Raw genomic sequence first — 51,286 nt, 5'->3', positions numbered from 1 at the left:
GAACACGGTATTTATTCATAAGATTAATTCATTTATATAATTTGTCTTTTCCTGTATTTCTAAACGATGCATTAATGTAGTCTTTTAAAGACGTATACGTATATAGAAGCTAATAGCTTCATGTAATGATGTAATGTAATTAATATCCTCTCTCTCTCTCTCTCTCTCTCTCTCTCTCTCTCTCTCTCTCTCATTTTTTGACATATCATTTAGCCACCACTCCCCGAAATAAATTAAAAACAAAAATTAAAACAAAAAGAAATTCACACTCCCAAGTAAACAAACAAACAAACAAAGTGTTCTAAGCAAACAAACATTGATTGCGTTTGCATGCTTGCTTATCTTTCAAATGACGTAAAATTAGCTGCAATTTCGTACAGGGCAGAACAATTGGATAATCGAGAGCAGAGCGGCCGGAACCTCTCCGGGAAACAGGTGTTCCGTCGAACCCAATAGCCCGAAGTGGGAGTAGCAGAAACCCAACGTCAACAGGCCCTCCAAATGGAAAGGGTCTTCTAGATTTGAGCAGTGTCGCCGGAATGAGATAATGTTAACAAAGCCACAAATCCACTTGACACCCTCCCCCAAATTCAGTAGTCTAAACTGTATCCGGAGATAGTCTCAAAACCGGAGGGTCTCTTGTAAACACATTTTGGGATCATTCCACTTTATCACACGGGCAATCGATTTGAACAACGTCAATCTTTAAAAAAAAAAAAAAAAAATTTTTTTGGGGTGCACAGGTATTGTTGTTTATGTGATACTAGTATTAAACATGTTTAACGTGAATGCAATAGGATGGGTTTAAAGAAACCCACGTGACTTGCATTTTTAATTCAATATAGAAAATTCAGAAAATCAATCAATATTAGCATTTGAGAGTTAAATCAAATTACATTCTATACAAGTACGAGAAAATACTCGTTTGTTGTTATGCAGTAAAGAGTGCAAACTAAATAAATCATATTACACTACAATGTAAATTAAACAAAATTGGCTATTGAGAAGACTAAACTGATATTTGAACAACAAAAATAAATCAATACGATGAAATGAACATCTTAAGCTTAAAAAAGGTTGTTTATAAAGTCAAAAAGAGTTATGGACTTTTTGACATCAAATACATGATAATAACAATGACTAATTGGAAACTGTACTTTCATTGGAAACCCTTTAGACATTTAAAAAGTCTGGAAAATGAAAATGTCTCAAAAAATAATAAACAAGTATACGTCTAATACGAGAATAACAGGTGCATACATTTTAGAAAAATATGTAACGTGACACAATAGGAATATATATTTTTTTCTGCATTTATCGCAATCGTGTTATGGATATGAATCAACTATGAAAGCATTTCATTGTTTATATTTACAGGGTTTTTTTAATCTTCATACAAAATGGTGATAGTATATTTTAAAAACCTGTATTTTTGATTAATATTTCATAGAGATTGAAGAGCAAATGCGCATATTATCACTGCTACATCGTCTTTGTTTGATGTTATTCAGTACAATGCATTTGGATTAATAAAAGTCATCTTACAACTTCCACTGCAATTAGGAATCATATCGATTTAAAAGAATCAAATTCTTAGCAAAAGGTGGACTGTAAAGACTGCATTTTAAGATATAATTCTATAGTAATATAAAATACGAATGCAAGGTGCTTGTTTGATAGAAAACCCTAAAAATAAAAGACTTTTGTACAGCCAACTAAAAGGAAACAATTCAACACCTCTCCACTACCAAATATAAACCCCATAAATCACCCCTAAAAATCTAAAACTGAATGATATACAATAACAATGAATAAACATCCGATATTAAATGTTTTAAAGAACCAGTTTACGAAACAACATCTCCCAAGTAAACTACAGTGTATCGCTAATGAAAGAAACGGCGATATCCTTTTGATTTAGAAATTAATTAAATTAAAGCATTGAAGTTGCATTCGAGTACTAGATCTATCACAGATTGGAACTGGAGTCTTTCATCGAAAAGCCTTAAATATACCTACATGTATAAGTATAGTATATGACATTCACAATAAATATTTCTAAGAACATTTATCAAAGAAAACCGTGACATGTATGGATTGTACAATATACACTCAACGTCACATACATGTATATAACTTTGAAAGTGAAAATTTCGTGAGATTTCCGCCTTCACATATTTAATAATAACCGCTCGTAGTTCCTTTTGGTTAAATAGGGGGCATTGTACACGTATTAGTGTTGCTATTAGTATGTTCATTTGTTATGATGCATCATATACCGGTATAGTTAAAAGCGTGTCCGAACGCAAAGCTGTGATAATTTTAACGATATAGCGTCAATGACTTCAAGTGGACCACTTAGTCCCATTATAGCTCTCAGGAAAAAGACTTGCTACTTATAGTAGAAGGGGCAACATAATAGTTTACACAAAGATAATAGATTTATATTGTGATAAATACTATATAGAGAGATAACGTTAATTTCATAATATCATAAATATATTTGAATTTAAGAAGTATTGGTGTAGGGTACATGTGTATGTATATGTAACATTTCGTAAGAGAGACAACTCCTACATTTACTCGGAGCCACATACAGATGTAAATCGTGTATATATATCACTACATGTTTAATGTGTAGAATCTGGAAATATCAATGCCAAAATTGTCCAGAAAGTTTACAATGTTTCACTTAAGAACATAAATGCTTGTCATCAGAGATTAGACAGGGATGGGAATTAATGGTTAAATTCACAATAACACGTCAGTGTATTTTTCTGTCATGTTTTAATTGAAAATTTACCCTGCAGTAGTATTTACAACAGTTACAGAAAAAGATTGTAGATATATTAAATTAGTTTAACTGCTACAAGATAAAATGTATTACATGACATTTCTTATTCGCGTGGGAATATCATAAAGAAAGGAATCATTTTTAAGTTTCAAATAAGAGAGTTAAGCTGGCGTTCTTAAACTATAGATGAACAACTACACTTTTGACACAATCACTGACAGTACATGTATGGGTGTAGTCACGATAATCATCTCAATGACCTCATACTCCCAGAGAAGGTAAGAGTCTCTTGTCATTAGAAATTGTACACGTAAGCCTTTTGGGTTTTGTTGCAATGAATTGAAGAGAATATAACCAATCAAGTTTTTTTCTCTCTCGAATCTACCGGTGAACAACCCTTAGAAATTAAAGTATGATTTTGATCGATGAATTTGCTTACAAAAAATCTCTTTTTAACATGAAATATGTGTACTACATGAGATCGAATCATATATTAAGGCAATAAAATACACTGCAGGTGTGGAAAATAAAATGAATGAATTTAATAACAGATGGGAAATATGGCAACATTTATTTACATAATTTTCTCTCTCTCCAACCAACTCTCTCTCTCTCTCTCTCTCTCTCTCTCTGATAGAAGTTTTTTCAATTTATGTCATTTATCAGTTATTGAAAACTTTCATGCTTTGTCATTATGAAAATTGTTCTTGTATGAAATTATTAAATTCATTATTTAAAAAAAAAGCAAAAAAACAAAACAAAACAAAAACAAAAAAACAAAAACAAAACATGAAATATGTGTTTGGGATGCTGATATTTAATTAAGTAAAGTATGTAATTGTCAATAGATATATCTTTATAAAATATTCAGTCACTGTTGTGTGATACACAAGCCGTCATCTGTTCAATACATTGAGCTTTGTACCTGGAAACAACAGGACTATTTCCAACCATACATGTATGTAATCCAGGCATATAATCTCAATAGCATAAACGAAATGGCTTCTTAAGATTTCAAGTCTGATGGGTTGGTTCAAAATATGACTCAATTATAAGACGGTATAATTGTGACAAATCACTTTCTTTACAAGAGCCTTTAATGATATAAAAGTTTTGCCCTTCAAGTATCACCACATGTTAAAAGAGATAAAAATGTAAGTATAGTAAAAGAAAATTCACGCACTCTAACATCCCATATATAAACTATATTTTTGAATGACTAAATGTCATTGCAAGTGTTCTAAGAATTTTCTTTTTATTTAATAACAAGCCCTCTCCCACAAACAAATATACATGCATCCACTGAAAAAAATTACAGAATAAATTTCCACAAAAATCAGTTATCTTCTCTTGGCACGTATCAGGTCAATGTTGTGGCATTGGTGAATTTTATTGCCATATTGTAAAGGATTATAACCCATCTTTTTCAATTTTAAAACTGAATAAAGAAAATTGGGCAAGAAAGATAAAAATGTCTGCCTTTCGCATTATACCGGGCATTTTAAAAGGATTTTTTGTCTGAGCAACGAACTATTAGCTTTTTGTCTATGAAGAATTAAATATTGAAAAGAAAACAACTCTTAAATAGTTGTAAGTCTAAATTTTTGATTTTTGTTCCATTCGAAATTTTAATTCAAAACAAGTTCCGTAGAGTCAAAAGTGAAATTCATTGTAATGAGGACTGGCTTTGAATTTTTAAAGCATAACTTATAAATGCATGACTTAAATTCCCGTTGATGATTCAAACTTCCGATACTAGTTATTGAAAGGATCAGCATTGTTTAAAACAATTACAGCAGGGTATCATTTTCTTTAATTTGGTCTTGCGATTACAATTTTTCTCTTTATTAGAAAAAAACTAATAAGAGATTCTGGTTGAACCCTCCAGTTAATTAATTGTTAGTACATGTACATTATTTAACCATAAAATACATGCACATTTAAAAAATATATATACTAGTACTAGGTTATCACTAATACTCATGTGCCCTTTGTCTTATAATAACTCTGTTCTATTTATTGTTTTATTCATCTATTTAATATTAATTCATTTATTTTACATATGAGACACTTAAAGTTCTTTTGTAGGGTGCATATAAGAAGTTAAGTTAAAAACAAAACCAAGAGTGTCAAAGGACATTTCATTCAAAGAGAATAAAGTTATCAAATTCACGCAATGGTAAATCTAACTTTTGTTTATAAAGAATCAAAGGCACGTCATGAATGAAAGCACAAAGTAAATTTTAAGTTAGAGAAATCAGTATTTTGATTGGTTTGCTTTGAAAAGGGCATTAAAAATGTAATGTTCCTCTGACACATCTTAACATTTACAATAAAAATATTTATTATAATACGGTGTACGTACTAGAATTACTACTGCCATGTCAGAAAAGCAGTTAAACAAAATGTACAACATTATGTTCATGGTGTGCTGTTTTTATTATACAGCAGAGCAACAAAATATTAGAATTAGTGCACGATGCTATTCAAATATGTCATCGTATACATGAATGGAAAATATGGAAAACTAGAAAAAGGATCCAGCACAATGACACGAAATCAAATTATTCAATACTTATAAGGAGTTCTTGGAGAAACATATTTAACTTCACTATATGTCCATTTTTAAAATAATGATATATACAGTCTACAAGAAAATGCATGATTGAAAAAAAACCTATTTGAAAAGCTTGACATATACACAGCCAATTGTGCCTCACGTAAAATCACGGAAAAGGGCTTCACGTGATTTCACGTTAGGCTTCGTGTGAAATTCACATGAAATTAACGTGAAATTCGTGTGAAGTGAAATCACTTGAATCACTTGAAACTTTGTCTGGTGTAACGTCGGTGCCAATCTTGCAAGGTAAACCATTTTAACAAGACCCTGGAGGTAACTAACTCTTTCTTGTATAAAAATAAGTTGAAAATGACGCTAAAGCCAGACGAATCAAGTGTTGATTTCAAAAAACCATGGCCGAGTGGCCAATGATAAAATAGACAGGCCTACGTCAAATTGCTGTTTGACACAACTAACCAAGTCCAAGCTCTTGTTGAAATGGTTTTAAGCTGTACATTTTCAAAAGAAATAGTGACTGCGTAGATCTTGTTGCAGAGCGGTATCTACTCTATCCGTGAAAATTTGGTTCCACTTTGAATGATTAATTTCTCGATGGCGCGATCGACATACTGTAACATGATGAGGATATTTGAATGAAGTATGCAAATAAAATAGGTTAACGGCAGTAAACTAAAAGTTACTATATGAAATAATGTTGAGATTCGAATTGAGATCGGTAGTTCTGTCACATGGGACAACAATGGGAGGTTGAAATTTTACACAGGAATATATTAAATTAAATCTTTAAAAATCTTCTCAGAAACCAATCAGCCAGGAAAGCTGATACGGTTAAATATTCATCGCTAATGATAAATTATACATGCTTAAGCAAGCTTGATTAAAAATTCTGATTTTGAATGGCTGCAATTGAATATATGATTGCATATGGTTCAAAAATTAAAGACAAAACAACTGATGAAATACCTGTATACTTATCATTGTTTGAGTGTGAAAAACTAATAAAAAGGCTAAATAAAGCTACATTAAATTCATGTTAATTTCACATGAATTAAGGTGAATATTATCACATGAAGTTCATTTCAGTGCATTTCACACACATTTCATATGAAACATCCCGTGAAGTCTCATAGCGTTATTTAGCCTTTTTATTGGTTTTTCACAATCAAACTACTAAATCTTATTATACAGTTGTATAAGTCAAGACTTCTATATTAAATTTAGTGTTGCTATCTTAAATAGTAAATATTTGTACGAAATAAATTTGTTAAAACAATGTATTTTGTAATAATCAAAATTTAGCTTTGATATTTACTGGAATTACTATATTAAATCATAAATCTGACTGCTATACATATTGATATCTGAAAATACATTATGTTTACAATATCATGTATAGCAAACAAATACTTATCGCGGAAATAGTTTTGCAATTGTATTTTGATATTACATCATATTACAAAAGGAAAAACCGATTAGATTTTGGTTTTAAACAGTGTTTCCAAATTATGCAATTCAAATTAGAAATAGAATCAAAAATCGATAGCTGGGATTTCAAATTAATTTACACTATTTTAACAAACATTTATCATTGAAGCTTTGTTCAAATTAAACGGTTTTGTCAAAATGTTATGTACATATTGATTTTCAGGTTGACAAACCTTAGAGCTCATGTTCAACACATGCCAAAAATACTTCAATCCAATGAAACTAACATATACTGTATGTTTACAGGCTATGTATTGATCAAGGTGATACAATTATGACAAAAAGTAAGTAAATAAATAAGTAAGTAATTTATTTGTGTATGAAAAAATGAAAATAACAAACTGTCAACCATCTCAAAAATTCATAAAACGAAATACAAATTCAAAGCAGAGCAACACAGACCTCTAAAAAGTAGGATCAGGTGCCATGGAGGAGTGAACATCCTCTGATGACCGGTTACACCCGCCGTTTGCTCTTTGTAGTAATCGGGGAGAAAACGGGAAAAGTCCGTAGACAATTAGGTGATTAATTATGGTCTAACAAATAGTTAGCTGCAGGTCTGTAGCTCCCGGTCTGAAAATATTCGGATGGACGACCTGGGAGCTACAGTGCCTCCCATAGTAAAAAACTGCAATTTACGGCGCACAAAAAATTTACATGGCCAGCTCAGTCTCCTGATGTTAATATAATCGAAAATATCTGGTTACTTTTAAAAAATCAAGTAAAAAGACATATGATGAACATTGACACAGTTGATGATCTGAAAGCAGTACTTCAGCATGCCTGGCTCTCAATCCCTTTGATGTACATACAGAACTTGTAGTCCTCAATTCCCCGTCGACTACAGTTAGTTATCAGATCAAAGGGCCATATTACAAAATATAGGTCAAAACACAACTCAGCAGAAAGGTAAGTAGGTTTTTTATTACCCTGATTTGTTTACAATCAGAATTCAAAATGGCCGCCAATTTACTCACTTTTGTCACCACCCTGTAAACAAACAAAGGGCACGAGCCTTGTTTGCATGACAAAGAATTGTGAGCCCTGTATCTTGCTTATAACTTTACGACTGACTCTAATATTTCATCTGATCATTAGAAATGCTTTCCTAAAGCATTGTAAATAATGAAAACAGGAAAATAGAATTTGACCTAAATCGTGACCATGGCCCTTTAATGTTCAAAGTGAAACCAAATTTTCACGGACATAGTAGATATAAGAAGATCTACGCGGTCACTTTCCTATTTCTTTTTAAACTGTACAGCTCACCTTGCAAGATTGGCACCCAAATAACACTAGTCCACGGCATTACATGTATATAAATAGTGCCTGTTTAGGAGGGTAACAGTTGAAATTGACACCCCGAGGAAACCATTGTCAACCGACGTACGTATAATATAATATTAAGTATTCATTTATTAATATCAATCTTATGATACTTCTGCTTCTACCTGTGTGTGTGACGCACAATGTGACGTCAGTACGAGCATGACAAATAAGCCGATTCAGACTTCAATCGGGAATTCAGAAGGCATTGAAATAATATTGTAAGTTGAGTTGAAATTTTAAGCAGGTGTGTTGAAGGTATTTTATTGAATAGCTTTAAAATTTATTCATACATATTAAGATATATAACATAAATTGCTAAAGAGTTTTTATCGTTTAATGCTTTAATTACTGATATATCACTTTGATGTAATCTCGAAAGTATCAATTAATTCAATTCAACAACTTACAGCCAGTAATTAAATGAAATGCACAACTTAAAAAAAAAAATTTAAAACGACTTAAGACAAAATTAATGAATGCCAATCAATCTCCAAATAATCAATGATTTATTCTTATGGCTGGAAAATATACTTATGGGTAATGAACTATTTGTAAACAAATGGTTTGATGTTAATTTTGTTTTTTATAGATCATTTTATGAGACTGTAAATATTTACGACTTTGTCGTTAGTTCTTATGTAAAATGCAGCACAGGATAACAAAATATATTTTGCTGTATTAAAATTGAATAAATCAATTTAAAAAAAAAGGTAATGCATTAAATTAATAGTAATTAATAATCAATAGGAAGGGACACATTTCTTAAATAAGGAGGAACTATAATTTTGCATCTGTTTAATTTATTCTCACGCAAGGAAACGCCAACTGATACACTGTACCTGATAATACACTAAGGAATATTGTTTATCATGTATCATATATAATGAAGGAAATCATTTTGAATCCTGGAGGACTAAAATGCTAAAAAAAAGCCTGATAGAATAAAACACATTTTCAAATGGAATCAAGCTATAAAAAAGCTCACTCAAACTTATAAAACCGAACTGCTCGGGTATTAGACTGATAAGTCTTAGCAATTTGCAGGTTTATGTAAACATGTTTTAATGTACTTAATGTGAAACAGGACAAAATATTGCAAGGGAGCTTGGATAACATTGAATGTAAAGTTCTTTCAATTAAAACACAATTTTCTTATCGCGGAAATTGTCCAAAATTCGATATATCGATAATATCATAGCACATATTATTGATACTTTACTTCCTTATGAAGTTGTGTGATGATTTTAAAGGATAAACCAATTAAATTCAATATGACGGAATGTTTCATAGAAATGATGCAGTGCAATTTTTTCAGAAAGACAGTAGAGGCATAAATTTAAAAAAAATCCCAGAATGGCGACAGTTTTTGGTTTCACACGGACTTTCACTATTTTATTCATGTATTGTGGACAAAGTGTATCGAAGCTTTGCGCAAAGTGAGTGGTTTTGGTAAATTTCATTTTTTACTAACCAAACATGAAATGTTTGTAAGAGAGTTATAAACGTATCTAAATGAAAATCAAAGTACTGAAGTACTGACGGGAGTTGATTTTATCGATTATCATTTATCTTAAAATCAACTTATCTTGCATGGCAATTAGTTTCGAGTCTGTATTTGAATTACGCACTTTTTTATTATATGAATTTTAGACTTTTCCGACAAGAATTTCGAGAAACCCCATATGAATCATGTTGTGTAATATTTAAAGATAGATTTCAAACAATGCATAAGTAATCGAAGCAATTCTAAAAGTTTTATGGATCCAAGCACTACTGATATCGAACTCTCGTCTCGTTCAACCAGAGGATCGGCTGTCTCCGTTAATCTCCGACAAGCAAGAGAGCCTTTCTGCTTGTCGGAGATTTACGGAGACAGCCGAGCGTTTGGTTCAACGAGGCTATATTAAACTCTGGCGTAGGAATACATGAGACTATAAAAATTTCTTAGTTGTTCGTATAATATAAAATCTGACTATTTTCAAAGTGTTTATTGATAAGTTTCCTTGAAAAACAATGCTTCAACATACATTACTTTGAATTTTTCTATTATTTTCAAGAACTAAGTCTTATCAGCGGTGATGATTTGTGCTTAGGTCCAAACACTGTTTCACTTTCGGTTTGCCAGAGTGACTGCATAGGAGAGTTGATTAAAATCAACTCCCAAAAATGAACGCTTAAGTTTGATAGATTATAGACCTGTATACCATAAATTTACTGTGGTACAAAATGGTGTTTTTTTTTGTAGGTATATCATGACAGCAATGATGTTTTTCGTCCATAATATTCTGTAAAACCTAAAAAAATGATTAAATATCAAATTATGATTCTTCTAGTGGAAGATGCTGTGACGGTTTCATGTTGGACGAAAACACTAATAACTGTAGAGGTACTTGATTTTTCAACAAACAATATTATAATATATCTAGTTATATATACAATGGCACTTCGAGAGGGTAAACTGATTATTGTTTTGGAACTGTACAGATAAATTTATATTTTTATCCAGCTTGTCCAGATGGTTTCATTGGCAGAAAATGCGAGAAAGCTTGCGAATACCCGAACTATGGAAAAGAATGTCAGTTCCCTTGCAAATGTAGCGAAGCATTGTGTAATGTATCAGTTGGATGTGTTCAAGGTAAAGTTATCAAAATGCTATATTATGTTGTAATATTAATGTGGGTCGGATATTTTGATCTCTCTCTCTCTCTCTTCAGTTTAAAGGCTTAGTATCTGTATATTAGATCCGGCACTCACTTTAAAGATGCCAGGTGTTGTTGATTCTATTCAGTGCTATATATATATATATATATATATATATATATATATATATATATATATATATATATATATATATATGAGTCGATCTAAATAATTCTTTGAAAAAGTAACTGTAATATAAAAAGGATACATGTCTAATTATCAAAATAAGTGCAAGTCAAATTTATTGTAACGTTTCTGATTAAAGTAAATCCACCCTCCTGTGACGTCATACATTTGACATAAACCATGAATTCATTAAAATTCTTGCAAGTAGATTTCTAAGTTATTATAGGTGCACATCAAAAACTCAAATCAGTGTTTACTTGGAGATATTTTATAAGCGTTTTTCATCATTATATTCGACATAATTCAATAATAACAAAGGGAAATAACTCTTTTCTATTTTTCTCTAAGTGATATATCTAAATGCTATAATTTTTCTTATGTAAACAATTTTTTTTTTTAAATTAATTTTAGTTTTCTGGCATAGTAAGCAATAAAATTTAAATATATAAACGAGTATCCATCCACTTTTATTTAATTCTTAAAAAAGAAAAAGTGTGATTTTCAGATGATAATTTCAGCCTTTGGTTTTTATTACCTTACATCTTAAATAGTATGGATACATATATATTTTATTTATTTTTTGATGAAATTCAAGTCTAATAAGTTACAAAAAGTTTTTTAACTTTGAACTCATAATTTTATAGGTACGGAGTTACCTTAAGGTATGGGATTCGGCTTTTCTGCCTGAGGAAGTGAAAGTGTAAATTAAATTAACAATTTCCTTAGTCGCCGATTTTAATTTGGATTGTATACAATAGTTTATCCCCCAGTTCTCTGCGTCATACGCATATGAATTACAATAGCGTATGCGCTGCTCGGAGACAGGAGCCAATCTGTATAATAATGTATTCAAATAAACAACCACAGTCTCTAAAGCCTATCGTTGGCACGGAAGATTATGGAAAGATTTATCTTATCAACCCCTGTTTTTGTTTTGACTTCGATATGTTGATGCTTCGACCGTCAACTTCAGACTCACCGATCATCCCGAGGTTTCAGCTTAATTATATACCCTTCAGGTATCACGTGACCAGCTGAGAATCTTATTGGATGCGTACAAGAAACCGCAAATAAGTACAATGTTACCGCAGGGAACCGAAAGGGTATTTTTAGACGGGGTCACGTGACCCCGTCTATTAGTTTACTGTCAGCCGAAGTCTCAAACCGGAAGGCACGCGTAGAACACATGAATTGAGTCTGCGCGTAAGAAAATAGTGCAGAAAGTTTACATGCATTTCAGTAAATATATATTATAAAATCACGCATTAAATCTTTTTAAGTCCTCTGTGTTTAAACCAAATTTTATTTAGAAAATAAACAAGTAGTTTTATTGATCAAAATATTCTTGCCTGGGGTCAAATGTGGAATGAGTTACGTAACTTAATGCACAACGCCGTTGACGATTCAGTTGGTGTACAGTCAAGCTCATTAATCAATAGAAGAGTTGAAGGTTGAATCGAAAGAAAAGTTCCCAAACGCAATGTGCCATTTTTGAAAAGTCGTGAATTTTATTTTGACAATCTTTCACCTGAATACTACCGAACTTCATGCGCAAGCCGAAGTTAAAATCAGGACGGATTATACAAAGATGTCTTACATATTAAATAGGTGTTTCATTGGCTTCCAGTCTACTTGCGGTATGACTGCTGTTCGTCTCTGAAGGGATTTTGTACATAGAAAATAAAACCAAGTCTAAATTTGCCTTCTCGTTCGTTGGCTCTTTAATTAATTAAATTAGATTTGAATTTTGAACAATGGACTGTAAGCAAAATCTATATACATGTAGATTATACATTTTGGGTGACCAATACATCAAATAATATAATATACAATCTTATCGATTGAACAACCAAGTTAAAAGTTAATGTTCATTTTGTCCGGTTTAGTTGGAATCAGGCTTGGGGTGAATTACATTGTAAAGTAATGCATTACATTACCATTTTTCATGAATTATGGCATTCAGTTACCATAACCATTACTTCATTTTCTTGAAGTAATGCATTACATTTCCATTACATGAGTAAATGCATTACCATTACCATTTCTTTGTGAAAAGTCAATACGTTTTAAAAAAGTTATTTAAAAGCAAAATAAAGAGTTTTTGTAGACGTTTCTTAAATAAAACATGCCTAAATATATTGACAGGTTCATGTTCAATATCAGGATAAAATTTAATGACTTATACAAGATTCCTGTTGCAGTTGTAGTGCTCAAAGTAAGGTTGGTCCCGTAACATTTACACGCTAATTGCGGAGTTGCCAATCTCTTTTATTTATGTCTCTGATATTCAGAGAATGATTAATGAACGGATCGGTTGTATCGTTATTCGTGTAGGTGATTTTCGAGTTTACACAAAAAAGTAGTAAGTGGCGAACGGATTTATTTTTACCTATTAATTTTGCATGAATCGCTGCAAGAAAATCGTGTCAGATAAGTAGGTCTAAAAAATCAAAATGGCGACCGTGACAAATCTTTTTATTGTTAGAGTACTTGGAATCTTATTGTAAAAAGATATATTTCTAACGTCAGGTGCCTGTGTTTGTTCTCGGTATACAAAATTAACTTTGTAAGTTAATTCAGCAATTTGAGAGTTTCGAGGTTTTCATAAACCTTGTAGAACGGATACCGTCCGACTTGTGGATATTCTCTTGGATCACAAAATTGAATAAATCTAATGATTTAAATTATCTTCCTTGATATAGTTGTTTTGATTTTCCCGGTTAGTAGTAATTGTTAACATTTTTCCTTGGGGTCTTATTTCACATAAAATACCGTTGTGTCAATTTTCTACAATTATGAGGGCCGGGATTGAGTAAAAGTTAGGCAAAGTACAAAGTATCAGACAATTGCAAAAAGCCGAATTTACATAGATTGAAGTAACTAATTCAAACTCATAATTTTTGGAAGCATTTTCGAGGAAATCAAGTACAATTACAAATTCAAACTTTCAAGACCTCGTCTTTTAGTACTCTCAGTACTTTGATTTATTTTGATTATACAAGTCATGTAACTTCGCTTCAGTGATTTCAAAATTAGTCCTGCTAATTAAAAAGAAGCCTCTTCAATAAACAACCAAAAAAAAATACCCCACAAAATATATTTACAACAAAAAACTCGAAATTCTGTGGATTTAAAAAAAAAATTATATTTCATACGCATAAATGCGCAATCTTGTCGTTAAGTTACGAATAAAATCTTAATCAAATGTCGAAAAATTTATCCTAGTAGCAAAATATTTAAATGTATTCCTCTCATTGTGACAATTTCATTCGGCAAAGTTTTGACGTGGTTATGTTGTTGGCTTATTTTGCCTACAGTTATATTTGCGATCTTTACAGCATAGCACGGTATCAGCGTTTTCAGGTTGCATTCTGTGGATATGTAATGTTGATGCACCTTTTTGCAGCAACAACAATTATTTTACTTGAGACCACGGCCCATGAGAGTTCCCGACGGATGCTTCATTCAAGACACGTAAAAGCAGTCCAACAAACAACATGTACGTTATAATCTTAGTAATAAGTCTTTTTGTTTTAAAAAGAAAACATCTATTTAAATGAATGAGTGCAAGAAATCCGCAAAAGATAAACACTAATATACTTTGTCCCTAATCATTTTGCATGGCATATTCATAAATATATTAACTCTTTAGTATGAAGAAAGAATGATTTTTGTAGCTACACCAGTTGTCTCACTTCGGAATAAATCTCATGAAAGTGTACAGCAGCATCTCCCATTGACAACAGTGAATGTCACCACACACCGTGACAAAACAAACGTACCCGAAACAAAAATCCATGCATCATATCACCATCGCAATGTCACTGAATATGTAATAAAAGCAATCATATTTGCTCTATTTGGAATAGCTGTTGTGTTGCTTCTAACAATTTTTTATGTTTACATTCGTCAAAAAATGCACGAAGCTCGATCGTTTTAGTTGGAAGGTTACGCCAAGATCAAAACTTTAATTCAATATGCATTCATAAGTTTAGTGCATCATTTTTACACACATTTGCTGAAGTTGATGTTTTACAACAAAAATCAAATGTTTACAACAATCATAAATGTTCTCACCTTAATTTCCCACCTTTTTGTAAATAAAGGCTAAGCATAGACTGTCTTAGTTGTTTTATTTGAAACTTGCAATTTATGTAGGCACAAGAGAAACAACATTATCAACAAAAGAGACTAATGTATAGACTCAATGCATAGACAAAGACAAAGTAATAATGATGTTTCAAACAATTTGAGTTTTTATTTTCATCATTGATTTTGATGAATAAATACTGTAGAGATGAGTACAACGTAAACCACCCAGGAATTATTTTCCGTATCATGCGTATGCATACTAAAAAGTAAAAATATCAAAATATGAATTATTAAATAAACGTCAGGATAATATTAGAAAATACAATACTTAACAAAGAGATCTTACCCTGAAGTTCCAGATATCGATTGTCCTTGGATTGGAAAACAAACTTTATCTGACAGAAAATGCAAAGAAAAACATAGAATGATGTTAGAAATCATTCACGAACTCTATAATATACTGTTATCATAGACCGCCACTTCTCCTGACCTTGCTGAATATTGACATCTTACATTGGAAAGCACAATAATGTATACAATCATAACTAATTGATGGGAATCATTTTACCAATGTCGTAATCTTTTTTTTATGAAGCATTTAATTATCTTTAAACGTCTAACCTAATCTTAAAAGTCATTCGCAGCCTGCTGAAATATGTCTTGTTTTGATTTAACAATATTTTCTTCTATTTGTCATGTTGTAAATTTTGAATTTACTGGGTGGGTGTAAATACAAAATTTACAACATGACAACTCATGTTGTAAATTTTGTATTTACACCCACCCAGTAAATTCAAAATTTACAACATGACATATTCATCGTTATTAAATATTATAAATAGAAATCTTACATTTATACACAGATGTAGATAAGTATCTAGCAGAGCAATTTTCACTCCCTGTCCGACATGAAACAGTTCCCATTTGTAACCTTTCTCCAAATGTATCAAAGTACGGACACACTCCTACAATGAAGTGTATGTGGCAATAAACATGTGATTTATATATGCTAGAATTGTTGAAATAGTTGTACTTTTTTGTACATGTTTTATAGGAAATTTTGAAAATACTAGTATATAGTTATTATTAATCTCTGAAAGGCCTAGGACAAAAGAAACGTCATCACTATGGTTGTGCTCCAAAGAGCTCAACAACTACTTTTGGTGGCTTAAGGAAATTAAACGTATTAAAAATAATAATAAATGAATAAAATGAATTAAAATAAACAAATTATAAAAGTACAGCTTCTCCTTTCAAAGTCGTCATTCAAGTAACTGCATTTGTGATCGTAGCATGGGGCGGGTGATCATAATTTTACAATGATACAGGCTGTAACAAAAAAACAGACCAAAACAGATAAGATCGAACAGTTCATGTAAAGCTAGGGAACAATAATATTTCAAAAAATATTTTCTCCATGCAGAAATGCAAATTTGATTTTATCGGTTTAACTGCAATGCATGGATTTTTATTGTTGTTTAATTTGTCAAAAGCTTTTTCTCTCGATATGATAAAATTTTATTAGTTTTTAGTAATTTTTAGATAAATAAAATGTTGGCTGATCCAACAACTGTAAGAGGATCAACCAACGTTTTTATATAAATTATTAATGATACTTTCAAAAGTGTATGTAGTCATTGATACGTTCCGTTATAAACATGTACTTGAATAACATTTAATAACGAACTTTTATTTCGTTATTACCATTAGTTAAAAGAATGAGTTTTATTAATTTAAAATGGCATGACATTGCATGATCTATTCTAAGCAATTTCAATTTGACCTCATTTGGCTTACAGTAGGTATTTTATTGTTAATTAAATGGTTAAAGTAAACTAACCTTGGAGATACAAAGGTTTTGTGCAAACTTCTACCAGTTTGTTTGTCTCAGTTGGTACGCAGTGATAGTCGGAACAATTGCTGCTTGATAAACAATTCTTTCTAGATGCGGCCATGCCCCACTTATCTTTCGTATCGGGGCAAGATGCAACATTGTTCCATTTGCATGGATTTACAGTCTGTTATTAAACAAAATAAAAGAAAAAAACCCTAAAATAACCCTAACTAATCAATTTTATTAAACATGTTAGATTCAATGATTGCATATAGTGTCTCGTTATACATGTAAAGGATTTAAATTAAGGTAAAAAAAACACTGTGCCTGATAATTATGCCACTGCCAAGGTTACATTTTTGCACCCGTCTAAGCTGCATGTATCGAAAAATTGAAATATGTCATATGACAGACCTATGCTCAAAGATTTTAGAACCAACTTTTTGTTTTCATTGTATCTCACATGAGATATTAACCTTTAAAAAATTAACAAAACTCCGACAGAAAATCTAAATATCCAACAGGAAAACTTCCTGTCTGAATCCAATTCCTACAGGAAATACTCTTTTCCTATAGGATTCCTATGGGATTGTCAATATGTCCTGTAGGAGAATTATTTCTCCTAAGGGAATCATTATTTTCCTTTTAGGATATTAAGGTGAGACACACTAAAAATAAGAGTTTTTAATAGAGATGTGCATCAAATTTTCATTGCCATATGCATGATATATGCTGTTAGGCATTTAATCTAGCTTTTAGTCAGAATTTTGTTCAATTATTTTGTCGTTTCCTCTTCGAGGACTACTGTGGTTTTATTAATTTTCGTTAAATACCAATATTCACGGATTTCATTGTTAAGTTGAGCCACGAAATCAAATGTTCATTGAAGTCCAATTTATACCTATATTTTGAATTGATAGGATTATTGGCCATGAATTTACGTAGCCTTGAAACTGTGATTTTCATTTAATCCACCAAAATTGATACCCCAAAATAATAATGAAACCACAGCATTATCGATTCAAAAATTATATCAACAACATTGTAAATATCAGAAATCTGAATTTTTTCTGTCAGAGAATATATGCCCATGCCCATCTGATCGTCGCCTATCTCTCAAAAACTAGTTGTACGCCATAATCAACAATAATTACATCTTTAATAGGTTAAATATTAAACAAAATTATACAATAAAAGGGGTTATGTTCAACATGTTGGCATCTTTCTGCTTTTTATCAATTGTAGGCGGCAATCACGTGGCGTGTTTTTTAAAATCAAGGGCAGAGGGTCATTTTGGCAGACACTGATCCAGTAAAATACAATTTTACCGGGCTTGATGGTCGTCGCCTTTTCTATACTATATCTATCACTTTTAGAAGGCAAACTTCGTATAAAGACAGAAAAAAAAACCCACCAAATTCTAATGCTCAAGTATAAGGAAATTCTCTTTACTGAATAATAATTGCCCAATAATTTATATCTTAAATTTTAAGGCTATTTATGATCAGATTGTTTGACCATCAAGCTTCCTTTAAAAAAGATTGCTTATTTATTATTTCTCTTAAATTGAAAAAGTTAATTAATTCATATAATGGAAAAAGCAAATAATTCCGTATCATTAAAAACAATCAAAAGGACAGAAAATTATAAAACTTATCATTTTAAAATAAGTAAATTATTTGAAAAATGAATATCAAATATATACTCACGCGAATTAAGACAAAAAAAATGAATATCAGAATGTGTTTGTTTCTTAGTAGGACGCCTTCTTTAAAATATAACATTATTCACATCACACTGTTATCTGAAAATAAATGAAATTTACTTATGATATATTTTTATTTCTGTCGTCATGTATCAATTATAATATATATAAATTATATAATTTTTAATGGTCATGGTCATTACTTAATTTTCAGTCTTTGTTATTGTAGGCGAAATGTAAGTCCACATTGTCACATGTTTACCAGTATAAAAGGGGGGGGGGGGGTGGGCTACCCAGCCCACACCGAAAAATGCTCGGTAACCATTTCCAGTACTTTCGCAGCCAGTGCAGTGACAGCAACGCAAATATCCCCTACCAGTGTTGCCGCTGGCTCTTGCCATGTTGTTTTCTCTGAAACCGAGCCAAACTCCGCAGCCATTGCAATGACAATGGCACAATCGCAGCCAACCAGCATTGCGTTTACTCTACCCATGCTGTTGCCTCTAGATCCCCACTATTCCTGACTCTGGACCAAGTTTTGCTTCTGGGCCATCTACATCTACCAACCCATCCATGAATCAAAGTATTACATATCCACCAAAGTCGGGTATGCTATCGCTTAACAGCAGCTTTAATAATTTTATCCTCACATTTCACTAAACAATCCCACATCTGACCTTGTGGTTCCTTTCTGATCAACAAATAGCAATCATTCTCGCCTAATAAGACCAAGGGCACTGATAACTTAGAAAAAAAGATAAAAGTTGGAAAGTGCGTTATGTCACCGCTCCCCTATTATTCTTCTTTTGATAAATAAGATAACATCTATATTACCACATGTGTGCACTTTAAATTACTACAAAATCGTTTTGTTTTCCCTTGCATTCCAATTAGTGTTTTTCGCCCTTTTAAGAGTTAGCAAGATTTATACTGTTGCAAGCTATAAATCGACTCTTAGTTTTTTTTGGTTATTTTAGAATGCATGAAAAGGTGGTATAACTCTGAAAACTGATCAATACTTCGCTCTATCATTCAAATGTTTTGAACTCAGAGCCATCCTTTTTATTCAATATTTCAGTTTCAGTTTTACACAGTAATTGAATTCTTGGGTTTAGACAGTTATTACAGATATTCATATTCTAACATTGATGCTGAACGAGGCCGAAACTCACAACGAGTACCCGAATCTTACAGTACAGGCAACGCGGATCCCGTATTTTCCGCGCACCACTGCGGACCAAATTGAAAAGCGGTTTAAGACAGGTATCTCGAGTAAAACCGCGTACACCTACGGTAGGGTCATCCAGCAAGTCAACAATGCCGCGGTCTAAAGTATCGGACTAACTCGAGTAATCTCCCTCGACTAAAAAAATAATTGACAGCTACACGTAACTATATATATATATATATATATATATATATATATATATATATATATATAATGAAAAATTTAATCTAGAATAACAGATGATAATTTTTTTTTTATACAAAATTGTTAATATTTTAGCGTTTGTCTAATCTAAAATTCATTTAGAAATTATGTTTTATTTAGTTACTTACTTGGCGATGTATTTCTACAAACCATTGAAATTGACGTAGCCTAGTATATTCAAAAATTGATGAGGATGTTTTTCTTTCCCTTCTCTTCAATCTTATTAAATTGTAAAGAAGTTTGATTTCTGCAAACAGCATAATGAAATGAATGATCTAGCTGAATACACTGTTGGATTTGCTCGTCGAAACTGTTCAGTGATGGCACTCTATCATTTATCTGACATTGGTCAATTCATTTTTTATATTTTTGAACACTGTGCAGGCTGTTTTGTATATTATGTGTATAAAATCATCACTGACAACATCTCTTGCTATCCTACTTGATAGTATGTTTAATTGTTTAATCGTAATCTAAAATATGGTTTAGTCTTTAATATCTGCAGTTTCGTTTTGGTATAGGCAAAATGTGCTGCTTTTGGCGAATACCTTCCTGAAGTCAGTAATGGTCGGAGGCATAAGGCTGAATTTTTTAAAGGCTTCCTGTTGCACATTATTGTTTTTGTTCCAGGATCTACAGCCAGTAATATGGCAGTATACCTGTCTTAGAATTTGCTACATCATATACTCTTGAGAAGTCGATGTAGTTCATTGCCATTTATCATTGTCTTTGGACATATTATATAATAGAATGTCATTCCTGATCAAATCATTTATCTCATAGACATCAGTGTAATCTCATCGACTTATACATGTTAATTTTATCCTGGACTTGATCATGGTTTTATATTTTATCAACTTATCATTGTTTCCTTTTTGTACAAATAGTTATTAATAGCCATGACAGAAATTTCTGTCAACACACGTACTATGACCCTATTCTGTTGAAAAAATGCATGCGATTACATGATCTCAACTTTCTTTAAAAATGCAAATCCAGAAAAATCATGCTGAAACTAAAATTATAATGGCGGTAGATGATTCTTACCAGGAAAGGCTAATATTCTTTTTTAACCGAAACCGAAAGTACTCTGTATTACTAGGCCCTATTTTTATTTGTAATGAACTCGATGATTTGAAAAGGAAAGCGTTTTCATTCATCTTTTTTTCATGCAGTGCGATTTTAACAGATAAAGAGTTTCCCTTTTTTACCTTGAATGCAATTGTATGTACACATTTAAGTTTTAAATGCCTTGTAAACTAGATTTAGGCAGTTAGGAATAGTTCGAATGTTTATTCACTCTAACCTTTATCTGATTGTTGTCTTAAAATCGTTAAGTACTGATGCCATCTTTTATCAAAAGTAATTGAAATTAAAAGTAAGGTTATGTTTTGATTCAATTTTACGAATAAAATAATGCTACTCCATAAAAGATTAACAGTGATTTAAAAAACTCAGATTATTTGTAAATAGATACAATTGTTTAAAACAAATCAACATAATAATTATCGCACATGTATTTATTTCCACGCTTATCAGTACACGCAACAATTACCTTGTATGTAATATGTAATGTATGTAATACGTCAGATCCGAAAGTAATCAGACATATTACAACGGTTGATTATCTAAGTTTCATATTCCGTATGATATTACTCTAATATTATTCAGCTTAAATATATAGTATATACTGTAGAAATACATATGAACAGTTTGTTATCCACTTGATGATAACATATCCTGATCCTGTTATTTTTGTAGTTGTACTTTACAACACAAGGTTGTCAATATATATTTGCTTAAGCTGTTTACAAACTTAATGTACACAGAGAGCAAATGTACTCGCTATCAGGGCTTTACCAGCAAACTGCACACACTTTACCATACCATTAAACATGCTGTTTATCTACTGTCGGTATGAGAGAATTTTAATGATGGTTACCGTCACTTTTACGCTACTTATGACGTCATTTTTCCACGGCGGCAGCTCTCTTCCGGTAGAGAGCTGTCCCATGTTCGGCTGTCGTCCCTCTGGAACTTTTTCGTATGACCTTGATGTCACTAACAATGTCTCATTAGCTTGGCCTAAACCTTTTCGACAATCTGAATCACCTGATACGTTAGGTTGTCTTGGAAACGAAGAAATTGTGGTGTGTCAAGGTGACGGTCGGATAAACAGGTAGGTGAAAGGTAAATTCAATTCAATAATATGTGTACATTTTTTTCTCATATGCAAATAACTAAGCCATAAATGATGCACAAAGATGTATCAAATGTGAATCATATGATTTGTTTCAAATGAGAAAAGGATATATAGGGATCATATATTAGTAGATTCACATATGATAATTTTATATGGTTTCAAGTCATTTACATGTATTTCCATCTTCACTAGTCAAGGGGTTCTGACCCATACCGCTCCTCACCAACCATTGGCATATTGTTATACAAGATTAGCTTTTTAAAAAGCTAAGAAATTAGCCAGTGGAATGTCAATTTTATGTCAAACGTGAAAACACAACCTATTAAAATTCAAGATAAGTAGTTTCCAGAGCAAAATGTGGGTGTACATTTATTTTGCACCCTTATTTTAGTTTTATTGTATTGTATTGTGGGGAGACAGGCGTGTAGCGGTGAACACACAAATTATTACTACACACCTCACACCTACTTATTACTTAAAATTGTAATAACAAAGATTGCTTTTTGTTGATTTCCTCTCCAATCTTTATATCTTTATATATAGATAGATAGATAGATAGATAGATAGATAGATAGATAGATAGATATATATATATATATATATATATATATATATATATATATATATATATATGCGGACTCTGACAGGTTTCAATACGACGATTTGACGCAAACTGCCTATAAATATTAAAAAACAAGCATTTTTTGTTGATTTTCTAAATAAATACACATACCTTCAAGTGAAAATAATTTATATCAATATATGGCAAAGATTCCTAGATTTCTATCGCACGGGTTACCTCTTTATGCTAACAGAAAAAACTGACAAGAAAGAAACTACATTACTGTAATTTATCATCGGAAAACGTCACATTTGTTTTCCATTAAAAAGTTTTGGGACTTTTTAAAATTATCATCCGGGTACGTTCCCTGCGCTTATAATGCAAAATCCTTTACACTTTTTATTTTTGGCTCTGTTTTGAAACCTGATGCGATAGAGGGGCTTTAAAAAAAGAGTAACAGGAAGTATTCTAATTATAGTGAATGAATGTAATGTGAGATCAAATCGTTCTAACTTTATCAAATGTTAAGCAAAAGGTTGTTGAAACTTTGGAAGTCGGCACTAGAAGATTCTAACTAATCAAGATTAATAATGTTTGGCAATGTTCTAAGAAATGCAATCATTTGTTATAATGACAGCGGCATATTCTGAGAAATATCATTAACTCATTTTTTTTTCACGGAAGTTCGCTGACGTATAACTACCAAGAGGCCCTTTTAAGTAGAGTCACATGCTTTTGTTATGAGACTGGGTTTCCCCAATACACGTTTTAAATCATTTGAAGATTTCAAACATTTGACCTTTTCAAAAACATAACCCAATTCATTTCTACAAGTTTCAATAGATATAAACTTGTATGAAAATGCCCCAAAATTAGACTAATCTAATAATCGTATTATTGATGTTTAAAAACGGGTACTGTAATAAGGATCTATCATATCAATCATAGTATAACGTTCATTTTCTTGTTACTTCAGCAAAGCAATGGAAATATCCACACTTCGAAGACTTCTGGTTAAGAAATCAAATTGAATGTTCTAATTTAATTATTATTACCAACAAACTTGATCATTTTATAAGGGCAGACCCTCTGTTTTTTTAATGATAAAAATTGTTGGTGAACACTACATATAAGTATTTCATGGAAGAGCTTCTGTTCTCAGGGGATACGTCAGCTTAAACGTTGACAACGGTTCCCTGGTCTGGTCGGACAAGGTCCTTAATCACCCCTCCCTGCCAATAATGGACGTGTATGGAGACATTGTAGGGACGGATGGACGCAAGCTGGTGATGTACGAGGTTGATGGGACGCTGGTCAAGCCGATCGTCAACGAAAAGAATCTATCACCTGTTTACAGGTAAAATCTTTTTTCATTTCTGATGTCTTTTATCTTGTTAACTATATACGTATTTTACAACTGATATGAAATTGATGTTATATTGAATAGATTAGATAGGTATATAGATACTCAATTAACTTTGTTTCATTTGTTAAACTTAGTAAACTTTATCTAATCATGTTAATTATATTCAAGAATTTCTTTTATTCCAGCATTACATTTTCCGACAACAATATATTTGCTATTGTTTCAAAGAAGGGTTTATTGGTAACAGTTGAATCGAGTGAGTCTTTGTCAATTTTTTTCATCGGTGCATTTGCATTTAAATACTAAGACAATCTTCTTTATAATCATTAAAAAACTTATATTACATTGATAAAGTCGACGTTTTTGATACCAGTTCTATTTCAGACGGGGTTCCACACGCGTTCATGGATTTCCGAGGTTCGGAAGAACGCATGAATGGAACGTTTATTCCCATCGCACCGCCTGTGGTAAATGGGCACCGGATATACATGTTGACGGCCTTCCGTCCCGACAACAACGTAAATATTATTTTCTATTGTATTTTGAATTTACCTGTTATTTTTTTTTAATATTTACAAAGTGGAATTAAAATCGTACAATTTCATATTGCAATTACAGAAATCGGAACTGTCGATGCGGCGGCTGTATGCTGTAGATATATTTAATGTTCTCTCTGGAAAGCTGAAAGTTGCTTGGTATTACAACTTCGAAAAGCTCTCCTATTCGAAGTATGATATACCGATAAAACACAATGTAGACGGTGTCTCTCCGCCACAAATCTTACTTAATACGGATACCGAAACACTCTATGTAAATTTACCACCCCTGCAATATACTGAAAATGCCATTCACTTGTTATATGGCTTTAAAGATTACTTAAACAGCACTGTTCCGACCACATTATTTAAAACTCCACAGTCTGTTTCTCAACTTTCAATGTATGAATCGGGTATAGGACGTTTGGAAACTCTAAAGACAGAAAACCATGGTCAAGGAGTACCTTTACAAGGAATACATAAACCACGAGGTGCCATCAACGAGAACTCCGATACCATAAATGGTTCTGTGCTGTGGGCCGTGTCAACAGATAAAAGTCTCATCCTTAAGTTATCTCCGACTGATGGATCAGTGTTGTCTCAAATTTCTCTGAAGAATATTTTCGACATGCCAGCCATGGTTACGTCTAGAATCATGGTGGCGAAATCAAAGAGTCCACCGGGCGAGTTCCTTATTTTTGGAATAGACGTATCACCATCAAATGGTTCTGTCTCAAAAACATTTAAAAATCTGTGCAACAATCTTTTAACAAATCCTCATTTAAGATACTACGTAGTTAGTATACAGCTTACAAATTTAGTTGTCAACTGGGTTATTGATACTCCAAACCAATATCCAGTGGTCGGACAAATAGCTGGGATTAAGCGAGGCAAGGACAAGATTGACTTGTTAATCGTAACAACCAATGCTCAACAGGGTTCAGAAGTATTTGCTTTAAAGACATGATGTTATTTTACGTACTTTTTATTTCTACAGACTATTCTGCAAACATGCAGTTAATGTTAAAGTACTTAATGAATTCAATAAAACTTTAATCCTAAATGTTTGAATGTTTTTAAATGGTTCGTGTTATTAAACTTGTTTTGTGAAAAAGATAAAATAGGAACTTTTAAAGCAGTATGATCTGTATATCTGTTAGAATATTCTTTCGCTGAAAAAAAAACCCGGCTAGTATTATAAATCTGCATGTAATTTAAACTTTTTTGATAAATAAGATTTGATAAAATCATAATTTTTTGTCAGAAGAAATATTTCTCTTCTAAGGAATAAAATTATAGCAGGTCAATTTTTGTACAGGACGACAATAATTCAGTTTTGCTCCAACTAAGGCTTCTTAACGGCTTTTCCTGCAAAAATTGTCTAACAGAAATTTTAAAACTATGATAATATTTGTAATTTCAGTAGAAAATGATTTTTCCTTTAAAAAAAATCAACATGAAAATTGCAGCTTATATTGCTTTTAACAAAGTTTGTATCACACTTTATTGTATACCGGTACCAATTGATACATACTTTCTAAGTTCAAAGCCATCAAATGGTTTTGTACTTTCATAGTTAGCACCAGTAGGTGACATGAACTGATAAACCTTTAGGCACAGGCCTTGTCAGACGAGCAGGTTGAATTGGTCTTTTGATAGTGCATGTGAATTATCCTACCATTACGCCATATTTGACCTCCACTCTGTTTTTAAAGACGGACGAGTAAATGTTTCTCCTTTTATTGGAACCACGCTTTGAAGTTCATGTCTTGGACAAGAAGGAACACAACGGTTGGTCAATGAAACATTGTTATCAAATTTATTTGAATTTCTGTTTTTTATATATAAAACTATGAGTAGCGCTCTTTTCGACATAATTATCTTTAGAAAGTCAAAGGAAACTTGCTTTTTTGTTACTCAGTAAATAATTTAAAGAGACAGTACAGCTGAAAACATATGTGTGAATAACTTCAGATTTACCTATTGTATCGTAAGGAAAAAAGAAATAACGTTGATTGTAATAGTTAAAATACATAGAAATCCCTTTCACATACTTAATTAACGTGAGTATGAGCTTCCGGAAATTTAACGGTCGTACAAACCGGAATACAGATCTTCGTCCGACTACGGTCATACGGTTATACGAGGTTAAAGGGACTCTCTAAACGGAACACATCCTCACTTACTCGATAATTTATAAATGGTTCACCAATTTCGGTTCATTTTAAAATGAACAGACATAAATATGTCAAATAACCCCTCAATGGGCCTCATTTACAAAAATGAATTTAGGTTGTAGCAACTCTTATGATAAACACGAAAAGTACATGCTTACAAAATAATAATTGTGGTTATTTTAAAAACTGAGAACAATTATTACCTGGGAGAAGTAGAAAAGACATATTTTTATCAACAAACATGTCCAGAAGAATCTTCTCGAGCCCTGCATGTGTTTTGTTTACAGTAAATACGCATGCGTAATAGTATAGAAGGCTGAATTCCGTAACAAGTTGCGATGTAAATATGTGATAGGTTATACGTAATTATTAATTTTAATGAAATAATTAGATTTATTTCATGGAGAACTTTGTAATTTTCTGAAAGTTTATACATTCATGAGTAGTACAAAAATACCGAACCCGATCGGAAAATTTTTTCAAGTCGGTTTTTTGATAAGATGCGCCGTACTGTCTCTTCAAGTTTCAACCCCGTTCTTCTGTCACACTTTTTATTAATGTTACAATGAATGATTGATAATTCATACAAATGTACGTTATGACTTACCCATCCACAGACAAAGCGAACATGAAGAAATTGATTACTGTACATGTCATTACCATGAAGCGTAAAGTATTCCGAAAACAGACAGCGAATCAAGAGAAGATAGTCCCTGTAGATCACCGGAAAGCGTAATGTATTCAGGAAAATAAACCAGAGGGTGTTTTGTGTTGTGTACCTTAATTTATGTTTATTGTGTGTCCGCCGTTGTAATTCATTCATTAGAGTTTTCGCTTTACAAAATTTAGCTTTGTAGGTATCACGATATTTGAATGCTTTTATCACTCACCATGGGTATATTAGGCCTTTTGGTAATGGGCTTCTTCATATTAGCTCCAAAATAGTTTGGAATAAGCAGAATTTATCTACAACAGAAATAAAATCCAAAAGTTCCTATGCCATTACACAGAAAATCATCACGCAACCAGTCACCAAACACCTGCCATTTCCAGCTCGACAAATAGTATTGCAGTGACTTCAACTACATTCATAACTATGCCTACTGCTCCTTCTTCTTCACAAGGACACATCAAAGGTAAACACATGTCAATTAGTTGTTTGTTGATTCTTTTTCTTTTTCAATAAAGAAAGGTCGTTTATGTTCTTCATGACAGTTCGCTGTCTTTTTAAGCTAAAATAATTTAATTTACTCTGTAGAAGCTAAGCTACAACATTTTGAGCTCATTTTATCGGTCGATTATTTACTATAAAATTGTATTTACAATTGGCTAAATTCCAGAATGTCAGAATAATCCTACAATAGACTGTTCTTTATACAACATAAATACAACCTGTGACGAAAACGGAATATACTATCCTTGGGCACAGGAACATTGTCCACTATTTTGTGGATTTTGTCAAGGTTTGAAGCAAATTAGAGATTAAACTTCTAAAAAAAAAAAGCAATGCATTTTTGTTGAGTTTAGAATACAAATTGTTTTCTGTCATGCTATCATTTTTAGAGCTATTGTTAAAACATATATTAAGTGAGTTTCCAAGCCTAGTTCTAAAAACTGACGTTAATTGTTTGAGATGCTATATCTTAAATACCCCACCCCTACTTTCATATATTGTTTTTGACTTTATTGTTTTTGGCATAATATTTTTTCTCTTATTACTATTAAATTGTAGCCCCTACAGTAACAATAGATTGCATGGACCAATTACACAACTGTGACGAGTACCAGAGAGATTTATGTACTAACCCTCTGTACAGGTTGTTTAGGGAACAAAACTGCCGAAAGTACTGCAGGATTTGTAAAGGTAAATCATGTAAAATCACAGTTACATGTATAGACAATACCCAAATAAAAATGTAATTGTCTGCTAGATGGCTGTATATGATTTTGAACCACACCCAAATAATCTATGTACAAAAAATGTATACCAGGAAGGGATAAAATGTAGGTGGAACTTAATTTATATTTGATTCTAGTTACTAGTTGAAAAATATTTTGACTTATCTTAATTGATTATTAGTTATTTTATGCATTAGTAAACAGCAATATTTCAGATTTTTATTTTATGCGTCATATGAATGATTTAAATTAGTAGTACATTGATAACGTCTAAATCTTTCTTTTAGATTTCGATTTTGTCCCTGCAAATTCAGTGTTTGGATGATCGAAGTAAATTCCCCTTGTGGCACTGTTATTTCTTCTGCATGAACTAATCCTGTGATGATACTGAAATAAATATTTAAACAATTGACTTTTATTTATTTTACAGAATTTTTAACTTTTAGAAGAAAGATCTGTTGAATATAGTTGATACATATAATTCTATAACACTCAGAGAGTGAATATGTGAAATTATATTTTATGATTTGTGGTTTTGACAAGTATTGGACATGGCTATTTTTTTTCAAATAGACAATGTAGTTTAGATTCTAGCTTCAAATTCTAGTAAACGATGAAATTAAAAGGATACACATTAATCTATGAAAGATTTTTTTCATTTAACACCCGTGCAAACCACTAATTGTTCTCAAACAATTAGAGGTCTTTCCACATCATTAATAATTATGTTTAAAATATTTTTGTTTCAAAAGAATTATTAAAATATTTTCCTGGCGTTACTCCATAAAAAAGTCAAAAAATTAGTATATAATTTTTTTTGTTTAGCTTTGACCTTAGACCTTTATATCATTTTGACTGATCAAGGTAAACTTTTCAATCTGAAGAGGTCCAATGGTCCTACGATGTAAGGTTCAAAAGTTATAAGTGTTTTAAACAATATAAAGACACATTCAGGGGCGATAACTGCTTCGAGGTGACATCAAATCATTTGATACGAACAGTTTGAAAGGTCCTTAAAGTCAACTAAAGAGATCAATAAAAGTTAAAAATCTCTATCTTTAACAGTTTAGTTTTAAAAAATTAGCGATAGCAAGCATTTTGCATGAAAGGGGCAATAATTCTACTACTTTATCAAGATGGGGTCGAAAGGGCATTATCTTAAAATGCCTCACGAAGTCCTACTACACACATTAAAAGTTTCTGTATACCAACTTAAACATAAGAGATACTAAATTCATTAATACAAAAACTTTAATATGACCTTGACCTTTGACCTTTATGTTATTTTAGTTGGCCAAGGTAGACGCTTCCGTCCCAGGTGATCCGATGTATCTATGGTTACTGGTGCAATAGTTCTGTCTTTATTGAATGTTCGAAACTTTCAGGGGCAATAACTAGGAGAAAGGGCATTGGATCCTTTCGGTATGAATAGACTGAATAGACTGAAGGAGCCTTTAATTAAACTTAACACGTTAGAAAAAGTTTCTACCTCTAACGGTTTAAGAGGAGTAGCAATAACAAGCTTTTCATACACAAGGCAATAACTTTGTAAATTCTGGGAGTTATCATCCAAAGAGTCAATTACATAAAGAAAAAAATTGTTTCAATATCTCTAGAAATAAAAAAAAGCTGTCCCTGGGAAAAAAAGAGTAGGAAAAAAAATAAAAAAACATAAGAAATACAATAGGTCTTTCACCTGAAAGGTAGAACGACCTAATAATTGGTTTATTCATACCGTTGAACCTAAATCATCATCAAAATGCCCATGTTTCGGTATTATTCACGTTTAATCATAAAACCGTAGGTTTGACTAGTGGAACAAAAAAATCCCATTTTTACTTGTAGGTGCTGAGAAGCCTGAACTTATAGACATAATATGCTAATACGTTGATGCTAATAGAGGAATAAAAAGCCAGAAACCATTTTATGTACTAGTATTTTATTTAAAACCGCTCATTCATTGCATCTTTTTTTTTACTTTATCTAATCTGTCCAGCACACACACCTTTTATCACATATTTTCCAAGCAGTATTTTTTTGTTGTCGTTTATATAACAATTCAATAATATAATTTCCTTATATTTGATTCTTGTAATGCACTTTCGGATTTCTGGACTGTTTGGATCGTTGGTTCTATACTTTTCTATTCATTCTATACAATTCTACTCGTAAATTGTCAAAGCCTCCATGTAAAGTACTTTCATCTCCTTCGTCGTGATGCCTTGCATGGTTTTATTTTCGAATTAGTAGTTAAATGTATTGATCTATATTTATACTGATTATAGACACGGTCTTGTTTGAACATTTTAATTACATTTTTTCACCACCATCTTTTTAAGTTCAATGATGATCAATATATATATATATATATATATATATATATATATATATATATATATATATATATATATATATATATAATCCAAAATGAGTGAAAGGTGATATCACACAGTATAAATAATCAAAAAAGAAAAAGAAAATGAACAGTTCCAAAGTTTCTATTAGAAAAAGAAAATGAACAGTTCCAAAGTTTCTATTAGAAAAAGAAAATGAACAGTTCCAAAGTATATATATATATTAGGGATGTCAACGAGTACCCGGTTAACCGGGTACTCGATCGAACGTCCGAGTATCTATACTACTATATTAAAATAATAGACTCGAATTTTTTGTCTTTAATACCGATAAATCGGAAGAGTATCGTCTTTTGTTTTATATATTTTAAACATCACTGATACTTGAAGATTACCAATTTTTTTTAATTTTTTTTCGATTAAGCTTCGCTAATTAATAATCGCCGAAAATTCCTCAAAAAATTCCGGAAATCACCTGGATTTGTTGTATTTTACAATCTTGCGCGTGCGCATTTCAATCACGCTGAAGGCTGAAGGCTGAACACCCCTGACTATCCAACCAGAGAAGACAAAATGAGTACGAAGTTGATATATATTTGTTATTTTATAATTTTTCTCATAAGAAGTCATAAATAAATGCGAACAGAATATATAGCAAATTTCCAATGAAAATTAACACGTTTTTATAGACACCAATCCACACTTTCAAAATTTACGTCCCTTGGCCGCCATCTTTGGGGGAAAACCCCATAGATCTCAAAGATTTTTCTCATAATAAATCATATACATAGGCCTTTATACAAACAGAATATATAGCAAATTTCCAATGAAAATTTACACGTATTTGTATAAACCAATACACTTTCCAAAAGTTTTGTCCCTTGGCCGTCATCATTGGGGAAAACCCATAGATTCTCCAAGTAGCTTTTGTAGTAATAGAGGTTTGCTACTCTATCGTTTGAAGTATGAAGTCTGTTTCCTTTGTGTATTTTGAATGCCCTGGGATTGGGCAACCCACAGATCAAAGAAATAAATTTAATTCGGGGAGATTTAATCATAGGACGCCCAAATATTTGGTTGCTTTCTAAAGAAGAGGAAAGTTGTTGCTTTTTCCCGTTTTGACCTTTCGGTTGACACCGCAAAGGGAAACAACTTTTGTAAAGTGTGGATTGGACTTCTGAGTTTATCCAAGCAAATACGAATAATGTGAAAACATAAACAAAAGGGAAAGAAGTATTTAACTCCATGCAAAAAATTTACATATTTCTTACGAGAGTGAAGATACACATGTAGAATGGTCTATCGTTATAATGATAAATGCCCCATGGACCCAGTTTAACAAGAGAATGTGTTCGGTGTATTTTCTCTGTAGGAAAGAAAATAAGGGAAGACAACTCTTACACTGTACATTTACAAGAAAAATCTGTAGAGTTCTGAAAGTCAACATGGTGTGTAAATTTGAAACGAGTAAAAAAGTTGCTCAATTTAAGAATTGTATAAATCTTCCATTATGAAGTGTTTAAATCTTCCATTATATATATTAAATTTTTAGAAAAAGGTATTTACAGTCTCTGTAAGGTTTGTTTAATAAATAAAACAAATATTTTCAATGCAACTTCATTACTTTTCTCCAAAATTGTTTGCCAGTGATTCTGCAATTTTCTGCTACATTACTGGTATGAGGAAGGCATTTCATCTGTGGCGAGGGCCTGTCCTGAGACACAGTTAGATTATTCTAACTAAGGAGAGTGTAGTGAAATTAATAGCATTGCTTTGTTATATAAATGTCAACAATACCGTGAACACCCCTGAGTTACCTGGGGCCCAGGTATAACCAGTCAAATCCTATACCCATGTTGTCAACAACGCACACCTCCTGTCTTTGTGTTCATTTTCCAGCCTCTTTACCTGCGTGTATGTTCATGCATATGTACCATGCATTCGAAGCTGTTATTTATACTCTGTCACGGGTTTTTGCTTCCACCACTTTTCGCTTGATATTTCGATAATAATAAATACCTTTATGCTCAAACTACGTTCATCCACTAATATGAAAAATGTCCAGATTATCTGTTTTGAAACGCCCCCTCTACCTCTTCAGGTTTCATTACACATCCCAAAATATAAAGTCTACGGAGATTTTACATTGCATCAACCATTATTAAGCCCCGATTATAACGTTGAAAAATTGCGCAAGGTGTCCCAAGTACTTCCGAATAGAAAAAAAATGTAAAAATTTCCCATTATAAATCTGCGTAAGAAATTTATTTTTGTCCCTGTAAATTTTTTTGAGTGAAAAGGGATAATTTATCAATGAAGTTATCTTGGATATTTTCCATTTCATCGATTTCAACTGTACTTCTTTCACAGGTATGTGTATTTTTATTAAAAATCATCTAAAAGTGATGGAAGCAGTAACTTGGGACAGACTATAAATACTAGAATGCTTTCTTAAGTGGTTCATGTGAGACATGCATCACACTATCATAAAAGTAATACATTTTGTATTGCAGAAAAAAAACATGTAACCAGCTTTAGTGGATTAAGTAACTTTTTACTGTGCAACGCTTAGATGTGCCATGCATTTCCAAAATGGACCATCAAAGAAAGCATTTTATTGTTCATATTTAAATTCACCTCCAAAAATTTCTTTTCACTGTCATTTTTAAAAAGTGGGTGAAATCTGTTAATTATTGTTATTCTTCAGTACATTATATAGTTGGGACAGCCTGTTCATCTAAAATAATTCTGTCAATGCTGCTCAGGGTTGTGGTTAACAATTGAAATCTTAGGGGTCATGTGTCTATGGGCCTACAGTTAAACCTACAGGCCCACATACTACATCAATTCATTCTATTAGAAATAAACAGTGTGAAAAAACATCTGTACGTCGTATATCATTATCAAGTCGTACACATCATCAATTTTTTTTTTACAGTGTGCATGTCTCTGTAACACAATAACGTTGAACTCATGACAGGATATAAAGTAAATAAGTTTTAAATCATAATTATTGCTTATATTCTGCATTCAAATAAACTGTTAAGTCCAACATGAAACAGGTGCATGCTTCGGACAACGGATATTGTTTAACAAACATTGACCACATGACGAATCAACAGGTGTATGATTATGTAATTCTGAATACACTGGCGAGAAATTGTTTGATGCAAGGTCAGGTCAGGATTAATATTATAATACATGGTAATAAAATAATAGCGTATTTTTTATGCTTAGTGTATATTGTACACTCAAACAACTCGCTTAATATGAGATATCGGCAGTCATGCCCTCGCGGCATTCAGAAATGTACTCTGAAAAAAAATGTATAATATTCACCCCTCAAAGTGGCACGGTCACTCAAAATATATGTTTTACTTTTTGATTATGACACCAGAAATAAAAAGAGCTACATGAAATTTCATCATACGAAAGGTTTCACGCATCATGTCATCACCTATCAATTTTCAGGTCATTAAAACTCATCCAGAAATTGCACATGTAAACAAACCGAGTTATTTTGGATATTGGTTTAGAGTCACGTGATTGCAATTTCTTTCTTTAAATAGTTACAGTGGGATTGACACACTGATAAAACAACTCAATTTGAAGCTATTCAATATCTATGGTAAGAAATATACATTTAAAGAGAGTGCATCTTAATAAATATATGGTTCTTGAAGACATCATGTTTCAATGAGAGGTTTCTGGCTCATGAGGTATGCCACACTGCAGTATTTACATTCCCTTGCGCTTGCATGGCTCATCAATCGAAAGAAAAACTCAATATTTTTGTGTTGACCCAACGTGTAATTCTATTTTCTCTTTCTAATTTCATTTATTTACTTTGGAACACTGTAATTTTTCAATAGTTCATCTTTTTACATGATATATAAATTTTGTGAAAATCATGTAAAAATTTGATATTTGCTGAATCATGGGTTTGTGCCTTACCATGTCCCTTTAATTTTGATCAAATTTTGGCTGAATATAGGTGTGAATTATACACAGGACTTCAAGGTACTCAATTTAAGAAATATTAAAAAAAAAAACAAACCAAATACAATCCTATTCTGGGAAACCTGGTCATTATTGCAGCAAGAAGTACTTTCATGTTCCTTCTTTCCTACATAAGATACTGTTGCTTGGCTTATCTAAGATAATGGTAATTTATGTTTCCCACATGTTTTAAACTTAATCATGTATAAACAAGAGGCCAATGGGCCACATCGCTCACCTGAGCAACTATTGTCAATTACTCTATACAACCCAAACAGCTTTAACAAATCAAAAATATCTCTACAAACTTCGTTTCTTTATATTAATTTTTTCAAACATTTCTAACTTTGAGATTTTCCTTCAAAGATTTTCAAATGTAAGATTTACAGTAAATATTTTTGTTTTCATCAAATTAATTCAAAATATTTCTGATTTGTTGCAGCCCTAATACAACAGTATTAATTTATATACTTCCTTATAATGATATGATGCATAAATGGTCAACAAGCTGCACAGGCTGGTCTAATGTTCATTCTGTATCCATACATAATCATGTCGTCAAGCTTTTTATAAAACACTGTTTAAAAGATACATAAATTCTTGGACAATGCAATTACCCGAACAAATTGGCAACATCTCTCAGACTCCTTTTTTTTTTTAGAAAAGCAAAATGATGACCATATGATAAGTCAGTATTTATGGTTAACATAGAATAAAATTTATCGGAATGGCTATAATCATTTAATTGTGCTAAGTAAATTTTATTTTTGTATTAATTTAGATGTCACATGAGGAATCCAGAGATGTCCTTCCAATACAGTGCCAATTACAAAAAGTTATAAATGCTCTGCACAGATTTAGGCACAATGTTAACAAGAGTGCTTTAGCATTAGAGATCTGGGAAAACACCAACAAGAAAAATGAAATTAAAGAAGAAACGGTTGAGCTTCAGAGACTGATTGAAATTGAATTAAACTCCATAATCAAACTAGCAAGTACTGCAAAAGCAGAATCCTCAACTCTACACAACAAAGTCAGAGAATTGCAAAGTAAAGTTGCTCATCTAGAAGAAGAATTAAAGGACAAAAGCAAACAATGTGAAAATCTACAGCAGCAAGTTGATGAACTCAACTTCAAAGACATTGATGCTGAGATGATTTCAGAGCCCAAAAGACAGTTGGAATCTGAAACGGATGAAAAGAATTCACAAGACTTTTGAATTCATGCAGTCAAACTGTGGGATAACTTTGTGTTTGATTTAAGAATGCAGTTGCATTTTGACCGAAATGCCTTTTTGCCTATTTTTTTAACTTAACTTCAAAGAGATTGAAGATTTTCAAAGATATTGAAGAAGATTGTGTTGTAATTTGATGACAAACAGTTCTGTGAAGTCTTCTGAGCAGCACCTGTAATCAGATTAAGGTGTGTAATATTACAGTTCAGATTTTTCCCGCTACATTGATAACAATTTCATATATAGATAGAAATACCTTCTTTCTCAACACTAAGAAAGTTATCAAGTATTCTTAGATCTTACAAATATTGTTTATTCTATTGATTGTAGTATACACACTATATATTATAGTGTATATTCTCTCTCTCTCTCTCTCTCTCTCTCTCTCTCTCTCTCTCTCTCTCTCTCTCTGTGCATGGTTTTATAAAGTTATATCCTTCCAAAGCCTTCATAGACTCAAACAAATGTAAGGCTCTTGCTTACACAACAGCAAGTTGCATGGTTTCGTAATATAGAGCAGCATTCCTGGAAACATAGCATTATTCAATAATTGTAATATTTTAAATTCATTTTGTTGATATATCCCTTGAATTTTAATATTTCTAGGACTTATAACATCTTGAGAACAGTCCTACATTATATATAGTCATATCCATGCTGCATCATGAACACTTTTTATTTAAGATGGCTGGAGGGTTGTGGTAATTTTTACACTATTTTGGTCTTTGATAGAAGAAGACCTCAATTTAAAGATATGTATATAAAATGATGAAATTTTAGAACTAATTAAATTATATGAGATTTTTCCTCTTGAAAGCTTTAATGTGTGGCATTCATCGATATAAAAAGTTCTTTGGCTTCAGTTAAACAATAAATTTTGAAATAACGATAAACTAAAATAACTTGATAAACAATACATGTGTATTTTAAATTTGATTTAAATAACACCATTGTTAGCCAAATTCCATAAGCTAATGTAAATATTATTTTCAATATATATATATATATATATATATATATATATATATATATATATATATATATATATATATATATATATATATATATATATATAATGATATCTCATAATTGTTTTATGATAATCTATTCTCAATATTGCTTTGTGATTACATTTGAACAATAAAATGCTTTCTTTGGTGATTCATTCGGGATATGAAGGTAGGGACATTGCTGAAAAAATACATAACCCACTATCATGGGTTATGTAATTTTTTTTGGCAATGATCGCTACCTTCATAACCGGTATAAATCATCAACAAAGTATTTCATTGTTTATATTAACATCTTTCTTTTAACAAATTAATAAATTGATTATGAAATGTAAGTAAAATTCACTAAATTACTGTTAATGTACATAAGTACATTAGCTAAAAGAATCAGCCAAATCGTTTCCTGTGAGACTTTGATTCTAACATCATCTTGATTATTTCGTGTAGTACGTGATTTTTCTTAGGTCACTGTAGGTTTCGACCAATCGATAAGCAGGACGTGTCAATTTTTAGCCGCTATAGATTAGACCAATCAATAAGCAGGATGTGTAGATTTCCGTCTGGCTGTTTCTATAGAGCTATAAAATAACTTTCTGTTAAAATAGAGGGAACATTACTTGGTAGATGTTAATATATGATTATATTAATTTTAATCATCATATTTTGTTCCATCTGACACTTTAATTGATCTTATCTCAATATTCTTCTTTGTTTTTTTTAAAGTTAAAATGCAAATAAACTAAAAAGTATAAAAAGATTATATTATAATTTCAAACCGATATTGTTTGAGCTTCTGATAATATTAATTCACAATGTAATTCCTGGAATGCTTAACATTTACTATAGATGCTTCAATTGTATAATTAGACATAAGTTCACCAAACATATGTTGGCTGTAAAAGTCAGAAATTTGTTTAAGCTCATTAAATAAAAGGAGAGGGAGGAGAATACAGAGTTTACTCATATGATTAGAGATTTCTGGTGAAAATGTATATTACCGTATTTTTCGGGGCATATGTCAATGTGGGGCACAGGCCGAATTGCTCATTTTCAGACAAAATTCAGGAAAAATCCTTAAACTAGCCGAATTGGGGTATAAACCGATATTCAATTGATGATTACTATAGTGAAAGTATAACCACTGATTAAGGAAGTCATCGTTTTTAGTATATGCTTTCAGAATATCAATGTAGAAATTTAAAAGAGTAATTAAAGTTATTAAATTTGCTAAACATATATATTTTAAGCAATTTTAAAAAATATATCTGTTTTGTGGCTGTAGTTGTTGTTGTAGTTTTCCCACAATAAAACCCAAGTTTACCTCCTTAAAATGTTTTTTTATGGCGTCAAGCGAAGCTCGAAAGCCATCTAGGGATCGTACGTCCACCGGAAGTGTAAGGAGCTGAACAACGCATGCTATCAATAAATCCGCGAAAATGAGTGCGACGTTTTCTTTTGTATTTGAGGAATAAAAGAATACTTGCTTCCATTTAGAACATAACTGTACGTCAATATAACAAGTTGGCAGATAAAAAAAATAGTTGATGTCTTTGACAATGTTCATATTTTATTGTAAACAATATGTCTTGGTTTCAGCGGATGAATACTTCACACACTTGCGATAGTTAGGCCAACGTACTCAATTTGTTTATAAAATATACCTGCCTGCAAAACAGATTATTTTGAATCCATATCGAATGTTGACTATGTACAAATGCTTGATCTTTTAGAAACAAAAAACTTCCTGCACAGAACTATATCTACAACAAAAAGTAACTTTAAACCAACTAGCCTACTTTCACTTTTAACTGTAAACGATATGAATGGGTGCCTTCTTATATCTACCCGTGATCTTTTCGGTCCGGTCATTTGGACCCATGTGATTTTTAAATCAATTGATAATAAGAGACAGAGTTTTTATCAGCAATGTACAATATATAGAATTAAATACAATCATACTTTTAATACTTATTAATTTTCTATTTGAATAGAGAAATAAAAATCTACAATGTTTTAACTCCAAGGATATTTCTATTAAAACTTTTAAGTAACATTCAAAACTTTCTAGGAATAAGGTGAGTCAATTTGTAATGAATTAAAATTTTATTAATTTTGTGATAAAAACATAATTTTTATTTATCTGAAAGTAGTTGACAGATGTATTTTGTCTAATATATTTGTTTTTAAAAACGAAGTATAATTAATACCAATTTTTAAATGAATGGTCAATAACCAAATGAAAATGGTTTTTGATAATAAAACAAATCGCAGTTCATTTTGATATTTTTATTATTTTAGTTGACTGCATAAAATCTATATTAAATTTTATTTATGTTAATTTAATTGACCGCCCGACTCAATTTAAAAAAAAATTTAATCTCCAGCAAAACAATAAGAAAAGTTGGTCTCATGTTATTGTACATACATTTCTTAAGAGTTACAGAATCATAATTTGTTTAAGGATTTTTTTAATCAAGTCTATATGTGATCAATGATGGAATACCATAAATTATTTTGACTTTTTAAAAAAGTTGTTCAGATTTGTACTCTTCAAATTAACTTCAACTCGACACCATGTGGCCCTTCAGGCCTTTGATTTTTAGGCTGGGCTTTGCTGAAAGCAGAGTCCTGGCTGTAGGCAGGCAAATCGCCAATGATACTATAAATAGCACACCTTCAAAAGTAAACAAAAAACCGTGCAGCGTCAAAGTAAAAGCTTCTGCTATACAAAATAGTTACACAGAGAGCCATGATTTGTCCAATCTATTGGTTTTTTATTTGTTTGCAAATAAATGTAGTGTTGAATATTTTCCTTTATTATTCATTACGTGCCTTTTGGGCACATATACAATGCGCATGAATTTCCAAAACTACTTTTCAAAGCATTGGTGTTTGGCTGCACATAGAAGTAATGAAGGGAAGGGGTTGAATTTATAACGCTTATTTTCACTTTCGATGCAACTGTTCATTTTTTTGGCACTGAGAGACATATTTTTATTTATAGCTGCTTACAAAACAATTCAGCCGCTCATTTCCAATATTAAAAGCTTGAGAGAGAGAGAGAGATCGCCAGATTTTTCTACAAAATATGCATAATGACATTACAAAAGAGCCCGGCTTTCAATTCTACTTCAGTACTTTTATTTTTTTGTATGGTATTTTGTATTGTGTAGATAAATGAACACCAACATCATGTTTGATATTTAAAATTTTAAGGTATTTTTTTTTTCTTCTTCAGAATATGCCTCTACGAAAGAAATCAACCAGAACCAAATTCGATCAGAAAAAAAGATACATACAAAACAAAACTAACAAAAGAAAACATCCCCAAGATGAACTCCCTGTACCAAAAAAAAAGAAAAACCTCCACTGCATTTGGATCTCTCAATGACTATTATTTGACTAAGTCACATTTGCCTGCACGTAATGACATTGGTAAAATGGAATTTATTTGTTTAAACTGCTCCTCTCTGATGTGGAAACATGAACTGCACAATGGATCCCTTGGTATTAATGCTACATTTTCTACATGCTGCATGCAAGGCAAGATACTCTTACCACCTCTACATGAACCACCAGATATCCTCAAGAATTTTTTAACAGATGATTCTCCACAAGCAAAATATTTCAGAAAAAATATTCGTGGATTTAATTCCAGTCTCGCATTTGCTTCTCTAGGAGTAAAAGAAGATTTGCTTCAGTCACATGGACCTTATACATTCCGCATTTCCGGATCGGTATATCACAGGATAGGACATTTATTTCCATCTGAAGGGAAAAGTCCAAAGTTTGCTCAAATTTACATTTATGACACTGAAAATGAGCTACACAATAGAATACAGTGGAATAAATCTTTAGATCTAGACGTTCTGAATGCTCTACAGAAAATGATGCATAATTGTAATCCATTTATTGATAGTTTTAAACATGCTGCTGAAATTATAAAAACAGATCAAAATGCAAAAATGATAATTTGTGCAGACACCAACAAAGATTCCAGAAGATATAATCTGCCAACTACATCAGAAATATCTGTTATAATTCCTGGAAATAACTCGATGCAACCTTCGAATCGAGATATTGTGTTGTATAAACATTCCATTAATGACCCCCAACATCATGAAATAATGCACATCAATGAAACTCATCCAAAGTATGATTCTTTGCATTATGTTTTATTATTTCCTCATGGAGAAGATGGTTGGAGTATTGGCATTCAGAAGAATAACCGTAAATGCGACAAAAATGTGACAATGATGGAATTTTACTCCTATCGCTTAATGCAAAGAACTGGGTTTAATCTCATTTTGAAAAGCGGACGGTTACTTCATCAGTATGTTGTTGATATGTATGCTAAAATAGAAAAAGAAAGATTAAACTTTTGTCTTCTGCATCAACATGAGTTAGGAGCTGAGCTGTATCAAGGACTGGCTGATGCTGTGTCTTATGGTGATACTAATGGAGCAACAGTAGGCCGAAAAATTATTTTGCCATCTTCATTTACTGGTAGTCCACGTTGTATGCACCAGCTCTATCAAGATGCTATGTCCATAGTAAGAAAGTTTGGAAAACCAGATCTGTTCATAACATTCACATGCAATCCTAACTGGCCAGAAATAAAATCTGCGCTTTTTAATGGACAATCCCCAGCAGACCGTCCTGATTTGACAGCACGTGTATTCCATCAAAAATTAAAAGAACTTTTAAATGATATTGTTGAAAAAGAAGTGTTTGGGAAACCTCTAGCATATGTGTATGTTATTGAATTTCAGAAACGTGGATTACCACATCCTTATAATTCTAAATAACAACAGTAAACCATTGTCACCTGATGATTATGACAAGTTTGTGTCTGCTGAAATTCCGGTTGCACATAAATTACCCATTCTACATTCCTTAGTAACATCTCACATGATTCATGGACCATGTGGTGAAGCTAACAAAAATTCTCCTTGCATGCAAGACAATAAATGCTCTAAAAGGTTCCCAAAACAATTCTGTGAGCGTACATTTCAATCAACTGATGGGTATCCAAAATACAGTCGCAGAGACAATGGAATTACAGTGGAAAAGAATGGTGTTATCCTAGACAATAGATGGGTTGTACCTTATAATCCATTCCTTTTATCTAAATATACAGCACACATTAACGTTGAAATTTGTACCAGCGTTTCTGCAGTTAAATATCTTTATAAATATATTTATAAAGGACCAGATCGAGTCATGGCCAGTATTGTACAAGATGAATCTAATACATGTACCACAATAAATGAAATCAGTAATTTTACTGATGCAAGATACATATCTGCATCAGAAGCCTGCTGGCGCATATTTCACTATGAATTGCACAACAGATCACCTGCCATTCAGCGTCTTGCCATTCATCTTCCTAATCAAGAAACTGTTCTATACAAAGTTGGCAATGCACTTCAGTCTTTGGAACATGCAAAGAACACCACACTTACTGCATGGTTTGAAATAAATGCACATGACCCATCTGCAAGAGGAATCTTATACCATAATTTTCCTGAACACTTTACATGGGATTCAACTGTATCGAAATGGAAACATCGAAAAAAGGGCAATGTTATAGGTAGACTTTACCAAGTCAATCCTACTGAAGGAGAAAGATTTTACTTGAGACTTCTTTTGCACCATATACCTGGATGTAAATCTTTTGAAGATCTGAGAACTTTAGATAACGGTACAATTTGCACATCATTTAAGGAAGCGGCCCTAAAACGTGGATTCATAGAGGATGACCAAGAATGGATAGACTGTCTACAGGAAGCAACTTATACTGCCACAGCATCGCAGCTGCGATCTCTCTTTATTACTATACTTATATTTTGTGAGCCAGCCAATCATGTTCTACTTTGGGAAAAATTCAATACATACATGTCAGAAGATTTTTTGTATCAAGCAAAAGACATTCCTGACCATTTTAAAGAACGATATGTTACTAATCTGCTCCTTGATAGTTTAGATGAACAACTACATCATCATGGAAAATCGTTGCAAGACTTCCCTGGAATACCGCAACCATCACATACATCTACCCTTTCCTGTCATGTACAATTTAATCTCGATGAACAATTACAGTTAGCAGAAAAAAATGAGTCACTTTTGAATAAAGACCAAATTTTTGTTTATAACACCATAATTAATGCAGTTCGTGGATTTTCAAAACAAAGGACATTTTTTGTTGATGGGCCAGGTGGTTCTGGAAAAACATTTTTGTATAACACAATTTTAGCACGTATTCGCTCTCAAAGAAAAATAGCCATAGCAGTGGCATCTTCTGGAATAGCTGCAGAATTGCTAGCTGGTGGAAGAACTGCACATTCAATGTTTAAAATACCTATTCCAATACAGGAAACGAGTACATGTAATGTAGCGAAGCAAAGTAATGCTGCAAAGTTGATACATGATGCATCTATTATCATTTGGGATGAAGCTCCTATGGTTCACAAGTATGTTTTAGAATGTGTTAATAGAACTCTTTGTGATATCATGGACTGTGAAGATACCTTCGGAGGTAAAGTCATCTTACTAGGTGGTGACTTCAGACAGGTTCTGCCAGTGATAAGACATGGTGGGCAAGCCGATATTATTGAAAGTACCCTTAAAAAGTCTTTTTTATGGTCCTTTGTGAAAACTTTACATTTAACAATTAATATGCGGGTACAAAAACGTGCATCACATACAAATGATATGTTTGAAAAATTTGTTTTGGATGTTGGAAATGGAGCAAACCAAATTGTAGAAAATGGAATGTCCGTTATTAAACTCCCAGAAGAAATTTGCTTGGATCCCAATGAAGATGGACTTCAACAGTTAATATATTCTGTATATCCAAATTTACAAATGTTTAATGAGCAAGACAAGTCTTACTTCGGAAGAGCAATATTAACAACAATCAAATGAAAATGTTGACAAAATAAACAAATTGGTAATGGACAAACTTCCTGCTTTGCCAGAAAATACAAGAACATATTTAAGTGCTGATAGTGTACCCGATGAAGAACAACAAGCCTTATACCCAGTTGAATTTCTCAACTCACTAACACCTTCTGGAATGCCACCACACAGACTGTACTTGAAAACGAATGCTCCAGTAATTCTTTTACGTAATATTAATCCAATAGAAGGACTACTCAATGGAACAAGACTGTCCATTATTCACTTGGGAAAGAAAATTATTCAAGCCAAAATTGTTACAGGTCTGCATACAGGAAATTCTGTTTTTTTACCAAGAATAACCATCATTCCATCCGACTCAGGTTTACCATTTGATCTTAAACGCAGACAATTTCCAGTTCGTCCTGCTTTTGCTATGACCATTAACAAAGCCCAAGGCCAAACTCTTGACTACATAGGACTAAATCTTTCAGAACCGGTTTTTTCGCATGGTCAGTTGTATGTAGCTTTGTCAAGGGTTCATTCCTTCCAGGCAGTCACAATTCTTTTAACAAAGACATCATCTTCCAATGGACAATACACTACTCAAAACATTGTTTACAAAGAAGTTTTGAACTAGAAATATGTCACTATTTCTGTTTTTAATACTTTTTTATCTCATATCTATATGTACTTATTCAAAGATATTACAATAATTTCTATCAAAACAGACTTTTACAGCTGGTCAGTCATGAGTTTTATATCATGTATTAAGTACATTTCATATTCTTCATTTTAATAATGATCTCTTGAATGCCCTATTTGTTTTTTTTTTTTTGGGGGGGGGAGATTTGCTGGATAATTTGTTCTGCTTCACATCTGCTAATTGTGTACAAATACCAGTATAGAGTCAGTATAGCACATTCGTCCATTTTCATCTCTGCTTTTACTGATTTTATGCATGTCAGTTGTATGTAGCTTTGTCAAGGGTTCATTCCTTCCACGCAGTCACAATTCTTTTAACAAAGACATCATCTTCCAATGGACAATGCACTACTCAAAACATTGTTTACAAAGAAGTTTTGAACTAGAAATATGTCACTATTTCTGTTTTTACTACTTTTTTATCTCATATCTATATGTACTTATTCAAGGATATTACAATAATTTCTATCGAAAGAGACAGTTACAGCTGGTCAGTCATGAGTTTTATATCATGTATTAAGTACATTTCATATTCTTCATTTAATAATGATCTCTTGAATGCCCTGTTTGTTTTTTTCTTTGGGGGGGGGGGGGAGAGATTTGCAAGATAATTTGTTCTGCTTCACATCTGCTAATTGTGTAAAAATACCAGTATAGAGTCAGTATAGCACATTCGTCCATTTTCATTTCTGCTTTTACTGATTTTATGCATGTCTATTACCTATGTGCATATAAAGTTTATGTACTAGCAGTGTTTTTTTTGTTGAGATCATATTTTGAACAAGTTAAGACCTGCAGTGTTAAATTTCTTGCAATTTCTTTTTCACACCTTTACTTAAATAACTGATTTAGTAAAAAAATAAAAAAAAAATACCAGCTTAGCACATTTGTATCAGCAGTGTCCAACTCTTTGTTGTTGTTGTCATATGTTCAATAAATATCCTGATTTCTTATATTATATTTGTTTCGACACTAACAAAAGGTGCTTTCTGCACTTCGAGAAAAATATATCACCTAAAGGTGTATTGAGTCTTATAACTCATTTTCAACATGATGTACCTGCCTTAATTGTGCCGGAAAAATGTCCAGACATTGGACTATCCATGTTCAGAAATCACTGGTGTTCACTTACTTTGGGGAAAATAATCAATTTAATTACTTATTCTTAGTTAAATATATAATGCTTACAATATTTGAATCTATATTAAATTGTGTAACTACATGTAACTGAAAATAACAATTTCGTCTATTGTTATCATAGGGCAAATCAATCTAACTGCATAAAAATACCGTATAAATAGTCTAACAAACTCTTTAGTGTGCAGTCTTTAGAGCTTCCTTAATGTAAGCTGCGGCATGATCCGAACTCATGACTTGATTTATAGCTAACTGGGGGATCAAACAAATTCTGCGCCAAGCCGTTACGCATCAATTTTTCAAATTAAAAAAAAACAAACCAGAATTATACTCGCATTCATTGTTTATTCCAAAAGTACCTTACAATATCAATGTTGATGTATCCATTTCGTGAATTTCCGATATGCAATGTCAACCCGTGCACGCACGGGTCTAAGTCTAGTCGAATACTAAAATCGGTACTCGGTTACTCGGATGTATATTTTTTAATATTTCTAAGTTTATTTAATAATGCATTAAAACATCGGTTTTAAAACTTAAAATGTCCATTGCACTTGTACATACAGTAATTAGGATTTCCTACGCCTCTAAATATGCTAAATGACCGTTATCGCCTGTGGCAGTGTTTATATAGTAATTATCGTGACCAAGCACCTGTTACCTAGCTTTTCTCACCTTTGGCTGTCTTCTACCCTTATTTTTGGCTTACTTTAATGATTTGTTTTCACTGAAAATGGTTTATATAGTCTATTATATAAATTAGATAGCACACTGTAGAGAAACTGAACAGACCTAAAATGCCGCCACCGACTTCAAAAGTCTGGAAATATTTTTACAGTTATCAATCTACTTGTTCATTTTTTTTTTTCACTTTTACCGAGTACCCGGGTACTCGATCGGAAAAACGTCCGAGTAACCGAGTACTAAAAATTGATCGATTTGACATCCCTAATATATATATATATATATATATATATATATATATATATATATATATATATATATATATATATATATATATATATATATATATATATATATCATCACAATTATTTAGAGAAGAGAAAACATTATAAGGAAACTGGCTAATGAACAAATGCTGTATACAGTAATATTTTAACTTGCACAATATTTTTGAGAATATCAATTAATTTTGTTTTTCATTACGTATCATTTTGATTAGTTATAGATACATTGTCGTAAAAAAGTTATATTCATCATCTTTCTTTTTTTGAGGTAGAGATATAATCATTTTATAAATAAACGACCATCAGGCCTTCCCCTTGATGAATAGTTAATGAATAAAAATAAATAGTTTGATAAGACAAATTAAAACATACATGCGGCAAGAACATAGACATTTAGAATAGGGACACATGGTTAGATATTGATTGTATAAGATAGACATAAATGTATGACTTTACAAAAAGATATAAACCTGTAAAAGAATAAAATGGAAGGGAGCAGGAACATTTTATTTTACTTCTGAAAAAATAGTTTTTGCATATTTTTATTGGCGAATAAAACAAAGCTTGCTGATACAATGAGTTAAATGAAGACACATTCGATAAGTGACTACGTGTGGGATTTGATCGCAGTACTACGTAACCTAACACAGAAACATACGTCCTCGCTGGCCAGCGAACGTGTGACCTCCATAATCAAAGATAACATGCAGAGCTTCCAGGTCATGTGCATATTAGATCAGCTGATCACATCGGTTAGTTATAAGACATTCTCTGCTTTGTAAAGAGGCTTACCACCAGTAGCTATCAAAAGGCAGACAGAGACTTAATCGTCAGCAATGCAACGTTCTGTATAAACAGCCTTTCTCCTGTACGAAAGGTTAAACAAGTCAGGTAAATTCGACAAGCATAATTTAACAATTGTCGTGTTTAATTCTGCAACAAATAGTTTACCTATAATTTTTTGAAAAATTTTCTTCATGCATAAGGACGATAAGTGATAAGATAGCATTGAAATGAACACCAAAGCAAAATGAATATGCACCGTAAGAAATATACATGTATATATACTTAGAAATTCTGATTAAGTGGTGTACATTTTTTATCAATCGCAAATATTTAACCATGATCATATGCTATTGAAATTATTGAGATATAACTAATTTTCAACACAACACCTCTTACCAAATAAAAAAGCCATGTTCAACAATTTGTTTCATATTTTAGAAATGCAGCAGGTACGTATGAATTGGACGCGGTAGGTATTGTGCTGTGTTATTGGTTTTGGTTGCAGTGTGTGTATGTGCATTAATTCATGTCCTAACCAATTACTTTCTCAAAAAGAATAACCACAGGTAAGGTAAGTTGGTTGCTTGCCTTTATATATGACGTTAATAATGTTAATGAAAATATGTTGGTGTATTTGGAAATGGTACGCTGTTCCTCCTTTTCCTCCTTTTATACCCATGTCAGCTGTTCAACCCTGAAGCAATGATACGTACCCTTTTTAGATAGTTTTCTTATAGAATCATTTTAAATGTAAATCAAAGCACACACTCCCAAACCTACAACTAGTCTCCCAACGTCTTCTGGCACGGAGACTACAGTCGAAACATCTTCCGTCCCACCCAATACAGAACCAACTGTCACTAGTATTGTGACGTCAATTGAGGTAAATCAAACGGAGACCACACCTGAGCCAGTAAACGCCACCACCACCGGACCATCTACAGCAGGTAACACCATTGTCCGATGTTTATTTCAAAGATATTTTAAGAACACCTTTGTTGTATATATTTCTTGGAACCAAAGTGCGTTTCATTAACGCTTTCTTCCGCTTTATTGTTTTTATTTCTTACAGTTAATGATCTGCCTCTACTTTGCTTATTTTTAGACTGTCAAAATAATCCAAAGATTGATTGTCGAATGTACAATTTGGAAGTAACTTGTGACATCAATGGAAAGTACTTCCCCTGGGCCAAAACCAACTGTCCATTATATTGCGGATATTGCCAAGGTATGCATATAATGAAAAAGTGCGTGAACTAATCAAAACGCAGAAGAGACAAAAACTACTAATTGTTTATTATAAGCGTCAGCAAAACATTACATGTACCTGTACCTAAAACCCTTAGCATTTGTGGTTGTTTTTTTTCTACAAATTTTTAAATTATAATTGAATATAGTTATTTTAAGTTTTCTCAGAATGTCTCGCTAATCTATTTGATAATTTTTTTTATTTATGGTATGTTGTTCCGTTATACCTTTTAAGCAGCATACACTATTTCTTTGATGTGATCAAGTATGAGTGTTTTTATTCTTACTGATGCAATTATTTATGATAATGAATTTGTATTGCAACTGACCAGTAAACTCTTTATTACTATGTCAACCAAGTTTTCCAACTTTTACTCTGATTTTAAGAGGTCAGGCATTAACATTTTTTATTTATGCTTTTTCATCATTGGATTAATAATGTACACAGATTTAATAAAATCTATGTCACATATCAGTTCCAACAGTGGCAGTGAAATGCGAGGATAAGTTACCTAACTGTGACGAATATCTGGATGTCTGTTCCAAACATTTGTATCTGTTGTTCAGAGAGGAAAACTGTCGGAAGTTTTGTGGAATATGTAATGGTAAAACCTTACCTTTTTAAATTTTATTTTTTTTTGGTTTTAATTTTTTTACTGTAGTCTATGCTAAAATAGCGATCTGATAACATTTATTTAATGATTTTGTTTAATGTTTATATAATAAATTATCAGTTCTATCTCAGAGCATTTGAAAATTCGATATATGTTTTATTTTTTTATACTTTGAATATAGATTATGAAACTTTAAAAACTTTAAATCGTCAGACTTGTTTGACTCAAAGTGGTTAATGCCAAAATCCTAGAACAATTAATCGAATGTTTAAACAAATACGTTTGCCTTTAATAAAATGTTTTATAAACTCAGTACTCTGTAGTACAAATTAAATTTATTGACATTGATACATGCCTATTTTTTTCAGATGTTGATTATGTGTACGCACCATCAGCGTTTGGATAAAGAGATTAATAAAATGGATTAATAGATAGTCATTTTTAAAAAAACAACATTCAATAAAGAAATTAAATGTGTTGTTATCTTTATCAGCTTTCATTAACAGTTCAATAACTCGCAAACTAACATTCGCCATCTTAAAAGGGCTATAAATAACGGAGCCACCTTAACCTTGTGTTGAACTCAAAACCTCTTTTAAGTGTACGACCAGTGTTCTTACCGCTTGGCCATCGATGTAGCTGCAGGTCTGTAGTTCCCGGTCTTAAAAAAAATGAGTCATCCATCCGATTTTTTTCAGACCGGAAGTTGAAGACCTGCACCTACCATTGAGGCAAATCACGCTTCATTCAAGTTTGTTTTGACGTAAATCCACTGAAACCCCCATTTCCAGTGTCAAGAAGTGCAAACCCAAAGTGGATATACAAAACATAAAATTCCGTTGCCATTTATCTTTATATATATACATTTAGGGAAGAGGAACTCGAAATTGATACCAAAAATTATTTGATGAAAATTACAATGAAATATTTAAAGACGGAATAACTTAGAGTCGTCCTGGTTTACCCTGTATTTATTAAGTATATTGTTATTAGGGGTTACTTTTCTTTGGTTTAATCGACCAATCAGGGGCGTTAATCGAGTGATAGTCGAGTTCCCGTTGATTTATCTAAAACTGTGTGTCCTTTGCAAATGGAACAATGTTATTATCACATACACCGTATCTTAATCTCAAAAAGATTTAAAAACTTATGATCATATGTACTAAATGAATTGATTTAAAATATTTGAAAAGTATTTGTCTAAATAACCGTTACCAAATGTCTTAACTTTTCCTTTTTCTGGTGACGCTTACACATTATTGAGCTCCAAATGAATTTAAATGTAACGTTTTTCATGTTAAGTCATTGGCCCGTGCTTAATCAACAATTAAAGATTATTGATTATGAAAAGAAACGCCTTGAGTCGATTTTTAATAAACTGACCTTTGGTAGTGTATGAACAAAAGAAATGATCTCTAGAAGCGTCATAGGGATACATTTAGTACTAAACGGATCAACACGAAACACATTGCCTTATTCTTGTACATAAAGCGAAAGGTAGAATAACTTA

The 51,286-nt window shown here is 32.0% G+C and overlaps 2 protein-coding genes and 3 long non-coding RNA genes across 6 annotated transcripts; 4 read left to right on the top strand and 1 right to left on the bottom strand.

Annotated features, from left to right (window-relative positions):
* The first annotated feature begins 9,384 nt into the window (after positions 1-9,384).
* LOC105335436 (uncharacterized) lies at positions 9,385-15,098 on the top strand. Its single transcript, XR_010708577.1, has 5 exons — positions 9,385-9,625; positions 10,523-10,575; positions 10,696-10,824; positions 14,422-14,514; positions 14,693-15,098. It is a non-coding gene; the product is annotated as an uncharacterized lncRNA (long non-coding RNA).
* Positions 15,099-15,253: 155 nt separating this feature from the next.
* Positions 15,254-23,153, bottom strand: LOC117685305 (uncharacterized). 2 transcript variants are annotated; one of them, XR_010708575.1, is made up of 6 exons: positions 23,015-23,153; positions 18,651-18,745; positions 16,948-17,125; positions 15,959-16,072; positions 15,454-15,502; positions 15,254-15,366 (listed from the first exon to the last, which is right to left on the bottom strand). It is a non-coding gene; the product is annotated as an uncharacterized lncRNA (long non-coding RNA). The 2 variants fall into 2 exon arrangements; XR_010708576.1 differs by lacking the exon at positions 23,015-23,153 and adding an exon at positions 21,126-21,183.
* On the top strand, positions 21,772-29,229 carry LOC105330706 (uncharacterized). Its single transcript, XM_011432576.4, has 9 exons — positions 21,772-22,257; positions 24,006-24,200; positions 24,395-24,465; positions 24,594-24,727; positions 24,828-26,536; positions 27,540-28,058; positions 28,263-28,385; positions 28,655-28,786; positions 29,109-29,229. The coding sequence occupies exons 1-5, from the start codon at positions 21,974-21,976 to the stop codon at positions 25,710-25,712; spliced, it is 1,569 nt and encodes a 522-aa protein (XP_011430878.3). The 5' UTR covers positions 21,772-21,973; the 3' UTR covers positions 25,713-26,536; positions 27,540-28,058; positions 28,263-28,385; positions 28,655-28,786; positions 29,109-29,229.
* Positions 29,230-35,957: 6,728 nt separating this feature from the next.
* On the top strand, positions 35,958-42,226 carry LOC136270662 (uncharacterized). Its single transcript, XM_066069000.1, has 2 exons — positions 35,958-36,596; positions 40,657-42,226. Exon 2 carries the CDS (start codon positions 40,751-40,753, stop codon positions 42,224-42,226), a length of 1,476 nt encoding a protein of 491 aa, XP_065925072.1. The 5' UTR covers positions 35,958-36,596; positions 40,657-40,750.
* A 5,636-nt stretch (positions 42,227-47,862) lies between these two features.
* On the top strand, positions 47,863-50,254 carry LOC105330703 (uncharacterized). Its single transcript, XR_900534.4, has 5 exons — positions 47,863-48,019; positions 48,353-48,861; positions 49,020-49,142; positions 49,639-49,767; positions 50,145-50,254. It is a non-coding gene; the product is annotated as an uncharacterized lncRNA (long non-coding RNA).
* Positions 50,255-51,286: the final 1,032 nt, after the last annotated feature.

The sequence above is a fragment of the Magallana gigas genome, chromosome 8 (genome assembly GCF_963853765.1).
Source record: "Magallana gigas chromosome 8, xbMagGiga1.1, whole genome shotgun sequence".
Classification (NCBI taxonomy): Eukaryota; Metazoa; Mollusca; class Bivalvia; order Ostreida; family Ostreidae; genus Magallana; species Magallana gigas.
The sequence above is the reverse complement of the archived record's forward strand: the minus strand, read 5'-3'. Positions and strand labels throughout refer to the sequence as shown.

Bases quoted from the DNA above. Each gene is read 5' to 3' on its own strand.
- LOC105330706 (XM_011432576.4), top strand. From the start codon at position 21,974: ATGCTGTTTATCTACTGTCGGTATGAGAGAATTTTAATGATGGTTACC. The intron at 24,201-24,394 runs GTAAAATCTTTT...CTTTTATTCCAG, and splicing joins AATCTATCACCTGTTTACAG to CATTACATTTTCCGACAACA. The intron at 24,466-24,593 runs GTGAGTCTTTGT...GTTCTATTTCAG, and splicing joins ATTGGTAACAGTTGAATCGA to ACGGGGTTCCACACGCGTTC.
- LOC136270662 (XM_066069000.1), top strand. From the start codon at position 40,751: ATGAACTCCCTGTACCAAAAAAAAAGAAAAACCTCCACTGCATTTGGA.